The sequence below is a fragment of the Perca fluviatilis genome, chromosome 15 (genome assembly GCF_010015445.1).
Source record: "Perca fluviatilis chromosome 15, GENO_Pfluv_1.0, whole genome shotgun sequence".
Lineage (NCBI taxonomy): Eukaryota > Metazoa > Chordata > Actinopteri > Perciformes > Percidae > Perca > Perca fluviatilis.
In genome coordinates, this window is record NC_053126.1 from 35,213,509 (window position 1) to 35,285,597 (window position 72,089).

General features: G+C 41.8%; 2 protein-coding genes, 2 non-coding genes and 1 pseudogene across 7 annotated transcripts in view; 3 read left to right on the top strand and 2 right to left on the bottom strand.

Moving 5' to 3' along the window:
• LOC120575437 (MBT domain-containing protein 1-like) overlaps positions 1-6,531 on the bottom strand; it is a 26,451-nt gene extending 19,920 nt beyond the window's left edge. For 2 of the 4 annotated variants that reach the window (XM_039826231.1, XM_039826229.1), the window contains exons 1-3: positions 6,422-6,531; positions 4,669-4,888; positions 1,691-1,824 (exon numbers count right to left, since the gene is read on the bottom strand). In XM_039826231.1, the coding sequence (XP_039682165.1) occupies positions 1,691-1,824; positions 4,669-4,888; positions 6,422-6,442 (375 nt within the window). In that variant the 5' untranslated portion in view covers positions 6,443-6,531. Of the gene's footprint in view, positions 1-1,467; positions 1,483-1,690; positions 1,825-4,668; positions 4,889-5,055; positions 5,153-6,421 lie in introns of those variants that run through there. The other 2 variants (XM_039826230.1, XM_039826232.1) reach the window with 2 other exon arrangements.
• A 7,196-nt stretch (positions 6,532-13,727) lies between these two features.
• On the top strand, positions 13,728-31,692 carry LOC120573884. The gene is made up of 9 exons (XM_039823777.1): positions 13,728-14,180; positions 15,294-15,422; positions 17,847-17,929; positions 18,042-18,201; positions 19,062-19,211; positions 20,118-20,234; positions 25,372-25,595; positions 26,020-30,122; positions 31,102-31,692. The coding sequence occupies exons 1-9, from the start codon at positions 13,971-13,973 to the stop codon at positions 31,191-31,193; spliced, it is 5,268 nt and encodes a 1,755-aa protein (XP_039679711.1). The 5' UTR covers positions 13,728-13,970; the 3' UTR covers positions 31,194-31,692.
• On the top strand, positions 23,788-23,869 carry trnas-uga. The gene has a single exon. It is a non-coding gene; the product is annotated as a tRNA-Ser (tRNA).
• Positions 31,693-44,377: 12,685 nt separating the features above from the next.
• trnal-uaa lies at positions 44,378-44,460 on the bottom strand. Its single transcript has one exon. It is a non-coding gene; the product is annotated as a tRNA-Leu (tRNA).
• A 7,620-nt stretch (positions 44,461-52,080) lies between these two features.
• LOC120575213 lies at positions 52,081-57,737 on the top strand (annotated as a pseudogene).
• The last annotated feature ends 14,352 nt before the right edge of the window (positions 57,738-72,089 follow it).

Consider the following 72,089-nt stretch of genomic DNA (forward strand, 5'->3'; position numbering starts at 1 on the left):
CTAACGACCGTTATCTACCGGACCGAATAGCAACGCAGATTTTGGTGCCACTTAAATGCCTGCGCTTCTCTCTGATGCTCCTAAACGGACGTTAGAGTCAACCGAAACATCGCTGCATGGGGCGCTAGTTAACACTATACTTGGCAGCAGGTAACGTTAGCATACCGTTAGCTAGCAGTTGGAGTAAACACGGTTTACAATCATTGACATATATAAAAGGGTTACAATGCTGACAGCTAAACGGTGTAAAGGTTTGTCTCTATTTCACTGTGGAGGATTCCAACCGCAGACGTAGACAGTCTGTAGCTGCCGTTGTCTGAAAAACAACACATATGTTGCGTTCACTTGAAATACGCCTCGCCAGTATCGTGCTGCATTTATTTTATTGTAAAATATCCTTTTCCAATGCAGTGGTTGTTTTTGTCGTTTACTGGTGAAATAAGGAAGAGGCTCAATATTTATATAACTTTATATAATTTATTTATTTTTATAACTATTTGACTGAAATGGTTATCAGAAATAATTTATTTAAAAAAAAGACTAAAATGTTTTGACTAAAACGGCGAGAGTTTTAGTCGACTAAAACTCGACTAAGATACCTTGAGTTCTCTTTTGACTAAAACTAGACTAAAATGACGAGACTTTTAGTCGACTAAAACTTGACTAACAAAAATGTTTGGCACAAGACTAAGACTAAATTAAAAATCGGTGACAAAATTAACACTACATACTAAGAACATTCTGTTTCAGCAGATTAAATAAACGATCTGAGCGCACGCCGTGAAGCGCCTGGTGCAGGTGTGTTTAGGGCGTGTCCAAATCCAGTTTTTGCTAGTTTGACGGCGGATAAAAGGGTCTGTGTGCCGGGCGCCTGGTCCTAAAGGGTTGTTCTTAGTGTCTTCAGTAATCAGAGGTGTGTTTTGGGCGTAACATGCAATCAACCAATCAGAGATCATCTCCCATTCCCTTTAAAAGCCAGGCGCATTTGGACCTTGGAGCATTGCTGTTATGATGGAGGATTTTCGCTGTAATATTTTTATTTGTAATCTTCTGCATGTGTGTGTGCTGCTGTGTGTGTGTGTAACAAGCATAGTGTGCGCGCGCTGTGCACGAGCCTAGGAGCATTTTACTAATGCTCTGTTAAAATAACAATGAAATGCTGCATTACTGACTTTAGACCAGGTTTTTGTTGGTCAATGGTGAGATCACTTCCCATTGCCTCAAGATAGCAATACTCCCAGAATGCACCTGAACACACCTCCCTGTAAGACCAGCACACCCATGGGCCACAGATGGGTGCAGGTGCATTTGCTGTTTAAACGACGTGGGCGTTGGATGGGAAACTGACACCTGGGTCGGTCTTAAACCAGCAAAGTCAGGCTTTGTGCTGCGCCGGGTGCAAGATAGGGCCAAAAGTAGTCTCTGTCTGTGTGTGTGTGTGTGTGTGTGTGGTGTGTGTGTCTGTACCTGCAGTCTGGCGAGGATGCTAGGCGTGTGTGTGTGTGTGTGTGTTGTGTGTTTGTTTGTGTTTGTGTGTGATGCGTGTGCGTCAGTGCGTGTGTGCGCGTGTGTGTGTGTGTGTGTGTGTGTGTGTGGCGTGATGCGTGTGTGTGTGTGTGTGTGTGTGTGTGTGTGTGCGTGTTTGTTTGTGTTTGTGTGTGTGTGCGTGTGCGTGTGCGTGTGTGTGTACCTGCAGTCTGGCGAGGATGCTGGCCTTCTTGGAGTTGGACGAGTAACTTCTGGAGCAGGAGACGCTGCAGAAACGTTTGGTTTTACTGTAGAACGCGTCTCGGACGCCCACCATGCCACACATCTCACAGGTCGCTGAGAAACACGCACACACATACACACACAAACTGAGTCACTCTGATGGGTAAAACACACTTTACATTTCCTTACAAAATTGTTGAAAAAAGTGACAAAAAAACATGAAAAATATGTAATATTGTATCGTGATAAAAGATGTGATTTGCACCCCTAATGTGGGATTGAGTCAAAACATGAAGTACAGTGTGTGTGTGTGTGTGCGTGGTGCGTGCGTGCGTTGTAGGCACTATGGGCAAATGCTCATGGCGCCGCCAAAAACAACGAAAAAAGCGAGTGCGTCTCTGTATCTGTGTGTTCATGGTGTGTGTGTATATGTGTTCATGGTGTGTGTGTGTGTGTGTGTGTTTGTGTGTCTATGTGTGTCCGTGTGTGTGTTCATGGTGTGTGTGTGTGTGTGTCTATGTGTGTTCATGGTGTGTGTGTCTCAGTGTGTGTGTGTGTGTGTTGTGTGTTTGTGTGTTCATGGTGTGTGTGTGTGTCTGCCTGTCTGTGTGTGTGTGTGTGTGTGTGTCTGTGTTCATGGTGTGTGTGTCTGTTTGTGTGTGTGTGTGTGTGTGTGTATCTGTGTTCATGGTGTGTCTGTGTCTGTGTTTGAGTGTGTGTGTGTGTGTGTGTGTGTGTGTGTGTGTGTGTGTGTGTGTGTGTGTGTGTGTGTGTATATGTGTGTGTGTGAGGGACATACAGGACATACTGCTCTGTGTGTGTGTGTGTGTGTGTGTGTGTGTGTGTCCGTGTGTGTTCATGGTGTGTGTGTCTCAGTGTGTGTGTGTGTGTGTGTGTGTGTGTGTGTATCTGTGTTCATGGTGTGTGTGTCTGTTTGTGTGTGTATCTGTGTTCATGGTGTGTCTGTGTCTGTGTGTGTGTGTGTGTGTGTGTGTGTGTGTGTGTGTGTGTGTGTGTGTGTGTGTGTGTGTGTGTGTGTGAGGGACATACAGGACATACTGCTCTGTGTGTGTGTGTGTGTGTGTGTGTGTGTGTGTGTGTGTGTGTGTGTGTGTGTGTGTGTATATAAGAGACATACAGGACATACTGCTCTGTGTGTGTGTGTGTGTGTGTGTGTGTGTGTGTGTGTGTGTGTGTGTGTGTGTGTATATAAGAGACATACAGGACATACTCTCTGTGTGTGTGTGTGTGTGTGTGTGTGTGTGTGTGTGTGTGTGTGTGTGTGTGTGTGTGTGTGTGTGTATATAAGAGACATACAGGACATACTGCTGTGTGTGTGTGTGTGTGTGTGTGTGTGTGTGTGTGTGTGTGTGTGTGTGTGTGTGTGTGTGTATATAAGAGACATACAGGACATACTGCTCCCCCTTTCACGTTTTCGACTCCCAGCTGCTGCTAATGCTGCTAATGGGTATCGTAGCTTCGCGGCCCTTTTTGAAGCGTGAAGGCTACCGTAGCTGTAATACCTACTGTGAACTGCGTGGCGCCAGAGAGCTGATTGCGATATATGATCTCAACGCTAGATGGGAGAAATTCCCACACATTGGACCTTTAATAAGAAATATAATAATAAAACCGAGCGGCTCCTAGTTGAGTAGGGGTGGGCGATATATATCGTTTACGATAATATCGTCATTGTTGTGCTAACGATGTGCAAATTGACATTATCGAGTATTTAAATTACTTCGAATAAAACACTTCAAAACACGCATTGGAACGCTACACATTCACTAATTGTCAACAAAGATGGCGGCGCGCGATTGAGCAGCGGCTACTAGCTCTCCTGTCGGTGTATATTAATACAAGTACAGCCACACTGAACTAATCAATAGGACTACGATACAACACAGCCGTTACGAGAGCTTTCCAGGCGGCTCATAGCATCCCGGAGGACCTAGCCAGACTGGGCGCTGCAGGTTGTTGTCGGCGCTAGCACGCCGAGCTAGCTAACAGCAGGATGAGAAAATAACTCAGACAAGACCAGAGGTGGAGGACTGCATTTTTGTGCACAATGATTGGAGTACCGACCGCAGGATTGTTGCCCAGCACGGCTCACCTGACCTGGAGCCCTGTCGGTAATATACAGGCCATTTTATTTACTACGAAAACAGCACACTGCCGTCTACATAGCCCCCGATGCTAACGTTAGCACAAGTTTGGCTCACTGCTAACCATAGTGAACAAACTGCAGCGCGATCACCTGGAGGAGACTTTAACAAGGCGTCCTTAAAGTCTGGACTCCCCAGCTTTTTTTCCAGCATGTAGACTGCGCTACTAGAGGGAAGACCACACTAGACCATGTATACTCGAACATCAAGAAAGCACACAGAACTGCTCCTCTCCCTCACCTGGGCCAGTCAGGTCACATCCAACTATTTCTGATCCCAGCATAAGTCCCAGTCAGAAGGACTATACAGCCAAGTAGAAGGACTATCAGAACCTGGCCAGACCCGGCCCTGTCCCAGCTCCAGGACTGCTTCCAATAAGGACATGGTTGTGTGCATTATGTTACAGAACAGAGCCCTGTGTTTATTGTTAGGATTTCATCTTGCTTGTACAGTATGCTTGTACAGTATTTCCATTACAGCAGAGGTGAACAACTGAATGTGTACTCAGAGTTCAATGCTCCGACACTAGTTCAATTAGTATAGTATTAGTATTTTGTCTTTGAATTGTTTTTACTTACTTACTTAAATTTTAAAGAAAATAAATAAGAACTGTTTTCATTCAACATTGTGCCCATTATTATCATCAGTGATTAAGTAACTCAGACTTTTAAAAACACATTTTTAAGGATATCGTCTAATTATCGTTATCGTCAAAATCGGAAAAAATATCGAGATATTATTTTTTGTCCATATCGCCCACTCCTATAGTTGAGCGTCTGGGTTTCAGACGTACCCATGCCGGCCTTCCCGTCGGGGTAGGTGTACAGCTGTCCGTTAGTCTTGATGAGGGTCAGCGAGGGGGCGGGGGGGTGGCTCTCGTCCTCCTCGCTGTCCTCGGGGCTGGAGGCGGCGCTGCCCCCCCCGCTGGACTCGCTGCTGCAGCTGCTCCGCTCCTCCTCCAGACCGTCCAGCATCCCGAACGAGTCGCGCCGCTTCCTGGACGGACGCTCCGCCTGAGGAATCACACGCGGTTATACTGTAGATATTATATCACATTCCCCCCCCCCCCCGGGAAATATATTCAGCCCGGTGCCATGTTGGGCTGCACAATATATAGTTTTTTTAAATCAAGAAAGTGAATTTTTTTTTGAAATAAGCGTCAAAAACCTCAAATGCTTGCCTAGTGTACCAAATTAGGGACGGCTCTGGTTCCTTTTATATTCAATCCAGACACACACACACAAATACATCACACACAAACACATCACACACATACACAGACACACACACAGACACATCACACACAAACACACACACACACACACAGACAGACACACACATCACACACAAACACATGCACACACATAGACACAAACACATCACACAAACACACACACACACACACACATACACACACGCAGACATCACACACAAACACACATACAGACACAAACACATCACACACAAACACACACACAAACACACAAACAAACAAACAGACACACGCACACACAGACAGATACACACCACAATGTGCCTCACAAACATTCATGCACGCACGCACGCGCACACACACACACACACACACACACACACACACACACACACACACACACACACACACACACACTTCTTCAGTCTGGCTCTGACAGCTGTTGCATCCAGCGGTTGACATCAGTAGAACCTGCATCCAGCACCACTGCAGTGCGGTGCACAGAGAGAGGGAGAGAGAGAGAGACTCAGCAGCCACAACTGGCGAGTGTGTCCGCGCGACAACACAAGACTAGATTCGACACCAAATGCCCTCCAGAAATCTGGCAGTTTTAAGTTTATTAGATTGTAGACACCAGGATGTAGCTCATATAACATAACCCAAGACTGTATGTGACTTGGCTAAAGCCACGCTTAAATTCGGCTTACACTAAATGAACCTATCACCGCAGTGGGTTACTGAAATGGATTTTTTTCTAATTGATTCACCTTGGCAATCACCGCTCTTCACTGTGTGTTGTGGTGGACGTAAATGGGAATGTAGCAAGAAAACGACGCGATAATAAAAGTGAAATTTGACTGAATTAAAAGCAACTTGGTTGAGCACATGCATGCCGAAGAAAAGGGTGTCTCGTCTGGATTTAGGAAACAATTTCAAGTGCTGGTCAGTGAGATTTGTGCCTTTGTCAACAAGAAAATAAATCTTGTTATCACTGAATTCTTCAGTGGAGTTCAGTGGAAGGAGATTCTGAGAACAGGCGAAGCAATTATAAAAGGCTATTTTAAGACCTAAATAAGAAATATTTTACGCGGTATATGTATGCCGAATTAAAGTAAATAGTAAACTCCTGTATACAAATGTAAACTGTCATTTTAATGTGGTGTGTATTTTTGTCGGAGAGCAAGAGAATTTAAAAGTAAATAATTTCTTAAAGGAGTTTGGGCTTGATTCTCTGACAGGGTTCCTCTGAAGCAGCCCTTTAACACCGCTACCACAACCACAACAAAGGAGGAAAATGCGGGCTCCCACCAGGCAGACAAGCCTCAGAACTCACCAGGTCTCTGGGGTTTTCCATCAGGCTGGACCGCGGGCGGACACTCTCCCTGAATCACTAAACCCCGCGGAAATAATCATTAAAAGCCAACGGCAGACAAAATAAGCATACTTCTAGTGCGCATGCGCCGGAACCGCGGCTGCTTATCTCTCATTGGCTGCTGTCTCTGATTCGTGTGTAGAGTTCAGATTAGATAGTGTTCACCGCCAGCGACCCCTGCTGGACAGAGTTGGAACCTAAAAAATAAAAAATAAAAAAAAAAAATAAAAAAATAAAAAATAAAAAAAAAAAAAAATAAAAAATAAAAAATTAAAAATAAAAAATAAAAAATAAAAAATTAAAAATTAAAAATTAAAAATTAAAAATTAAAAATTAAAAAAATTAAAACACACACACATGGTACTACATATAAATACATCCCTGTAAAAGTACTGCAGTAGTAGAGAGAATACTACAGACCAATAAGTCGATTGAGAACAAATTCTCATTTGCAACGACGATCTGATCACATTCACACAGTTCCACAGTCATACCTGGAAGCTGCCCAGTACAACCATAGTCTGATCTGCTGGCCACTGAGCAGTATGTAGCAGTATATATATATATGAATCCATACAGTGCAGTACTGTCAATACTGTAAATAAAAAGGTGGTACATGGGATCATAGGAGCAGTGTCTGATAAACAGTAGTACTTTACAGTAAAGATGGTACATGTAACCATAGAAACAGTGTCTGCTAAACAGTAGTACATTACAGTAAAGAAAGATGATGAAATATGACATCCATAGATAATGTAGTCTAATTGGTTAATGCTCCAAGCTAACTGGTGACAATGAATCTCGTTATCTTGAAACTTTCATGATCTAAACATGGAATATTGTTTATCTGTTTCCATACAACTATGCATTAAGATTAATGGAGCAGTTACTTATCATTTTGAGCAGTTGTATTGACTGGTAGTTAGATGATTGTAATGAAATGAATAGACAATCATCTGAAATGTAATGTGTGAATTGCTTTTTGAAATGGTAGTACTATGATGTTGTGTCATATTGAACAGCTGATCTTAAATGAACAAATGATCTTAGGTTTATGTGTATTGTATCCAAGCAATTGAAAGAAGTGTTGATGATTGGTTGTGAGTTTTGTGTCTAGAGTTTTGAAAAATTATGTTAAGGTTCTGAAATTAGTGCCAAAGTGATTGTAAAAAACTGTAACTCTACATGTCTGGCTCTTGATTCTTATTTTCCAGTGTGGCCCTTAGTGAAAGTGAGTTTAACCCTCCTGCTTTAAAGCATAAAGTAAAGACACACAAACGGTCCGACTCTGAGCTGTAAATTACATTTTTTTTTCGATGAATAAATGACAGTGGGCACAACTGGAGCCCCATGTGCAAAACTCTAACTACAGTCTGCACTACCAACAGTCACCTGAACTAAACCGTTCACATCACCTGCAAAACTCATTCACAGCAACACAACTCTTCAGAACAAGCTCAGTGCAGCCACGCACTATGAACAGTCCTCACTGAGATAAACCCGTTCTCACTCCGAACTCGTAAAATACCAACGTTTGGACAGTGGCGGTCAAGGAGTGAAAAAGGCGTGTTTGTATAACGTACCGGGGAGAGCAGCAGCTACACGGGGTTTAGCGAGTAGTATGTAAGGCCGAAATTCCCTTTTGGGAGGGTGGTCAGGGTGGAGGATGGGTCAAACGCAGGGCTTTCACCCAGGAGACCGGGGATCATGTCTCGCATGGCACGTTTCCTAAAGTTGCTTTCTTCTTTAACCGTCCCGTTCTTCCCGCATGTCACGGAAGCGTAAACCCACCCACAACCTTTTCCTAAACCCAACCGTCCCGTTCTTCCCGCGAGTCACGGAAACGTAAGCCCACCCATGACCTTTTCCTTTACATAACTGCGTCAAAAGGGACGCCAATAGTCTCGATCAAGCGCGTTTCGTTAAAGAGCGTTATATGACGCTAAAGGAGACTTATAGCATCAATAACGACGCCAAAGGCACCTGACCAAGCCGCCGTATTTTACGAGACGGGAGTCAGAATGTGTTACGTAATAACAAAGATCATCTCTAAATACAAATGACTGTGGTGTTCCCATTGCTTCTACCTCCATTACTTTATGAAAAACAGTAAGTCGCAGTTTTAATATAGGAAAGGTAGTGTTTTTCACATTTACACGTATGTAACCTCGGACATCTTACCTGGACATGTTTGGTTAGCTTTGCTTTTTTACCTGTTCACGGTTTCTCTCCAACAGTGCAGTGCAGAACTGATTAATTCTTATTTGGTGTTTCTTTATTTCCAAAAAAAAAAAAGCTTTTCCCTATATCCACAAAAGTGTTGTGTTTATAATTTTGTTCAGTACATATATATATACTGAACAAAATTATAAACACAACACTTTTGTTTTTGCCCCCATTTTTCATGAGCTGAACTCAAAGATCTAAGACTTTATCTAAGTACACAAAAGGCTTATTTCTCTCTAAATCTGTGTTAGTGAGCATTTCCATCCACCTCACAGGTGTGGCATATCAAGATGCTGATTAGACAGCATGATTATTGCACAGGTGTGCCTTAGGCTGGCCACAGTAAAAGGCCACTCTAAAATGTGCAGTTTTACTGTATTGGGGGGGTCCGGGAGGGGTCCGTAAACCAGTCAGTATCTGGTGTCAGGGTTATGGTTCATCTGTAAAAAGAACACCTCTCCAAAGTGCCTGACGCCATCGAATGTGAGCATTTGCCCACTCAAGTCGGTTACGACGACGAACTGCAGTCAGGTCGAGAGAGAGAGAGAGAGAGAGAGAGAGAGAGAGAGAGAAAGCGATGGTTGAACCCAAGCCCCCAGGAAGAGCACCATGTCTAAAAGCCAACATGGGCTTAGCGGATAACGGTGGAACTGCACCCCATGGCCCAGAAAGACTTTTCACATAGACTTTGCATGGTGAAAGAAACTTCTATATTTCAGCAGATAATTTTTTAGGGGGTATATCAACCTACCAGCCTGAACACTTAAAGGGTCCTCGTTGAAAATGTCACGTTTTTAACATTTTTAACATTCACTTGTAGCCGAACCCAGAGTTATTAAACTAGGCATGATGAACGTGCATAATGGACGCGAGCGCATGCTCATATGACTGTTCTCCCTAGGATAAGCTGTCCTGGGATCACCTGACGTGCTGACGTGTACGGTAAGCGTATTGTCACTTCCGGTGTTCCCGTGTTCGGTTCCAAATGCTAGTTTGCTGCTCCTGCAAAAACTTACTCAACTCTGCTTTATTGTTTAAATTAGCGGCTATTTGCCTGGATTGCATTTGAATTACAGTTGTTCTACTCAAGCACTTATACTTCGCTTCCCTTACAGCGACTGCCTCGCTGATCTTACAGTTGTTAAAACGCTGTTAGCTACTTTAGCTTTGCCATTTAGCAATGGCTAATTCCTCTCCCTCTCCTGCTCTCTCTTGCTCTGTGTGTCCAATGTTTAGCTACTCATCTGCCTCCTTTAGTGATAACGATACATGTAATAAATGTAATATATTCGCTGCTCTGGAGGCAAGGCTTAGTGAGTTTGAGGCACGGCTACGCATCATGGAATCAGAATCATATGCTTCCGTAGCTAGCCAGCGCCATGTAGTTAATACGGGCCAACATACTGTAGCTTCTGTAGCTTCTGCTAGCTGTCCCCCGGTAGGCCCTGAGCAGCCGGGCGAGTTTGTGACTGTCCGAGGGAAGCGTAGCGTTAGATCTAAACCAGGGAGTGCACATGATGACGGTCGCTCTAAACCGGATCATCTTCGCCTCTCTAACAGTTTCTCCCTACTCAGTGATACACCCGCTGAGAAGCCAATTCTGGTTATTGGGAGCTCTATACTGTGACATGTGAAGCCAGCGGCCCTACCGGCTGCGGTCATATGTGTCCCCGGGGATAGAGCGGGGGACACATATCTACAACATCTAAAGCTGCTGGCTAAAAAGAACCGTAAATACAGTAAGATCATACTTCACGTAGGTGGTAATGGTCGTCAATCGGAGATCACTAAAATTAATGTTGAGTCACTTTGTGCATACGCAAAGACAATGTCGGACTCTGAAGTGTTCTCTGGACCCCTGCCAAACCTGACCAGTGATGAAATGTACAGCCGTACTTCATCCTTCCACCGCTGGTTGTCGGGGTGGTGCCCAGCTAATGATGTGGGCTATGTGAATAACTGGAGGGCGTTCTGGGGAAAGCCTGGTCTGATTAGGAGAGACGGCATTCATCCCACCTGGGACGGAGCCGCTCTCATATCAAAAAATCTGACTGAGTCTATTATCGGTCATAAACCATGACAACCCAAGTTTGATATTAGTAATCAGAGGTGCAGTGCTACACGCCCCTCTGTGCTTCCGTTGGAGCAGTCGCCCACTCATAGTCTAATAAGCACGGTGTCTGTCCCCCGACTCAGATCGGTTAAATCAAAGGTAAACAAAAGATGCGCTATACTTAACAACCTAATTACAATTAAAACGACTGCAACGATAGAACAAAATAGGAAAATTAGATGTGGACTATTAAATATTAGATCTCTGTCTTCTAAAGCAGTATTGGTAAACGATTTGATATCAGATAATAAAATTGATTTATTTTGTCTTACTGAAACCTGGCTGGGCCATGAAGAATATGTTAGTCTAAACGAAGCGACTCCTCCCAGTCATATTATTACTCAAATTCCTAGAGGCTCAGGCCGAGGAGGGGGAGTTGCAGCCATCTTTGATTCAAGCCTGTTAATTAATCCTAAACCTAAACTAAATTATAACTCGTTTGGGAGTCTTATTCTTAATCTTCAACATCCAAAATGGAAAACATTACAGCCAATTATATTCATTGTTATTTACAGGGCTCCAGGTCCGTATTCTGAATTTTTATCTGAATTCTCAGAGTTTTTATCATGTTTAGTCCTTATAGTCCTTGTTAAGTACTTATTGTAGGTGATTTTAATATCCATGTGGACGTTGGCAATGATAGCCTTAGCACTGCTTTCAACTCATTATTGGATTCAGTTGGTTTCAGTCAGAGTGTGCACAAGGCGACGCACTGTTTTAACCACACTCTCGACCTTGTGCTGGCATACAGTATTGAAATTGAGGATTTAATAATATTTCCGCAGAATTCGGTATTATCAGATCATTCTTTAATTACTTTCGAATTCTTACTACCTGACTATACTAAATTAGATAAAAGCTTCTACACTAGATGCCTATCTGACAGTGCTATAGCTAAATTTAAGGAAGAGATTCCAACAGCATTTGATTCTTTGTCATGCCTTAAACGAACAGAGGACCTTTATGTTAACCTCAGTCCCTCTCAAATTGATACATTTGTAGACGGTAGCCTTACGGCTGCCTACGGTCGACTTTAGACTGCGTGCGTGCCCTCAAAAGAAGATGATTAAGCAAAGGAAACTAGCACCTTGGTATAACTCCCAAACTCGCAAATTAAAACAAATCTCGAAACATTGAAAGTAAATGCGCGTTCCACCAAAGTGGAAGAATCTCGTTTGGATTGGCAAGAAAGTCTCAAAACCTATAGGAAGGCCCTAAGAACGCCAGATCAGACTATTACTCATCACTAATAGAAGAAAATAAGAACAACCCAAGGGTTTCTTTTCAGCACTGTAGCCAGGCTGACAGATAGTCACAGCTCTACTGAGCCATCTATTCCTCTAGCTCTGAGTAGTGATGACTTCATGAGCTTCTTTAATGATAAAATTATAACAATTAGAGATAAAATCTATCACCTTTTGCCCTCAACTTCTAACGGTTCACCTTTAAACGCAGGACCGCTAGAAAGAACGACTAGACCTGACATATACTTAGACTGCTTTTATCCTATAGACCTTCAACAATTAATGTTAAAGATATCCTCAGCTAAGCCATCTACCTGTCTCTTAGACCCCATCCCAACGAGACTACTCAAAGAAGCGTTACCCGTGGTTAACACTTCATTACTAGATATGATCAATATGTCCTTATTAACAGGTTATGTACCACAGTCATTTAAAATAGCTGTGATAAAACCTCTTCTGAAAAAACCCACCCTCGATCCTGAGGTCTTAGCAAACTATAGACCTATATCTAACCTTCCCTTTCTATCCAAGATCCTTGAGAAGGTAGTTGCTAATCAGTTATGTGATGTTCTACATAGCAATAGTTTATTTGATGACTTTCAATCAGGATTTAGAAAGAATCATAGCACAGAGACGGCACTGGTGAAAATTACTAACGAACTTCTAACTGCTGCAGACAAAGGACTTGTCTCCATTCTTGTTTTGCTAGATCTTAGTGCTGCATTTGATACTATTGACCATACCATCCTGTTACAGAGACTGGAAAACTTAGTTGGCATTAAAGGAATTGCAGTTAGCTGGTTTAAGTCCTATTTCTCTGAGCGATCCCAATTTGTTAACATTAACAATAAACCCTCCAAGCACGCTAAAGTTAGCCATGGCGTTCCTCAAGGCTCAGTGCTTGGATCAATTCTATTTTCCTTATATATGCTTCCTCTAGGAAATATTATTAGGAAACAATCAATTAACTTTCACTGTTACGCAGACGACACCCAATTATATCTGTCAATTAAGCCAGATGAAAGTGGGTAGTTAAACTTCAAGCGTGTATTAAAGATATAAAATCCTGGATGACCCACAATTTCCTGATGTTAAACTCAAACAAAACTGAAGTTATTGTGATGGGACCAACGCACCTCCGAACTTCATTATCTAAAGATATAGCTACTCTGGATGGAATTGCCCTGGCCTCCAGCACTACTGTCAGAAATTTAGGAGTTATTTTTGATCAGGATATATCCTTCAACGCCCACTTAAAACAAACCTCAAGAACAGCCTTTTTCCATCTTTGTAACATTGCCAAAATTAGGAATATCCTGTCCTGGAGTTGGAGTTTTTGCACACGTGGCTCCAGTTGCGCCCACTGTTGTTTAGCGATCCAAAAAAAACTGTAACTGTGTATTTTCTTCACTACGGATGATTTATTGGGAGAATCATCCGTGCCTGTGCACATAAACTATCATACATTTTAAAACAGTTTGATCATTTTGCCCTCAGGATACAGAACTCAGTGATCCATAAAAATCTGCAGAGCGAGTAAAAACCTGACTGTCTCTTTTTCTTTATTCCACTTGCGCTATGAACTTTATATTCAACTATTCTAAAAAAGGGATGGGCTGCCGTTCCTGCTGGAACCTGTTCTTTTTTTCACCATTTAAAAAGGTTTTTGGGGATTAAATCCTGACACAACTGGGACAGAAGAAAACAAACCTGCAGGCTTCACATCACAGCGGGACGTTTAGACAGATGCTGATGGGTCCGAATCAGAAACGCAGCCGTAGATTAAAGCAAAATAACTGTATTTCAAATAGTTTTTTGTCGTCATAAAGGGTACTTTAAAGGAGCAGTGCGTGTTAGGGAGGATAGATGAGTACAGATGTGATATCCAGACATACAAAAAGTAACATAAGTAAACATAAGGGATAAAATGTCACTGTGGCAGGTTCTCGGTGCAAACAGAGCGAGCTGGGCGGGTTATCGGGTTTATCGCGTACCGGGAGCGTCGGCGCGTTACGGCGCGGCGGCGGCTGCAGATGTGGATGCAGATGTGGATGAAGACAGCCGGAGCTTCTGTTTGTCCCGAGAGAAGCTCAACATGCAGCAACTCAACCGGAGACTGGCCTCGTACCTGCAGCAGGTAGGAGACGCATGAGGGGGAAATGTTACTGAGTACATTTACTCCAGTACTGTTACTTCAGTACCAAATGTTGAGGTACTTGTACTTTACTTGAGTCTTTTCTTTTTTAATGCCACTTTCTACTTCTACTCCGCTACATTTCATTTCAGACTGTAGTTAGAGTATTGCACATGTGTTTTCAGTTGTGCCCACTGTCGTTTAGCAATTGAAAAAAAAACTGTAACTTGTAACAAAGTATTTTTTACAGTGTGATATTAGTACTTTTACTGCAGTAAAGGATCTGAATACTTCTTCCAGCGCTGGTCAATTTTATAATCCAACCATAAACCGTATATATAACATTAGATATGCTGTGCATGATTGGAAAGGAATTCTTCCATAATTTGACCCCAACAATAAAAATGCTCCTTTTAATTTCTTTGTTTGGTTTTTAAATAGTAAACTTAAATCATATTTACTTTCATGTATTTAAAAAAAAATAGACTGTTTATAAAGCTTGTCTGTTTCCATGAGAGGTATAAAGAAAGTGTTAAGTGAAGAGCACAAAAGTAGCAGATTTTCATATACAGTTTGGCATGGACTGAAAGAAATACTCAAAGGACACTGACAGTGTGTATTGGGGAAGTATTTGCATGTTTTTTTATTTTTTTTTTAGAGATGTACTTATACCATTTTTTGCTTCCCGGGTCAAATACCTGAACTTACACATTGGCCGATACTCAGTACCGATCAGATACCAGTGTATCATATGTGTTATTATGTTTTAACAGCTGTATACTATTATCCCTATATACGTAGACGATATGATGTTTTACAGCTGTATACTACTATCTCTGTATGATGATATAATGTTTGATAGCTGTATACTACTATCTCTGTATGATGATATGATGTTTTAAAGCTGTATACTACTATCTCTGTATGATGATATGATGTCTAACAGCTGTATACTACTATCTCTGTATGATGATATGTTTAACAGCTGTATACTACTATCTCTGTATGATGATATGATGTCGAACAGCTGTATAGATTTTCACAAATTCCACGCAGGTGTAACTTGCTGAGGCAATAAACTCCTTTCTGATTCTGACCTGTGATTGGTGGATGCAGGTCCAGTGTCTGGAGGCGGCCAATCAGAGGCTGGAGCATGAGATCCAGGAGGAGCTGGACAGGAAGTGTCCCCGAGAGCGGAGACAGCTGGACGGGCACCTGAAGACGGTGTCCCTGCTGCAGGAACTGGTGAGTCGCCCAAAACACTGCACACACACGGGCACGGACACAGATAATTTTTCAAATAAAAGCCTGGTAAAGGCCAAATTACAGCATGATAAAGGCCAAATAAAAACCTGATAAAGGCATAATTAAAGCATGATAAAAGACAAATCATGAAGGCCTAATATAGAGGCCAAATAAAAGAAAAGTAAAGGTGAAACCAGGGGCGGATAAAGGACCAAATTAGGGCCAGATTAGGAACAAAAAATAAAGGCCAAATGAAAGCCAGATAAAGACCAAGTAAAGGCAGAGGAGCTGTGCAGGTGAACTGATGATGTCACACTGGTGCAGCGTCTCGGCCAGTTGTGACTCGTCAGGAAGTGAAGCGTCTGTGTGTTTAAAGGTTAGACAGGTAGAGACGAGATCCAAACCTGACCTTCAACACGTCCAGGAAACACAACAGATCATTTCATAATGACGGATTATCTTCAGACAAACAAAAGAAGAGTGCTGAGTCAGAACCTGCTTCTAAAGGTTGGGACTGACTTGACATTTAACATATTCCAATAAATGTCCCGATCATAAGCATGAGAAACTCACCTGGAAGTTTTAAAGGTTCCATGACATGGTGCTCTTTGGATGCTTTTATATAGACCTTAGTGGTCCCCTAATACTGTATCTGAAGTCTCTTTTATATAGACCTTAGTGGTCCCCTAATACTGTATCTGAAGTCTCTTTTATATAGACCTTAGTGGTCCCCTAATACTGTATCTGAAGTCTCTTTTATATAGACCTTAGTGGTCCCCTAATACTGTATCTGAAGTCTCTTTCCCGAAATTCAGCCTTGGTGCAGAATTACAGCCACTAGAGCCAGTCCCACAATGAGCTTTCCTTAGGATGTACCATTTTTGTGTCTCTAGCTATTGAGGAGGAGAGAGGGGGGGGGGCAAGGTGGAGGGTGGGGGTATGGCCTTGACCAACTGCCACTTTGCTCGTTTGAAAGCCATGATGTCTCTCTCTCATGGGTGGGCCAAATTCTCTGGGTGGGCAAAGCAGAGAAAGGGGAGGTAACCTTTCCCCTTATGACCTCATAAAGAGAAGATTCCAGAACGGCTCATCTGAGGTTTCATTTTCTCAAAGGCAGAGCAGGATACCCAGGGCTCGGTTTACACCTATCACCATCTCTAGCCACTGGGGGACCATAGGCAGGCTGGGGTAACGCATATTAATGTTAAAAAACCTCATAAAGTGAAATTTTCATGCCATGGGACCTTTAACCTCTGAAGTCTATCTTGACCCACTTTTCAAGATTTTAGAATCTTTCTTCAACATTTTTTGTCGCTTTTTATTGTATGTATTTCAAGCTTTCTTCAATGTTTTTGATCCTTTTTTTGGCTTCTTGTCACCTTTTTCAACATTTTTGTAACTTTTTGTATGTTTTTCAAGCTTTCTTCAACGGTTTTGTCACATTTTCAACAGTTTGGTCGCTTTGTTGATGCTTTGTTGGCCGATTTTGTCGCCTTTTATCAACGTTGGGCGTGCATGCACGCACACACACACACAGACAAACACACACACACACACACACACACACACCCACACACACACACACACAAACACACACACGCATGCATGCACGCACACGCACGCACACACACACACACACACACACACACACACACACACCCACACTCACACACACACACACAAACACACACACACACGCATGCATGCACGCACGCACAACACACACACACACACACACACACACACACACACACACACACACACACACACACACACACTTTTGCTTCTCTTTAGGCTGACAGGGAACATTTTACTACAAACACATTTATACTGCAGTAAAGTATCTGAATACATTACCTACATACCTACCTACCTACCTACCTCCGTGAAAGACTCCAGAGAGCTGTGATGGCTGAGTGCTTAAGGCGTTGGGTTTCCCTGTGCAGGTTCAAACCCTGCTCACAGTATCTATTTGCAGGAGAATGTAACTATTGTCCAGTTGCCTTTTTCCTGCAAACCTGTTTTATACACACCTGTAGCCATAACGTACAGGATGTTAGGTGTGTTGTTTATATAAAACATCAGTATAAAATTACAAATGCTAAACACATTGTGTTTTACATTATTAAATACATACCATGATGTTAAGTTTGTCCTAGCATGAACAGGTTTTATGTCAAGACAAACAAGTCCCAAGTCATAACTCCTTCTCTCTCTCTCTCTCTCTCTCTCTCTCTCTCTCTCTCTCTCTCTCTCTCTCTCTCTTCAATTTAATTCAAAGGGCCTTTATTGGCATGAAAGTTTCAATAACAATGTTGCCAAAGCATAAAAATACATCTTTCTACTTCTTATGCAACCTCTAAAGTGTTCACTCTCTCTCTCTCTCTCTTTTTTTTTTTTTTTTTTTTTTTTTTTTTTTTTCAGATCGGTGCAGCTCTCTCGGCCCAGGCTCAGGTGAAGCTGCAGCTGCTCGGTGCAGAGCTCACCATTCACGACTTCAACATCAGGTAGATCCAGAAACACCTACAATGCGCGCCGCACGCGCACGCACGCACGCACGCATGCTCTGCATAATCCACATGTAGACGTATATCCCATGATCCTCTGCCGTGTGAACAGGTGTGAGAAGCAGCGTGAGCAGCGTGGTCGTGTGGAGGCGGAGCTGAGCGATCTGAGGTGTCTGGACGAGGATCTGAAGATCCAAACACTGCCGGAGCTCCAGAGCCTCATCAGCGATCAAGAACAACAACTGGTGCAGCTGCAGATACAACACCAACAGGTACAATAACACAACATCTGGTGCAACTGCATATACAACACCAACAGGTACAATAACACAACATCTGGTGCAGCTGCAGATACAACACCAACAGGTATAATAACACAACATCTGGTGCAGCTGCAGATACAACACCAACAGGTACAATAACACAACATCTGGTGCAGCTACAGATACAACACCAACAGGTACAATAACACAACATCTGGTGCAGCTGTAGATACAACACCAACAGGTACAATAACACAACATCTGGTGCAGCTGTAGATACAACACCAACAGGTACAATAACACAACATCTGGTGCAGCTGTAGATACAACAGCAACAGGTACAATATCACAACATCTGGTGCAGCTGTAGATACAACACCAACAGGTACAATAAGCTGTAGATACAACAGGTATAACGATAGACTGTTAAAAATAGGTTTTCATAAAAAGTTAAAATTGTATTTATTATTTATTTACACAAGAAATGGGGTAGGGTACTAAAGAATACTTGTTATTAATACTATGTTCTTTTTATGTACTGTGAGTGTGAATGTTACTGTATGTCATGGCTGTATTCCAATTTATGTAATATTCTTATGAAATAATAAAGACCCCAGGAAGAGTAGCTTTGATTTAAGACAGACAAAAGCTACACGGGATCCAGTTCTGAAAAGTGAAGCCAATGCTGACGCCCCATAAAGTTGCATTCTATCTATAATTACGACAAAAACGTACAAAAAAAGCAAAAAAAGTAAAAAATGAAGAGAAGAAAAATTATTTCTACACTCTGCGGGTATATAACCCTAAAATGCTCACCTGGATTATTCAAATGAACTAACTGCATCTGCGCTGTCGCGTCTTGTCTCCAGGACACGCAGGGTCTCCTGGCGCAGACGTCAGGGGGCGTCGCCGTAGCGATGCAGAGCGCCGAGTCATCAGATCTGATCCGGCAGCTGGACATCCTGAGACAGACGAGTGGGACGCTGCTCGACGAGAACCACTTCCTGTTCAACACCCAGGTACACAAACATCTCCAGCACGCTCTTATTTTGAAATCATCACCGACATCCTCCCTTCTTACCCAGCGGCCATCAATGTGGTGAATACAGCAACAAAACAAACGTGGAATGCCTACGAATTACAGTGCTTAACTTTTTGTAGCTTTTTGAACAACTAGTTCATGAGAACAGGCTGGGTTGTAATGTCACAACTATAAGATATTTTGGTAGAAAGTGCCACTACAGTGCCGTGACAGTCATTCCCCGGCTGCAGTGACGGTGCAGAGACCTGGAAACACTGACCAAATAGAGCAGACTGGGCTGTTTCAGGAGGGGGGCTTATCCCTTGTGTTTAATTCCTGTCAACCATGAAGAAAACGCTTTTGTTTTCCCTATCTCTCAATGTTTTAGTCTTTTTTTTATTTTTTATTTTTACTTTTCGTGTTTTTTTTCCCCAACGTTTTGGTCACTTTTGTCATGATTTTTATTGCTTTTTCCGGCGTTTTGTTGCTTTTTCCAACGTTTTTCATGCTTTCTTCAGGTGTTTTTGCCATTTTTTTCATCCTTCTTGTTGCTTTTCCCAATGTTTTCTCATGTTTTGCAAAGTTTTTTTTATTATATTTTCGGCGTTTATTTCAACGTCCCATATTTTGTGATATCATTGTTTTTTTTAAACGCGTCAAATTTGACAACATGAGGTTTAAAGAGACAGACGCGGAGAGTGGTGTTTCAAACAGCTATATCCAGACAGACAGTTTGAGAAAAATAATGAGTTTTTTTTTTTACATTGAAGCATGTAAACATGTTCTAGTAGAAGTGCAAAATACAAGAATGAACCTGGAAATGAGCAGAAAATGGGACCTTTAACCACAGTTCTCACTTTACTTGTGGGTTGTTACAGCATTTCATCTGGTGTGTTGTGTTCAGGTGTCCATGTTGAGGTCTCCGGAGGCGACCTTTGACCCTGCAGCGGAGTCCGAGCTGGTGGAGCGGAGGAGAACAGCAGCGAGTCTGGAAGAAGAGCTGACACATATGCAGGCTCTGGTAAGATAACAGACTATACCAATAATAAATTAAAGCTGCGAGCAGCGTTGGACGGGCCCTCGCGCCTCTGCGCGCGTCAGGGTTAACGGCGGACGCCGCTCCTTGCGACCGTGCATTCGTGCGGCACTCAGATGCCGGAAATCGTCAACAATGAAAAGGGAACTCCCTGCCGAGTTCAACGATAGCTCACACAAGACTCTACGTCATACGGTTCATTAGCTGTGAAAAGGGGCGTGGCAAAAGCGTAGGGGGCGGGTCAAACCATCACCAATTAAAAAGTAAGTCTGTTCTGAGTTCAATGATACCTCACATAAGACTCTACCTTAAACGGTTCAAATTTTAAGAAAGGGGGCGTGGCTTAAACATAGGGGACGGGCCAAACCATCACCAATGAAGAAGGAAGTCTCTGCTGAGTTCATTGATACCTCACACAAGGGTATACCTTAAACGGTTCAAATGTTATGAAAGGGGGCGTGGCCTGAGTAAGTGGGCGTGGTCATATTATAGGGGCGGGCTCAGTATCACATGTAGACCACATATTATAAGTTTCATGTAAATCGGATGATGTTTGTCATATAAGGCGCATTTCCTGTGGCCAGGGGGGGCGGCGCTATGACCAAAAGTCAATTTTGGCTTGTAGTTGTCCTCAGGCCTGGACCCTTGTCCATCGTGAGAAATTTCAGGCAGATACGACAACGTACACTCAAGTTACAACAACTTCTTTGTTCATCGCTAAACACTCAAAATGGCCGCCACGCCCACACCGTCTGACGAAAAGTTTTTCTTTTAATAACTTTTCATCGTTAAGGTGTTGGGATGGTACAGACCAAGTTTGAAGTCCATCGGATGAAATCTGTAGGAGAAGTTCGTTAAAGTATAGCACCTTGACTTTTAGGCCTACTTCCTGTTGCCACTAGGGGTGCTATGACTTTAAGTAAATATCGGCCTTTATTTGTCCTCAGGGTTGGACTCTTATGAATCCTGAAAAGTTTCGAGGTAATCGGACAATGTACACTCGAGTTACACCCACTTCCTGTTTCGGCGGCGAAACGCACAAAATGGCTGCCCCGCCACGGTCACGCCCTATGACGAAAAGTTTTTCTTTTAACAACTTTTCATCTTTAACATCTTAAGATGGCACAGACCGAGTTTGAAGTTGATCGGATGAAATCTCTAGGAGGATCGTTGGTAATGCGACGTGGAAATGGCCAAAATCGCACTAATTTCGAACTTTGAAATCAAAATGGCGGACTTCCTGTTGGGTTTAGGGTATGGCTCTAATGAAGTTCTTTCTACATCTTGACATGTTACATATGTGTACCAAGTTTCGTGGAGTCTACGTTAAACGACTGCAGGGGGCTCAATTTTCTTAACTTTCTAGGGGCGCTTAGCGAGCCATTTTCGTGCGGCTCTCGAAAACCCATAAAATACGTAAATTTTCACCAGACTTGATGCGACCGCCAAATTTGGTGAGTTTTGGAATATGTTAAGCCCCCACACAAAAGGCGATTCATTTGACGGGAAAAGAAACAATTAAAGCTGCGAGCAGCGATGGATCGGCCCCCCCGGGCCGCTGCCGGGTTACCGGGCGGACTCCGCTCCTTCGCGAGCACGTGCATTTGCGCGGCTCAGACGCGCAAATTGTCACCAATGAAAAGGGAACTCCGCCGTTCGAAAAGATACCTCACACAAGACTCTAAGTCATACGGTTCATTATCTGTGAAAAGGGGCGTGGCTAATGCATAGGGGGCAGGTCAAACAATCACCAATGAAGAAGGAAGTCTCTGCTGAGTATAATGATACCTCACACAAGACTCTACCTTAGATGGGTCAGCATTTATTAAAGGGGGCGTGGCTTCAACATAGAGGGCGGGCCAAACCATCACCAATGAAGAAGGAAGTCTCTGCTGAGTTCAATGATACCTCACACAAGTGTTTACATCAATCGGGCCATTAGTAATAAAAGGGGGTGGCTTGAACATAGGGGGCGGGCCAAACCATCACCAATGAAGAAGGAAGTCTCTGCTGAGTTCAATGATACCTCACACAAGGGTATACCTTAAACGGTTCAAATGTTATGAAAGGGGGCGTGGCTTATGCATAGGGGGCGGGCCAAACCATCACCAATAAAGAAGGAACTCTCTGCTGAGTTCAATGACACCTCACACAAGACTCTACCTTAAACGGTTCAAATGTTATGAAAGGGGGCGTGGCCTGAGTAAGTGGGCGTGGTCATATTATAGGGGCCGGCTCAGTATCACACGTAGACCACACATTCTAAGTTTCATGCAAATCGGATGATGTTTGTCATATAAGGCGCATTTCATGTTGCCAGTGGGTGGCGCTATGACCAAAAGTCAATTTTGGCCTGTAGGTGTCCTCAGGCCTGGACCCTTGTCAATCGTGAGAAATTTTGGGCAGATACGACAATGTACACTCAAGTTACAACAACTTCTTTCTTCATCGCTAAACACTCAAAATGGCCGCCACGCCACGCCCACACCGTCTGACGAAAAGTTTTTATTTTAATAACTTTTCATCGTTAAGGTGTTGAGATGGTACAGACCAAGTTTGAAGTCCATCGGATGAAATCTCTAGGAGGAGTTCGTTAAAGTATAGCACCTTGACTTTTAGGCCTACTTCCTGTTGCCACTAGGGGGCGCTATGACTTTAAGTAAATATCGGCCTTTATTTGTCCTCAGGGTTGGACTCTTATGAATCCTGAAAAGTTTCGAGGTAATCGGACAACGTACACTCGAGTTACACCCACTTCCTGTTTCGGCGGCGAAACGCACAAAATGGCCGCCCCGCCACGGCCACGCCCTATGACGAAAAGTTTTTCTTTTAACAACTTTTCATCTTTAACGTCTGAAGATGGCACAGACTGAGTTTGAAGTTGATCGGATGAAATCTCTAGGAGGAGTTCGTTAAAGTACGACATGTGGAAATGGCCAAAATCGCACTAATTTCGAACTTTGAAATCAAAATGCCGGACTTCCTGTTGGGTTTAGGGTATGGCTCTAATGACGTTTTTTGTACATCTTGACATGTTACATATGTGTACCAAGTTTCGTGAGTCTACGTTAAACGCACTGCAGGGGCTCAATTTTCTTAACTTTCTAGGGGGCTGCGAGCCATTTTGCGCTTCTATTCCCGAAACCCTTAAAATACGTGAAATTTTTCACCAGACTTGATGCAACCGCGAGTAAAGAAAAGTAAAAAAAAAAACATCAGAAGAAGAAGCGCCAAAAACATCAGGGAAAAAAGCACCAAAAACATTGAAAGAAAACGACAAAAATGTCAAAAGCAGCAACAAAAACGTTAAAAAATCCCAAATAAATGCCGGAAAAGTGACAAGAACTTCAAAAAAGCAATAAAAAGGTTGAAATAAGTGACAAAAACGTTTAAAACAGTGAAAAACCTCTTTTTTTTGTCCTATCTATACTTGTATATCACATTGCACATTTCTGCTCTTTTTGGCAGCCCTTTAGAGGGGAGACGGAGGTTGGAGCCAACGAGACGAGATGCCACACAGACTAAGACTCTGCAGAGAGGTGTGATGGCCGAGTGGTTAAGGCGTTGGACTTGAAATCCAATGGGGTTTCCCCGCGCAGATTCAAACCCTGCTCACAGTGATGCTTTGAAGGAATAACATCATTATGGTCCAGTTGTTCCCTCTCCTGCAATCCCTGATTCATACTTGCTTTGTTCTGGGAATATATGCTGAACAAAATCATAACCGCAATGCTTTTGTTTTTGCCCCCATTCTCATGAGCTGAACTCAAAGATCTAAGACTTTTTCTATGTACACAAAAGACCTATTTCTCTCAAATATTGAGTTTTTCCCAATACTGTAAAACTGCACATTTTAGAGTGGCCTTTTATTGTGGCCAGCTTAAGGCACACCTTAGTCAGTAATCCTGCTGTCTAATCAGCATATTGATATGCCACACCTGTGAGGTGGATGGATTATCTCGGCAAAGGAGAAGTGCTCAGTAACACAGATTTAGACAGATTTGTGAACAATATTTGAGAGAAATAGGCCTTTTGTGTACATAGAAAAAGTCTTAGATCTTTGAGTTCAGCTCATGCAAAATGTGAGTTGCGTTTATAATTTTGTTCAGTATAGTTATGTTTGTGTGTCAAATTTCTATTCCGATTGTAAACGTTGTCAGGGCACACTGAAGAGGAAGTCTCTCCCCAGATCCTCAGCTATATTGTTTGTTTCCCCCAGAGACTAATGGTGCTTAATACCCACTGCTAATACCAGCTCGGATCGGATCAGCTTGACTCACGGTGCCCCGTCCTCCTTTTTCCATTGCAGATTTAGTACCGCCTCATGCGTGAGGCGAGTGTGGCTGGTCGTCATAGCGACGGCGCAGGAAACTGCCATGACCTAACGCGACACACACTCAGAACGTGGAAGGTGTGTTGTTTTGATTCTAGGCATGTGGCTGTTTGCCAGAAGACACATTTAGTTTTAAAAGAAGCTGGAGGCAGCAAAAAAAACCACCGCTGGCTAAACTTTTCAGAAATATCAACAATCTTTGCGCAGCATCGCTTATTGCACCTTTTTTAAGAAGGGGGCAGTGCAAATCAATTGAACGCATGACTTTGCATGGGTTAGAAATAGCCAAAAGTTTTTATTTCATCCGTAGGCCAGTTAGGCCAGTTGTTTAAAAGGATTTTCATATCCAGGCTACAATCTACACAAGACTAGTCTATATCCACGACGTTCCACTTCTGGGATTGCGGCGGTGCCGACACTCTTTCTTTGTGTTGCCGTTCTAACCTCCGGTGGATTTGTGAGGACTATGGTTAACTGCTCCTCAGATCACTGCAGGGTGAATCCAGACAGCTAGCTAGACTATCTGTCCTCTGAACATACACGTTCCACCAAAACAAGTTCCTTCCCAAGGCTATTTTGCAGCGGCACCGTTGCTCCGTTCGGTGCTTAGCACCGCCCAGGACGATTGTGATTGGTTTAAAGAAATACCAATAAACCAGAGTCTGTTTTTCTCCCATTCCAGGAATGCTGTGTGAACTAGTCAGACCTTCCTCCGCAGCGCTGGGGAGGAAGGTCTGGCAATGCGAGACTAACACAACACTAACATCAGCGTTGTATCTGTCTGTGTAGAACATGGCGTTGGAGGCCTCTGGTCGGGAACAGACCGAGTCCTTCCTGCAGCAGCTGGCTGTCCTGCAGCAAAGAGCCGACAGTCTGTGCAGAGACTTGGACTCAGCGCTGCAGACCGCAACGCAGCAGGCTGCCGACAATCAGATCCTGCTGAATGTCAAGAGCCGACTGGAGGCCGAGATCCTGGACTACAGGAGGCTGCTGGATGGACTGAGCCTGCAGCGGTACAAGATGATCATAATACGAGATGTCTTTGACTTCAACTCTATAAGTTAAATCTGTCTTTCTGCTTAGTTTGACTTTAACTCTATTTAAGTGCACAGATTTCAAACAAATACATGAATATTTAGGTGGTTTTAAAGTTATTTCAATGAGTTTTGTCTGGAAAACAACAACCACATATACTTCTTATAAATGATTGGGTACTTATATGTACTGTCTGTATCTGGTTTCCTATACTTAGCACCAAATGACATAAGCCTTTCCAGGAAAATTCTCAGATTTTCAATAATTCAGGAATTACAGGAGCCATAAATTTAACTGTAGCAATTAGTTTTTGTCGGTGTTGCTTTTTTCGTACCTTTGCGCCATGAACAATAATTTCAGATCTGTTCTTCTTGTCTTTATATTTCCTTTATGTGTTCACAGGGTCTCAAGTCTTCACTCTGACTCTTTCTGTGCTACAACTAGCTCCTCTGCCTTCAGAAGAAACATCACAGCGAACAAAAGAATCAGTGTTAAGAGAAGAAATTTTAGTTTGGTTGGGGTTCAGACCTTCCCTCAAGGCCACATCAGACCTGTAGTTGCCCCACTCTCAGAAACAGTGACCACAGTTCATCCAATCAATGTCCACAGCAAACATTCAAACAACCCACCAGTGAAACCAATAAACTCCTCAAATCTGACAGATTCATTTCATAAGTCTGAAAACCAGAGAACGGGAGCTCTTTCCGAAAAGACTGGGAGGGAATACATGACAATCGACAATCAGAGCAGCCCTGTGGAGGATAAAGTCCACACTAGAGATTGTGATCTGCAGAACTCAAACGTTAGTTTAGACGAAGGACCAGTTGCCAAGGCTTCTAAATTGGAGATAAATACTGCACAAGCAATCAAGACGCTGGTTCCTAACACACAATCTGCAAAGAGTGCTATTGTTCAAGCAAAATCAAAACGTTTTACTTCCAAACAAACTACCACAGAAGCTGGGTTGCAGGATACTAAAACAGGGACAAACATTCAAACAGAAATCACCAAAAACATTCTTACTGCAGAACCAGAAGCAAACCAAGGATCACATCATTTAACACATACCATGACAACTGATCCCAGAAAACATACTGCTGCAGATGTAAAAAAAGAGACTCAAATGGATTACCCTGTGGGCTCCATCCAGGCTAAGAACCAGAATCCTGCACAGGTTGTGTCTTTGAGTTTGAAGACTCCAGCAGAAACTGACGGAGATAAAGGGGAAGTTGCTGTTACTGCATCCATCGTCTCTGGATGCCAAATTCTTAAGTCTGAGGAGACTCAGGGTAAGGTCTCTGGTGAAGAAGCTGTTGTGAAAGCTTCTAAACTGGAGATTAATACTGCACAAAGAATCCCCAAATTGGTTTCTGACACACAATCTGCAAAGAGTGCTTCGGTTCAGTCAAAACCAGAAAGTTTTACTTTTAAACTAATCACCATGAAAGCTAGTTTACAGGCTACTAAAACAGAGACAAACATTGAAACAGGGATCACCAAAATCATTCTTTCGGCAGAACCAGAAATAAAGCAAGGATCACATTTTGTAACACAAGCAACCGAAACTGATCCCAGCAAACAAACTGCTGCAGAGGTAAAGAAAGAGACAGAAACTGTGATTTCAGCTCACATGGATTGCAAGGCCCAGGATACTGCAGATGTTGGGTCTTTGAGTTTGGAGACTCCAGCAGAATCTGTCTCGGATGAAGGGGAAGTTGCCGTTACAGCATCCATTGTTTATGGATCTCACCTTCTTAGGTCTGAGAAGGCTCAGGTTAACGACTTTGGTGAATTGACCCTAATCCATCACAAGGACATAGAAAGAGAAGAAAAGAAGGGAGAAGAAGTAGTAGGTACATTGTCCAATGCATCCAATAGGGGAAAAAACAAAGTCATGAAGGATGCAGATTTAGGATCTGGTATTGGAACTGTTGCCGACAGTAGCCCAAAGAGCAATGACAACCTTGAAAGTAAAACTGCAAGTACAGAGATTTTGGAGAAAGTGGAAGTAGAAATGAACAAAGGGAAGGCTATCGATGATTTTCATGATAACAACGGTAAGGTGGACCCTACTGAGATGGACAATGAGATTGTTAATCCAGCTGGTCAAGAAGCATCGTTGAGTACCACAAAGTCAAAAAGTCTAACAGAAACTGGTATGGCTTTGAGTGCATCTGACTATGCAATGATTCAGAGTCCAAGTGAAGTTCACACATTTGTGATCCCTACAAAACCACTCACATGCTCGAGTCCAGAAAACTGTCTGAGCCCAGATGACACAGAGGTGTTAATGAGCATGGCAGATCAAGTATTTGTCCCAGTTGATCCAGAAGAGCATGTTATAAGTCCTGGTTCTCTTTTTCCTCCAAATGACTCGGCAGTGTTTCTCAGCCCACATGACTCTGACACATGTTTTAGTCCAGTTGATGCTAAGGGGTGTCTGAGTCCAAATGATGAAGAAGACGAGGAAGTATGCCTGAATCTAACTGAGGCAAATGTGCATGTGAGACCGCTCGAGAAATACATTCTCTCGACAAAAGAGGAAGGTCAGTCCCTGTCATCTAGTGGAGATCAAGCTTCTCCGGAAGTGGACATAAATAGAAAAGTTAGCATTTCAGTGAGAGATGGGAACAGTTTGTGTATTGGATCACTTGAAGGTAACGAAGGAAGTAGAGATACAATCATCAACTCTGGCCCAACCAGTCGAGGGATCGGCCTTCAGCTGAGCAGCGCTCTTGGAGTTCAGAATCTAGTTGGCAGTCTAGGAGGGAAGTATGGCTCGGAAGAACAAAATCAGACTTCCAGTATAGATTGTGAGGTGAGGGGAAATAAAAATAGTGATCGGATGGTTGCAAACAAGCCAGGTAATAGTGAAAGGGTGTTTGTTAAGTCAGCTAGCTTTGGAAGTGTCCCTGCCAATGGAGGAACTACCTTGAGCGGTATGGCTAGTGATCTGGGAGCTTGTTTTGGTGAGACAGCTGCTAATTCATCAGGTACAGTCAGTGGAAATGCAGAAGCTAATACATCAGGGGAACAGGGAACATTCAGGCGTGGCAGTGGAGACTGGCTAGTTTACGGCAGCGGTCTGGGACGTACAAGTAGGATCTTATCCAGCACAGGGAGCCAAGAAAGCCTGTCGGGAGCAACAAGCCGACCAGAAACAGGGAGATTTGGCAGAAGAGGAAGTGGGGAGGGGGTGGTTTATGGCGGAAGTATTGGAATTGAGAGCAGCCTGGATGGTGGCGCTAGCTTACCAACTAAAGGAAAAGAGGAAGGCACATCAGTGGCAACAAACTCTTTAACAAGTCCACAAGAAACAGGGAGATTTGGCAGTAGAGGGGGTGGAGAGTGGCTGGTTTATGGAGGCAGTCTTGGACGGAAGAACAGCTTGTCAAGAACAGGGAGTGAAGAAAGTCAGTCAGTGAACATGCTCCCTGCAGCAAGCCCATCAGCGATTAGAAGGTTTGGTAGCGGAGAGTGGATGATTTACAGCAGCAGTTTTAAACGCAGTGATAGCTTACCCAACGCAGAGAGCAGAGAAAGCCAGTCAATGACCACACAGCTACCAACAAGCCCACCAGAAACAAGGAGATTTGGCAGCAGTGGGAGTGGAGAGTGGAGAGTCTATGGGGGGAGTACGGGACGTATGAGCAGAGCGGCTGGCAGCGATAGCTTATATAATGCAGGCAGTGAAGAAAGCCCGTCAGTGGCCATGCAACTAGCAACAAGCCAACCAGGAGCACTAAGAGCACGGAGGTTTGGCAGTGAAGATAGTGGAGAGTGGAGAGTCTATGGTGGGAGTACTGGACGTTTGAGTAGTGCTAGTAACACAGACAGGGTCAGCAAATACAGCCAATTCATCAGTCCACCAAGTAGCTACACAAGTAGTGGACAAAGACTCAGTAGTGCTGGAAGTGGTGGCAGGCTCAGTTCGGGTGGGGTTGTTCGGCGCAGCAGCAGTTTAGGAAGTGGTGGTAGGTTAAGTAGCTCAGGTAGCGGTAGCAAACTCAGCAGCTCATCCGGGAACCAAAGAACTGGCAGCTCATCTGGAAGATTTGCTAGCACTGGCAGTGGCGAATCAAAGCCTGTTTACAGCTCAGCGAGCGGACGTAGGAGTTCTGGAGGAGGGACAACCAGCCGCCAAAGAGCCCCAAGCCCCGGGGGGAGAATAAATATGGGTAATGGTGGGTGGCAGAGCAGTTCAGCAGCTGGTGGGAGTCGCGTTAGCAGCACTGGGAGCGGGTCTAAGCTTAGCAATGCAGGTAGCGGCGACCGAATTAGCAGCAGAGCTGGTGGTGGAAGGATCAGCCCCTCCTCTGGGTCAGGGAGGACCAATAGCACGGGGGGGAGGGTCATCAGCAGCAGCGACCGGCCAATCAGGAGCACTGGTAGCGGAGCCGGAGGCAACAAGGAGAGAATCAGTGTATGTAAGATGGCGGCGCTGTCGATCTCTGCAGCGGGAAGGCAGAGGAGTCAGGACCAACAAAGACAACAACAGGCTGCAGGTGAGAACAGCTGTTTTACATTCACAACAACAACAACAACAATAATCTAAACTGTTAGATTAATTGTGCTAAAGTGATCATTAAAAGAATGAAGCCTATAGAGACTTTCATCTTCAGGAAAATGCTATAAGTCCTCCAAAACCATACAACAATATCAGCCCTTTGTCCCCCCCCCCCACCCCCCCAATACGACCCAGAGGAGCGTTTCATAAATTAGCGCCTCTAGTGGTGGCAAGAAATACGTCCTCATATCTAAACCAGAGAATGTAAATGTCAAGGTTTTAAACACCTTGTTAACGTTGTGAAACGGTCCCAGGTTGGTTAGACAAATTTTATAATCGAACTACAAATGATTTGCTATATAACACTACATATTCACAAGCAGCTGGATGAAGACAAAATCTTATTTTCCAAGCCCCTTTCTCAGATACAACAAACAGAAATAGATATACTGTCGGTCAGCTAACAGTTAATTTTACATAGAAAAGAGAGAGAGAGAGAAGACAACTTCATATTGTCATATTTTTATGAACTGAAAGAAATTTATATTAACCTTGAAATCATTCTCAAGTGAATCCCACAGTTTGACACCACACACTGAAGTACACATTTGCTTTAAAGTGTTTGTGCTGATGTTTAACGTTGAATTTCCTTCTATGAGCCTTACTTTCTGAACTATAAAACAAAGAACTACTATGGCCACTAGATGGCGCCACCACTAGAAACCTAAATATTGGTCAGAATGATGCTGGAACAAAACGACTTATGTGGCGTTTTTCGGGGAAGGACATTCCTCGGAAAATGAGCGTTGTAAGTTTGTTTGTTAAACTGCCTAAAATGACCAATGTTTATGTTTATCTGACAGTGACCTCTAGTGGCCATGTGAAATATGAAAGTTTTAATATATAGTATTTGGAATACAGCAGTATTTGTTGTGAATTACAGCATATAACAATAAAAGATAATTCCTCTCTTGCAGCTACGTCTCCCCGTGTCCAGCGATGGCTGACCACGGGTGTCGGGGTCACGAGCGCCGAACCTGATGGCCTTGATGACATCATGCGCCTGTGATTGGACAACTGGGGAGCAATGGAGTGACATCATGATTTGAAATTCAAAACTATTTTGCATAACAAACACTTTGGTGATTAAAGCTAATACTGATTTTTAAAGGGACTTTACGAGACTCATAATTAGGATTGTTTGTTAAAATCAAAACGATGCCCAACCCTACTCATAATCAGCACTTCAGTTTCATTTTTTTTTTTACTAACACTGTCTTCTCAGTTGATGTGTTGTGTTCAACTTTCACTGGTTTTCAAATGTGGTTTACAAACAGGTTTGGTTCTGCAAAAATGTTCACAGTATATAATCAATATTCAGCCTCGCCGTGTATGCTTTGATTTCTAAAACATTTATCAGTTCTTTAAACTTAAAACCTGACGCGTCACGTTTTATATATGTAATCATGTAGTTTTTCTCTGGGATGTTTTTGGTATTTCTGTTTCTCTTCATGTTGTCGATTTCCAATATGACATCATGACTTCGCGTAAACATACACACCGACTTTCTTAAGCCAAGTGGCGTGTTATCTGTACGCATTTTGAGCTATCCACATGTATGTCTACGCTGTATACAGTGCACGTAAACATACACGCCACTTTCTTAAGCCAAGTGGCGTGTTATCTGTACGCATTTTGAGCTATCCACATGTATGTCTACGCTGTATACAGTGCACGTAAACATACACGCCACTTTCTAAAGCCAAGTGGCGTGTTATCTGTAAGCATTTTGAGCTATCCACATGTATGTCTACGCTTTATACAGCGCACATAAACATACACGCCACTTTCTAAAGCCAAGTGGCTTGTTATCTATAAGCATTTTGAGTGCCGTATACAGCGGACGGGTTGGGTAAGGAAAAGAAGAAGGGGGTTGAATTTAATAAAAGAAGAAAGCGATGGTTGAGTTTAGGACACGAAGGAAACGTAACACGCGGGACACAATCTCCTGGGTCTCCTGGGTGAAAGTCCTGTGTTTTATCCATCCTCCCCCCCCAACCAATCTCACTACACGGATTTTCGCCCTTTCATACTACTCGCTACGGTGTTAATTCACACGCAATCTCAAGGTAGTGTAAGTCAATGGAGGCCAAACGGCGTTGATAAACACGCTAAAAAGCGGGTATGCATCTTCATAACAGGTCAATAATGGCATACGAATTGACGTGTCATACATACGCCACTTCATGAGATCAGTCTGCGGTTTTGGTTTTCCACACCTGATCGGATTTGTACACTGTAAAACTTTTCACAGTAAATTTGCAGTAATATACTGGCAGTATCAGCTTCGCCAGTAAACTACTGTAGGTATTTTACTGTATTATTTGAATTTACAGTAATGTACCGGCTGCAGTGTAATTCCCGCCTTTTCCTTTATTTTGCCAAGATGCGTTGGTGTTAACAGTAAATACCTGTAATCTGTAACATTCGCAGATAGAGCTGTATACTAATATGTAATACAGTACACGAATATACTGAGAGATTTTAGCTGTAAGGTTCAAAGGTTTACACTGTCGATTTTAATCTGAAAATAAAGCCGATGAATAAATAACCCGACTACTGGTTACCTCTTATGATATGTGATATAGAAACCCTCCTGTTGTCCTCGGGTATAACCTGTTTTCAAAGTTTTTATTTCAGAAATAAAGGTTTTGTTTGGGCGTCTGGTAAGGATGCCCCCTGGGCGCCTCCCTAGGGAGGTGTTCCAGGCACGTCCAGCTGGGAGGAGGCCTCGGGGAAGACCCAGGACTAGGTGGAGGGACGTCCAGCTGGGAGGAGGCCTCGGGGAAGACCCAGGACTAGGTGGAGGCACGTCCAGCTGGGAGGAGGCCTCGGGGAAGACCCAGGACTAGGTGGAGGGACGTCCAGCTGGGAGGAGGCCTCGGGGAAGACCCAGGACTAGGTGGAGGCACGTCCAGCAGGGAGGAGGCCTTGGGGAAGACCCAGGACTAGGTGGAGGGACGTCCAGCTGGGAGGAGGCCTCGGGGAAGACCCAGGACTAGGCAATTGCTTGCAACTGTGCGGTCTGCTCTTTAATGGCCTTTGATGGATAGATGAATAGATAGATGGATAGATGGATGGATAGATAGATAGATAGATAGATAGATAGATAGATAGATAGATAGATAGATAGATAGATAGATAGATAGATGGACTTTATTAATCCCAAACTGGGAAACTACTGTGTTATAGCAGCAAGTTACATATACAGTAAATACAAGAAATATACTAGAAATAATAGATAAGATGAAATAAAATAACACAAGATACTATACTTACAATATATAATATTAAATCTAAAGTAACCAGTGTAGCATCATGCTGAAATATAGTGATGAGAGTTATCTCACACAGAGTGAAATATGAGCAGAAGAGAAATGTTCAGAAATGGCTTAAAGTTTTATTTTTTATAGTTCAATTTATTAAATTTTTATTTATTTATATTTTTGTTTTATTTATGTAAAGCTTTATTTATTACTTTATTAGCTTTATTATTTATTTATTATTTATTACCGGTGTGAGTCTCCCTCTGACCACCGGGGGGCAGCAGAGCAACAGAGACACAGAGACCTGCAGACAGACAGAGACACAGACACACACAGACAGACAGAGAGACAGACAGAGAGACAGAAAGAGAGAGGGACACACACAGACAGACAAACAGACAGACAGACACACAGACAGACAGAAGAGAAAACAAAAAAAAAAAAAAAAAACTAAAAACAAAAACAAAACACAAGGCAAATAAAATTAACAATAAAAAGGTTTAAACAAGGGGGGGGTGGGGGGGGGTGTTGATTGACGGGAGTTTGGCAGCCGAGCAGAGGAAGTCAGAAAGTGGAAACTGGTCCTTCCGGTCCACCGATACTGCCGCTGCAGCAGAGTTCATGCTTCTCACTGATTATCCTTTCAACACCCACCAGTGCTAGCTTTTCAGTTTAATTTAAGGACTCCAAGATGAACACCTTTAATTGCTTTGGCACATTTAGTGAAACAAATTCCAAGTACAATCCTCACACCACTCTATGTGACCTGCAAAAGGTGATGACTCTATCAAACACATGAACTCCTGTTTCAAATGTAAATAAATCCAGCAGTGAATAAATCATTGCCATCAAAACAAAAGGTTCCTTTATTTGCTATATTATTATATATATTATATATTCCTTCATTGCTCATAGACATCTTCTGAGATGACAGTGTGCTCTGAGAGTGTGCTAGTTACCCACTCGGTTATATTGTCCAGCTGCTAACGTTGTATATTTAGGCAGCTGAATAGTACTGATATCAGCCATGGCACTGACTGTATCTTCTCATTGTATCTACACACCAGCTAACCGCAAATACACAAAGGAAGCTCGTACAAAAATAAAGATGTACAACAGCAAAATGACCAGGAACTGTTGAACAAGATTTGGCCAATCAGCTGCTTTATTCAGACTTCTTCTGCAGGTAGAACTAAACCTTGCTGACAGATTAGACTAAAATGTGGTCTAAATTGAATCGAGTTTGGTGTAAAGATTAAATGTCTAAAAACACATTTTCTGTATTTATATAGTCAGACAGACAGACAGACAGGCAGACAGACGAGGGTTTTGGAGGTTACTTTGTTCGACCTTTGTCGTTTTTTACAAAGTTTTTGTCGTATTTTTTTTACATTTGGGGCATTTTTTCTGATGTTTTTGTCGTGTTTTTTTCTACTTTTTGAAGCTTTTTCCAATTTAGTTAAAGCATTTGTGAAATATTGAGTAACGATACGAAACAAAATCATCAAACAAATCAAACAATGTTGTGCATCAGGGGGTTAAAACTACAGTTTGTAGTACAAATACTCTTACTTAAGTTATAGAAGCCATCTTAAGTATCACTACCAGAGACACAGTAATAAAAATACTTTATAGCAGCTTTATGTTCTGAAGTAATGTAAAACATGAATATAATACATGGTGCATGGTGCAAGTCACTCTGATGTTGATATGCAACCAAATACTTTACTGTGTGTGTGTGTGTGTGTGTGTGTGTGTGTGTGTGCATGTTTTTGTCTCTTTCTATGAATATTTTTCTGTCATTTTTGCCCTTTTGTGTATCTCTGTGTGTGTTTGTGGGGGTGTGGGTGTTTGCAGGTGTGTGTTGCGTCTGTGTGTGTGTGTGTGTGTGTGTGTGTGTGTGTGTGTGTGTGTGTGTGTGTGTGTGTTGGGGCGTGTGTGTTCATACCTGTATGAACCTGAGTGTGTGTAATGACAGGTATTTCCCAGAGGCCTGTTGGAACAGATACTTCAATATGTGAAGTATGGAGGTTAAAAAAACCCAGAGAAAGTCACACACACACACACACACACACACACACACACACACACACACACACACACACACACACACACACACACACACACACACACACACAAAAACACACACACACACTTCATCTCTAATCTCTGCATTGATCTGTGGTTAACTTTGTCAGGATCAAACCCACCATTAACCATTTCAAACTGACTTTAATCCAATCTACCTGAGCCATGAAGTGTTTTCAGCTTCAGGAAGAACACACATGTAGAAACAGATCCCAGATATTAAATAATAATAAGAAGCTAATCGTCGGCAATATTGAGCTTGGAATTATTACAGGTTTCCCATGTTTTATTACGCCGAGATTAACAACTTTAAAGCCTGGTTAGATGTGAGGAAAAAGTTGTAACTAAAGCCCAGTTCAGACCAAAGATTTGCTACGAGACAAATCCGTTTTAGAACGTTGCGGGAACAGTTTCAGCGAGTCTGAACCGGCGCGTGGACGTGAAAGTTGTCACGTGACTTGTGTTCACAGCAGGGCAAACTGTGGCGTGAAAAGGAACAATGAACATGTGTATAGTTGCATTTGAGAGTAATATGATTCAAATGAATGCAAACTATTCTGATCTGCAAGGCCTACTCAATGCATGTTGTGCCATAGCAATAATAAATGACTCTAGTCCTGTGAACAGCTGACCTAATATATAACAGTCATATAGTTTTACAAAGTTTAATAGTCATTCGACGATTGTGCAAAAGCAACACACACACACACACACACACACACACACACACACACACACACACACACACACACACACCGAAAAGGCTGAAAAAAAGGCCAGGATGTAGACACTTTGGCCCTCGGTCCGGACCAAATGAACCCAACTGCAGATGTAAAAGCACCCCGAGTCATTTCAGCAGCCTGCGTTGGTGTTTCTGCTTATTGTGATGTCATTTCCTGGAGGATCTTCAAATGCTTCGCATCCTTAAAATCAGAACAACCCGAGCTAAAAGGTCAAGTAAGTAAATGAACCAGAATCATTAGTTAAAGTATTGAAATTGTGTCATTAGATAAAATGACGCGTTTTTGAGTTCAATGGGTGAGGAGATATTTAGTATTTGGTTGTCACAATGTGTCAGAGTGTCTTTCAGGGTGGATTACTTCTTGGTACAATGAGTTGTGAAATATAAAAGGGATACATATTTCAAGGCAACACCTTAAGCTTTCATTTACAGAACTAGTCATTAGATAGTTGCATTCAGTATGGACGCCACTGTAAAACTACTCAAGATGGGCTTCTCTCATTGGTCAATCCATGGTTGATCACATGATGAATAAGTGTGGCCCTGATCTCATCAGAGATGTCTCTCCTTCCTCTTCTTCCCTCCTCCTCCCCGTTGTTGTCCCATGTCTCTCCCTCCTCCTCCCCTTGCTCTCTGTCTATTGTTGGCATCCATTGTTCAAAACAGGTCATCTGACCTTTGACCTCTGTATAAGCCTATAGGCCTAAAGCAGTGATTGGTTAGTGTTCAGTTATGACATAATGTGTTTGTAAATGTGAGGAGTGTGTGTGCGTGCCCTGGTAAATAAGTGAAGCATTTTGATTGGTTGTGTTTAGAAAAGGAAAGCAAGTCACTTCCTGTTAGATTTTTGTGTCTTAGGTAGAGAACTGTGTGTAATGTTTTGAAAAAAGTGTTTTATGCAATTGAAAACTGAATGAAAGGCTGAGAAATAGCTTCTGGTTTTGGAGATTTGCTGTGTAGTTTTGCACTTTGAGTGAAAGGTTTCAAAAATCGTGTGACATGAAAAGATTTTGTGTGTAAGCAGATGGAAAAAAGTGTGATGTAGGAATTAACACAAGAGTAAAACGTGACAGCCATCATCCCCGGTCTGCAGGAAACCTCCATCATGTCATGGGTTGAAGACATCAGATTAACACCCCAGTGGGTGTGTCTGTGTATCTGTGTATCTGTGTGTCTGTGTGTCTGTGTGTGTATGTGTGTGTGTTTGTGTGTGTGTGTGTGTGTCTTTGTGTCTGTGTTTGTGTATGTGTGTGTGTGTCTGTGTGTGTGTGTGTGTGTCTTTGTGTCTGTGTGTGTGTGTGTTTGTGTGTGTGTGTGTGTGTGTGCGTGCACATGCTTTTGTCTCTTTTTATAATTTTTTTTCTGGCACTTTTGTCCTTTTGTGTGTCTCTGGGCATGCGTGTTTGTATGGGTGTTTGCAGGCGTGTGTTGTGTGTGTGTGTGTGTTGGGCGTGTGTGTTCATACCTGTATGAACCTGAGTGTGTGTAATGACAGGTATTTCCCAGAGGCCTGTTGGAACAGAGACTTCAATATGTGAAGTTTGGAGGTTAAAAAAAACAGAGAAAGTCACACACACACACACACACACACACACACACACACACACACACACACACACACACACACACACACTTCATCTCTAATCTCTGCATTAATCTGTGGTTAACTTTGTCAGGATCAAACCCACCATTAACCATTTCAAACTGACTTTAATCCAATCTACCTGAGCCATGAAGTGTTTTCAGCTTCAGGAAGAACACACATGTAGAAACAGATCCCCTTAAATAATAATAAGAAGCTAATCGTCGGCAATATTGAGCTTGGAATTATTACAGGTGTCCCATGTTTTATTACGCCGAGATTAACAACTTTAAAGTCTGGTTAGATTTGTGTGACTTACATTTCCACTCAGAGGTACAAACACACAAAGCTGAGTCGAAGAAACGGAGGAACTGTTGGTTTGGAACAAAAAGAGTTTAAGGAACAGATTCATCGCTGCAGAATCTTGGCAGCAGATGAATAGAAACAGATCTGCTGTCAGTCGTTATTGTGTGCTCATGTTCACGGTGAAACCGGTGTCTTACATAAAGAAATCATTGCATCTCGGACAGTGTGGTAAACTGATTAACTGTTATTAAAAAAGAACAAAAACGTCAGAGAAAAATGACATAAAAACCATTGTAGAAAGTGTAAAGGAACCAACCAGTTGTGTGTTTAATGGTCTTATCATTTCAACTGGACTTGTAGCCGTTATATAGTTGGCTAGTTTAATTTAGAATAAAACCAACGCATTCTTATGAACGGGTTCGTATGATATCCTACGAAAACTAGGAGACCGCAGCTGGTCACGTGACATCGGCTACAGAGCTCCGTGCTACAGGCGACAATTACTAGCCGTTTAAGCCGCTACAGAGCTCCATGCTACAGAGCGAAAGTTGCTAGCTGTTTAAGCCGCTACAGAGCTCCATGCCACAGAGCGAAAGTTGCTAGCTGTTTAAGCCGCTACAGAGCTCTGTGCTACAGAGCGACAGTTGCTAGCTGTTTAAGCCGCAACAGAGCTTTGTGCTACAGAGTGACAGTTGCTAGCTGTTGAAGCCGCTACGAGCAACAGTTGCTAGCTGTTTAAGCCACTACGGAGCTCCGTGCTACAGAGCGACAGCTGCTAGCTGTTTAAGCCACTACCGAGCGACAGTTGCTAGCTGTTTAAGCCACTACCGAGCGACAGTTGCTAGCTGTTTAAGCCACTACAGAGCTCCGTGCTACAGAGCGACAGTTGCTAGCTGTTTAAGCTGCTACAGAGCGACAGTTGCTAGCTGTTTAAGCTGCTACAGAGCTCCGTGCTACAGAGCGACAGTTGCTAGCTGTTTAAGCCGCTACCGAGTGACAGTTGCTAGCTGTTTAAGCCGCTACAGAGCTCCGTGCTACAGAGCGATAGTTGCTAGCTGTTTAAGCCGCTACTGAGTGACAGTTGCTAGCTGTTTAAGTCGCTACAGAGCTTCGTGCCGCAGGCTACGGTGCTCCGCATGGTGCTCCGCATGGTGCTCCGCATGGTGCTCCGCATGGTGACGTGACATCGGCTACAGAGCTCCGTGCTACAGGCGACAATTACTAGCCGTTTAAGCCGCTACAGAGCTCCATGCTACAGAGCGAAAGTTGCTAGCTGTTTAAGCCGCTACAGAGCTCCGTGCTACAGAGCGAAAGTTGCTAGCTGTTTAAGCCGCTACAGAGCTCTGTGCTACAGAGCGACAGTTGCTAGCTGTTTAAGCCGCAACAGAGCTTTGTGCTACAGAGTGACAGTTGCTAGCTGTTGAAGCCGCTACGAGCAACAGTTGCTAGCTGTTTAAGCCACTACAGAGCTCCTGTACAGACGACAGCTACATGCTGTTTGCCACTACCACCGAAACACAGTTGCTAGCTGTTTAAGCCACTACCGGCGTTACAGTTGCTAGCTGTTTAAGCCACTACAGAGCTCCGTGCAGCGCAGAGCGACAGTTGTTAGCTGTTTAAGCTGCTACAGAGCGACAGTTGCTAGCTGTTTAAGCTGCTACAGAGTCCGTGCGTGAAGCGACAGTTGCTAGCTGTTTAAGCCGCTACCGAGTGACAGTTGCTAGCTGTTTAAGCCGCTACAGAGCTCCGTGCTACAGAGCGATAGTTGCTAGCTGTTTAAGCCGCTACTGAGTGACAGTTGCTAGCTGTTTAAGTCGCTACAGAGCTTCGTGCCGCAGGCTACGGTGCTCCGCATGGTGCTCCGCATGGTGCTCCGCATGGTGCTCCGCATGGTGCTCCGTTGTATCAGAAGTAGTTGGTAGTTCAGTTACCTGAGAATAGGTGACTGTGAGCCAGGTACAGAGCACCGCGAGCTGCCGGTTGTTTCGGCGGAGATTACGGTTAAGTGTAGGCAAGAAAAAGTGAGCGTTATGGGGCGACAACAGTTAAGTTTAGGCACCAAAACGACTTGTTAAGTTCAGGAAAAGATGGTGGTTTGGGTTAAAACACTCCCTAAGAACACACATTCCCCTGACCACATCCCTACACGGCCAGCCGCGTTCTTATACAGCAGCCATCAATGTGGCGCAGTAGAAGCAGAAAGTGGCATGAAAAGAAAAGACTCAAGTAAAGAACGAGTACCTCAACATTTGGACTGAAGTACAGTACTGGAGTAAATGTACTTAGTTACAGGGTTCGAAATGAGGGGGGTCTGGGGGGGTCCTGGACCCCCCATAAGTCATTAGGGACCCCCTATAAGAATTTATTTTTAGATTTTGGGGGGTCCCCGACAAATACTTTTTAACATTAAAAATGATTGTGAAAATTATAGGTCTTTAGTGACGTTTTATATTTATAACAATAATTTATTTATTTCCTAGCGCAATTGGGCAGCAATCAGGGCAGCTAATAGCATCACAGATTGTTGTTGTGGTCCTCCGGCGCATACAGTACAGTCTATGGCGCAGACACGTATGTTATTGTTGAACGCGGCAAAAACGAAGCCTCACAAAGAGTGAAATCCCTAATGAAAATCCTGTAAGTGTCGGTTATATGTTTATATCTCCATAATAATTGCTTATTATAGTAAAATATTTGGAGTTGGTGTTCCTATATCAAAAGTTGCATTAACTAACTTAGATACCCAGTGTAACGTAATGATTAGAAGAGTGCGTTTGTCAACGTTTCTTGCTAGCTGTATGTGTATGAAGCATAGGTATGAAGCCAAATAATCTGCCAGCTAACAGCAGACATATAGCAGTTAGACTAGTTATTCAAAGCTAGCATAACAACCTAATTGTCCAGTAGGGTTGGGTACCGAAACTCTGTGCCAATAGGGAACCGGTACCGACGTAAACGGTAGTAACGAGACCGAATAAGAACGAAAGTTTCGGTGCCTCATTTCGGTGCTTGACTTTACACTACACCTGACAGCATGTAACGTTAGCCTACCTTTAGCTAGCAGCTGGATTAAACACCGGTAAAATGCTGACAGCTAACGTTAAACGTTTTTTTTACCATGTTTTATTGTTTATGCACATTGTAAAGCACTTTGTGACATTGTCTGTGAAAAGCGCTGTATAAATAAAATTTACTTACTTACTTACTTACTTAAACAGTGTAAAGTGCGACTGTATTTCACTGTGGAGGACTTCAACAGCGGAATGTAACAGTCTGCTCTGCAGCGCAGCAGCAGCTGCCGTTGTCGCAATTCATAGATATACAGTATGTTTATATGGTCGGAATTAAACAACACAGACGGTGCGTTCACTTGCAGCTGCCGTTGTCGGAATTAAACAACACAGACGGTGCGTTCACTCGCAGCTGCCGTTGTCGGAATTAAACAACAAATACGGTGCATTCACTTAAAACAGGTAGCCTCGTGGTGCATTCACAGTATTTGTAAAATACCCTTTTCCCATCTGGGGTTCAACAGCAATTTACTGGTGAAATAAGTTATTGTTATAGTTATTACATTATTATTAAATCTTTAATTTTGACCATGGCCTTAGCAATAAACAAGTCACTGACTGTTGTTTACTACCCTTATTTTTTTTATTCTTCTTTTTATTTTTAACTTTATTGAAAAGTACCGGTTCAGGCACCGTTTAGGCACCGTTTAGGCACCGGCACCGTTTTAAAAGTATCGATTTAGCACCGGAATCGGAAAAAAAAAAACGATACCCAACCCTATTGTCCAGTCAGTGATTTTGAATAATGTGGTTACTATTGGATTATTGTCATTTTAATGGCTTTCAGTCATGTTATAATATCTTACTTCTTTTTTTTTTTTAAACGTGTCCCTAAAGATTTTAGTTCAGGTTATAGATTGACTACTTTAAAACAAAGTAAACCATCTAATGTAGGTACAGTCTTTATAGACATCATTATTATTCAATCCAGCGGCTAGTTGTTTTACAAATTCCATTAACATAAGGGATGAGAAATGCCATTTGTATTTGATCAAACCCTTTGAAGGTGCATGGTGCTGCCATAATGAGTACACCTGGTGGATTTAGGTAACTTAGTTAACTTCCTTGCTCAAGGAAAGAATGACCTGTTATCCACTTTGTCATGTCAGGGATTTATATAAGGTGCTGTAACTTTGTTGCTCCAGAATTAGAGGGTTACCTGTTAGATTATAGCCAATCCACTTCTCCAGACACCACTACAATACTGGGACTAGCCCAAACCATGAAAAACATCCCAAGACCATTATCCCACCTTCAAAATATGTCAATATAATTTTGCCTGCAGTATATAGTGTAGCAAGGTAGTCTTCAGTATCTTTTATAATTACATTTTAGGGGACCCCCCAAGAGTCCTAAGTCATTTCGAACCCTGCTTAGTTACTTTCCACCACTGGTGACAACATAAATACTGATGTGTGTGATGTATGTATGTATCAAAGACAGAACATGTTTAGAAGGAGTTATGTGAATAAACAGAAACTTCATTGTAACGTGAGGGTTTAATGAGCGACAGCTGAGTGAGTGATTGAAGGTTTACGAGATGGATAGAACGCCCGGAGGTGATTAAAGCAAACTTCCAAAGAATTCAGACGCCGTCACACCCTGAAGAGAAGGAGCGATCTTGTCTTTATTATCAGTCATAATTTATTTGTTTAATATTAAATGTTTGAGGATTGCTCGAAGAAAGGCAACAGAAACCTGTAGCTGCTGTACTTAAGTGTACATTTGAGGTACTTTACTTCAAAATTAGGCCCTATGTTCCCACATTTCTATGATTTTTTTCAAAATTAGGCCACATTTTCCCACATTTCTAAGATTTCTTTTCCAAAATTAAGCCCTATGTTCGCACATTTTCTTTTTCATAAATTTGTATCACATTTTTACTTCAAATACATTTCACTGCTAAATATTTGTACTTCAGTGAGATTTTGAAAGCAGGACTTTTATTTGAGCTACTTTAACTTCAGTGAAGATCTGACTTGGTCCCGCTATGTTTCTGTAGAGACACCCCCCGCTCAGTGTGTCTGCCTGCATGGATCTATACAGCACTGCGTGTGCGTGTGTGTATGTGTGTGTGTTCACACACAGCAGACTGCAGCTCTGTTCTGCAGGCTTATATCCTCTCAACGACAACTAAAAAAACCTGCGTTTAAACCCATTAAGCACATTAAATTGCATGTGAACATGCAGATATGCTCAGCTCTCACAGGCTGCTTTTATAGCAACAATGTAATTCAGACACAAAGGCAATTCAAAGTGCTTTACACAAAACATACACAGCAAATAAAACATTAAAATGAAAAGAGTTTAGAAGCAGAGAAGTGTAGGGAGGATTATGTGACCGCAGAGAAAGCAACGGCAAACAGATACGTTTTAAGCCCTTCCCCAAATGTAAGTGCAGCTCCTGTGTGTGTCAAATATGCTGATGATGTGACCTTTTGTCTGAAGGCCTCTTTCACCTGCAGGCACATACCTGCTGTGCTCAGACCTGCAGCTCAAACACCACTCATGTCTCTCTCTGAATGCATGGCTGCATCAATGTGCACCCTGGACAAGTTGGAAAACAAAAAAGGGTTTGTGAGTTGACATTTCTTCATAAATCATCCCAAAACACAATTTATCTACGACTCAAGGCTGATTTATGCTTCTGTGTGAAATCAACGCTGCGGCTACATATGTAGGTACGTGGAGACCCTACGCCGTGGCCTGACATGCACCTGTGTGTGCACACACACACGCACAACGCACACACAAACATGCACACTCCCTGCGCACGCATGAACGCACACACATATGCACACACACTCCACACGCACCTGCACACACACACACACACACACACACACACTCCCCATGCAACTGCACACACACACCTGCACGCCGTATATATATATATATATATATATATATAGGAGTGTTTATTATATATATATATATATATATATATATATATATATATATATATATATATATATATATATATATACACACACACATATAACAATGTCTTCAGTGTGTACATGTAGTGTCCAGAATCTGGTTTGGTTGTTCCCTATTTAAAAAAACTCTATAGAGGGAATAGGGAGTGAATGCTTTCCAACACAGCTCCTGTAACATTCCAGTTACACCATGTGAAACCACTCTGAGCAGGGTTTGAACCTGCACAGGGGTAACCCCATTGGATTTTAAGTCCAACACCTTAACCACTCGGCCACCACAGCAGAACAGAATCTGCCGCTCTCACACTGAACTCGGATCAGCTTCACAAAAACCGCTGCAGCGTGCAGAACTCAAAAGAGGAAAGTCTGCAGCTGTTCTCTAATGCATAAATGAAACAAGAAGACAAGGCCCAATCTATATTACATTATATTATACCTTCACTCTGACTTTGTAACCCCAGTTCAAGAGAGGGAAAACTCCTTTGTTCCGTGTTTTCGGCTTCTTTTGCACATGTAGAGTATTTAGAGATTGCTTCTGTGGTGCAGTATATATTACGTACAGGTACTTTATGTCTTTGTATTGTTGTCTTTTTGGTTATTTGTGCGTTGTTTGTATGTTTTTTTATCTTAAATCCCATTTGGGACGATAAAGAGACTGAAGTGAAGAAGCGTTTTCATTTCTTTTCCGTTACTTCTCATTCGACGACCTTTTAGTTTTCTAGGTAGTGAAAGTTTTGTGAGACACACCTGTGTGTGCCTGCAGGCGATAAGCCCCGCCCTCTCAGGTAACAGCAGTTATGTAAGGTTTTCTGATGGGTTCATGATGGAGCAGGTTTCCCCCAAGGCAGGTTGTTAGAGAGAGAGAGAGAGAGTGTGTGAGTGTGTGTGTGTGTGTGTGTGTGTGTGTGTAAGTCTTTTTTATTTCAGTTGTAAAAATAAGTCCCAAACTATTTATGTTTTTAGGAGGGAGATATCAACTATGGTCCGTTACACCACTACTGTTTATTCAAGTTCAATTACAATTACAATTCATTGATCAGTATAAAATGTATTTAAAAGTAGAAAATGTTACACTCCATAAAGTTTTTTGTTCATAACACAAGTTTAATGGGCCGGGGCCGGATTGACTTCTTTGTTCGGTCCGGATGCGAACCTCGGTCCGGACTTTGTGAAACCCTCGTCTAAAGTCTAAAGATGCATGCGATAAAATGAGAAGAAAATCAAATTTACTGCGAAAACCGAGATATGTTTTCTGTGTATGGAGATTTAAACGACGCAACGTTTGTTAGGGCTGTAAGAAAAAAATCAATGCACTTGAGAATCGCAATATTTTATTTTGCAATACTGTATCGATTTTTTTTGTTTACGTGTGTGGGTATGCATGTGTATGTGTGTGTATGTGTATGTGTATGTGTGTGTGTGTGTGTGTGTGTGTGTGTGTGTGTGTGTGTGTGTGTGTGTGTGTAAACTAGTGCTGTCAGTTAAACGCGTTATTAACGGCGTTATTGCAAACCCATTTTAACGGCGTGCATTGTTTTTTAGCGCGAGATTATCGTTCTTTTTGGCCTAGCAAACTTTGTAGTTTTTTTTCACATGCTGTTGCAACAACTAGTAACGTTAGAAAAACTACAACACCACACCGGATCTAGCTAGACCGGAAACTAAACAACAGGCACGCCGCACACACTTGTTTGGGTTTGCGAGCCGGCCAAAGAGTAGCAGGCTAACGTTAAGTTTTGAGTGGATGGCGAGCGCGAGACGCCGAAATGAACGCCACTAAGATTCAGAATGGAAAGTTTACTTTTAAAAAGTTGCCAAATGGTTCCATTGACAACACCAAAGTGATCTGTGTGTTTTTGTCGTTGTGAACTGAGCTATCATCGCAGCACGTCCAGTCTGAAATACCACTTGATGGCCGAGCACACAGTTGATGGCCGAGCACACAGTTGATGGCCGAGCACACAGTTGATGGCCGAGCACACAGTTGATGGCCGAGCACACAGTTGATGGCCGAGCACACAGCTGATGGCCAAACACACAGCTGATGGCCAAACACACAGCTGATGGTCGAACATACAGCTGATGACCGAACATACAGCTGATGGTCGAGCACACAGCTGATGACCGAACATACAGCTGATGGTCGAGCACACAGCTGATGCCAATTCTCCCCCCCTCGTCAAAGCCTGGCGACAAAAGCACAAAGCAAGCCGATCCACTTTTCCATGTTGATAAGAGCAGTAACATGAGAAAAAAATAATGGGACAAAAAGAAATCAAGGGACATTTAGAATAGATAAAAATGTGCGATTAATTGCAATTAATTATGAGTTAACTATGGCATTAATGCGATTAATCATGATTAAATATTTTAATCGTTTGACAGCACAAGTGTAAACACAATAGCTGTCAGTAGTTGAGCAGAGCGAGGGCCACCGTTTGTTCTGAAGCTTTGTGAATATTGAATATTTTTCTGAGCACGTTGATCCGACAGTATGAGAAGAATAGACGGAGACTCTTCTCAACTCAAGAAGATCTGCAAAGATGAATGGATTAGTCATCAAAGATGAATGGATTAGTCATCAAAGATGACTGGATTAGTCATCAACTATTAAATTAATCTCAAACGATTCTGATAATCCATTAATCAGTTTGAGTCATTTTCTTTATGTAAAAACAATGTGTCAACTCTTTTCTCTCCTCTGTGACAGTAAACTGAAATCTTTTTATCCCTTTGTCGTGTCCCTTGCATGTCCTTCTGTTATGTTTAAACATATTTTCTGTGGCCGTGCTGTGTCCATAACATACGGTTCGTGACAAAGCATTTCCCTTTGGGAATAGGGCTGCACAATTAATCGCAATTGTATTGAAATCGCAATATGGTCTAGTGCAATATCCAAATCGCAGGGGGGCGCAATATTTGTTACTATCGTGAATCATATCGCAATATCAGTCAAAATAATGGCAATTCAATATTTTCCTCATATCGTGCAGCCCTATTTGGGGACAATAAAGTCTAACGTCTAAAGCGGAGGGTTGTCAAATGTATCACTCAAAGGTCCTGCATCTGATTTTAGTTTCAGGTCAGGGGGTTTGGAACGATTGGCGATAACAAAAACAGTTAATCAACTAACTTTTAAGCAACACACATTCAAGTTGAGGTCTCCGTTTTCCTGCTCGACCTTTGTACCGATACCACGACCTGGAATACTAAAACCTACTTTCTGTCTAATAAGTTTTTTTTTTTATTTCAGTTGTAAAAATAATTTTTAGGAAGGAGATATCAACTACGGTCTGTTACACCACTACTGTTTATTCAAGTTCAATTACAATTCATTGATCAGTATAAAATGTATTTTTAAGTAGAAAATGTTACACTCCATAAGGTTTTGTGTTCATAACACAAGTTTAATGGGCCTGGGCCGGATTGACTTCTTTGTTCGGTCCGGATGCGAACCTCGGTCCGGACTTTGTGAAACCCTCGTCTAAAGTCTAAAGATGCATGCGATAAAATGAGAAGAAAATCAAATTTACTGCGAAAACCGAGATATGTTTTCTGTGTATGGAGATTTAAACGACGCAACGTATGCTAGGGCTGTAAGAAAAAATCAATACACTTGAGTATCGTAATGTTTTATTTTGCAATAATGTATAGATTTTCAAAAACGCAATATCGTTTTTTTTTAGTTAGTTTTTTTAGTTCACATGTATTCTTTGTAAGACAGCGGTTCATGTTTATGTTGTGTTTAAACCCCTACCGTTAGATGGCTATGCTGAGATGCACCACTAGTGTCCTCACCTAACAGTGGCTAGCGGTGCCTGAATTTTTGCTAGAAGCTAATAATGTAGCTATGGCTGAACCCCATGTAAGACCGGCTCCCGCTGCATTGGCATGGCATCAGACTGCAATAGCATCAGACCTTTATGCACATCATGTCTTTTTTTTAAATATTAGTTTTTCTAAAATTATACTTTAAAAAAATCCCAATATATCGCCTTACGCACAGTATTTAAATATATTGCAACATATTGAATCGTGACCCATGTATTGTGATACGACTTCTGTGGACTTTGGTGAAAGTTAGTTTTTGTAAAATTGTCGTTACAAACGTGTCGTAACGTGCGATAATGTAATTACAGCGATTACATGAGAGGCACGACTGGGCAGAAACTTCAAAAGATTCTATGTGTGATTATAAGTCCATCCTTGGAGTGATCTCAGTCATTTAGTTTAAACGATTTGAGTGCTTTTGTGCGACAGTGTGGGTGTGTCTGCGTGGTATTCTGCTGCCGGCGTGTTCCCATCATGTCAGCTCTCAGGCTGCAGGGGAAACTGACAGACAGGTACACTACTACTCCCACATACTAACTCAACCTGAATTTACGCAATGTCTCATAAGTTTGTTTAAGAAGCGGGTAAACTTTTATAACTTTTTAAAAGTCAGCTTCAAAAATTTTAAACTGTGCCATGGATAAGAAATGTTAATGTGCAGCTGTGTTTTAAAAGAACAGGAGGCAATAATGATGAAAAAATAGAGTAATAGATATAATATGACGGAGAGAAAGTCAGTTAACTGTTGCTTTTTTGTCCGACAAACAGTATGCAAAGTGGTGCAAAATAAGCACAACCCTATCCCTAACCCCCTAAACCCTAAACCCTTAACCCCCTAACCCTTACAGACTTAAAAACTTACAAGCATGATTATGCAATTCAAGTGTGGGAAATGAAGGAATGGAGAGCTGCAAGGGTTACACTTTACTTGAAGGTATCTACATAAGAGTGACATGACACTGTCATGAACGTGTCATAAACATTATAAACAAGTCATAAACTCCATGACTGTGTCCATGACATTGTCATGTGTTCATGACATTGTCATGTGTTCATGACAGTGTCATGTTACTCTCATGTAGATACCTTCAAGTGACGTGCGCCGGGCAATGCATCTGCCTTTGTCTTCTCTCATTAACTGCTCAGTCGTCGGACATCGAGATAACTTTTCCTATACCAAACCCTAACCCATAGAAGTATAAAGGAAAGTGTCCACTGGCAGCGCCATTTCCACACTTCCCATTCCTTGTCTCTGTGAGAAGCTGAGCAATGCATTCTGGGAGCGTTGCAGCGTCTTTTGAGAGACCTGCTTCCAAAATCAAATTATCTGTAGAGCTGGAGATCTTTGCCCGGGTTCGGTCTTAATTTCTATCATTTTTTATCATTTTACACGGGCTTGGGCCGGGCTAGCTCTCTGGGTTGCGCAGTAAATGAGAGGTCAGGTGATGCATTTTGGTTGCACCGGGAAAGAAAGCAAAGTCTGAGGTGTGGAAAACTTTTGACCATGTGCATAATGAGAATAATGAGCCATTGATTTATGTGAAATGCAAAAGAAGCGACATTCTGTTAAAGTATGACAGAAAGAAAAGAGTTGTGTACGTGCACATATTTGAATAATGTCGGGCTGTTAATGGGTTCGGGCTTTTAAAAAGCTGTCAATCAAAATGTACTTGACAGGCTCGGGCCCAATTCTGTCTGTCTCGGGCCTTATCGGGCTTAACTTTTAAAGTCCGATCACAGCTCTATTCTGAATCTGTTCCAAAGCTCACATAACATGCTCTGATTCACTCTGATTAGAAATCACAGTTGCCTAATCATGTGCACCAACAGCACAAAGCCAGCTGCAATGACTTTGCAGTTTGGCCATTACCTGTCTCTAAATGACTCCACTTGTTGTGGGCGAAGTGTGGCAGCAGATGTTTTTAGAGATCAGCTGAAAAGTGCAGTTTTGGCGTTTGGTTTGGCAGAAAGATGTGCTTGTGTTTCTGCAGCTCAGACTTCTAGGCTCTAGTTGCGTGAATCAAGGGATGACATACAAAGGAGAAACTTTCAGACAACGTATCTGATCCCTTCCTGTTCTTTGGAATGCGCTTTGGTCGACGCACTTAAACCAGACTCAGAATCCACTGATCTCTTTCGTTTGTCACATATATTTTCTGTTATCATTCAAACTTCATATTGATATGTTTTCTTCATTTTCACAAGTGGTACTCAGCAGTCATTAAACCGTGTGGCTACAAACCAAAGGAACCCCAACTGATTGACAGCTCAGCTCTTATATACCAGCTGATGCAATTACTGCCTCAATCAGCTGATTGTCAGAAGGCTGTGACGATACACCACCTACCAAGATCAATTAACACAACTTGCTAGTTTACTGTCAATATCAATGCATTTATGCACAATTCATCAAAATAAAAGCTAACATGGCTCCAACAACATATGTGAAGAATATCAATACACACTACCGCTCAGATCATTATTGAAGCACAACAGTGCAATGTGACTCCTAATATTGAGTTGGTTCTCTGCATCTTAGCCATTCTTTCCCCAATATTTGGTTCCCCTGGTCTGGGTTAGTCTGGGTAAATAAAATTGAATTGAATTAACGATTTAGCTTTAAAAACCCAGAATGGACAAACTCTTGTTGTTTGGTTTTTAAGGGAGAAAAAATTTAGCCTACAAATTACATCTGTACAGTTCGGTTTTCGCTGTTTCAATTGCAACTGCTGCAGTTTCTTCGCCCGCCATTTTTCACAAGTTTGCAAAAAACATGTTAGTGGCCCCGTAGCTTCCGCTCCGTAGCAAAGATGGCGGCCGTTGAGTGTGAGTAATGTCCAGCGTTCCACACTCAACGTTTTGATCATTTTGAGTATACATCATTAGGATTGGGCATCGAGAACCGGTTCCTAATTGGAAAATCGTTTATTTATTGGAATCGTTTGGAAAAGTTTGGTTTCAAATCCAATCAGCGGTTCCAAATTTAACATGAGCAAGTTTCTGATTTCCATAGCGCCCGCTTGTTGTGTTGTGTGGGTTTATTCTTCGTTGAAAAAGCTCAGTAGTCCACCAAACCACCATTGAATAAAAATAAACCTTTCCTCTTATCTATGAAATAAGACCCGTTTGAACTCCACCCCTCAAAGAATCGGAATCGAGAGGAACCGGAATCATCCGGACATGTGCTCTTCCTATAGAAAACATTTTCTTCCAAAGCTGCATCTCATTGGCAAATCTTCACAGTAAAGATTTCAGTGTCTATAAATTAATCTGTAATGATTTAAAAGGGGTCAGCCATATGTTCCCACATTTCTAAGATTTTTCTTCAAATTAGGTCACTTCAAATGTTAGGGTTAGGGTGGGTTAGGGGTTAGGCGAACATAGGGCCTAATTTTGAAAAAAATCTTAGAAATGTGGGAACTTAGGGCTGTGGGAACATAGGCACGCTCCCGATTTAAAATACCTAACAGCACCTTTAAGTGCAATAATCTCTCTTAAACTCTGCGGCTTTCTTTCTATTTCCAATGTTGTTACCAACGGTCTTTGCACCTGAGTTTCCCAATCTTATCTCAGACTTTTTTATTGAGCTTAACAGAATATAAAGGGTTTCTACTTATTGTCCTTGGCTGTGTTTGCTCAGGATCCATACTGCTGACAAAGACCCTGATCAAACAAGAGGTTTACTCTTTAAGCCACGGCACAATCACAGGCTGCCAACAGCTACCCAACTTGTAAAAACTTTATAAGGGTTTTTCTTTTACAGCTGCAGAGTGATTGATTGCTTTTTCTATGCTGGGCTGGGCGTGAACTGTAAATCTAAATGTCACCCGTGTCTGAACTCGCCCTGCAGATCTTGTAGACCCTTGTAGAAAACGAGAGATGGCGTGACGAAGACTCTGGGCACGTACAGGTGATTGTATAAGTGGATTCCACATTTCTCAGACACACCCATGGCCCGTTAACCTCATTAGCTCGCTGCTGAGTTAAACAAGGACAGGCGTCTCCTCCCAGGCTTGGCAAGCGCTCGCCATCCTTTCCCTCCGCCTCTTCACAAAACTCATACAACAGTATAAAACATCAGCCGCTCTATCAGAGTTTCTCCACTCTCTCCCGAGCATCTGAAGCAGATAGACAGCTTTCACTCTTCAACGCCAAACAGAAAGACCAGAATGTCTTCCTACTCCCAGTCCATCAGCGGTGGTGGGGGCGGTGGCTTCATGCGCAGCAGCAGCCGATCCATGTACGGAGGATCTGGAGGCTCTGGTGTCAGAATCTCCTCCGGTGGCTCCTCCATGTCCATGTTTGGCGGCGGCGGCGGCGGCGGTGGAGCTGGCTATGGCTTCGGCTCTGGTGGCGGGTGGCGGAGCAGGTGGCGGTGGTGGCGGAGTAGGAAGTTCCTTTGCCTTTGGCCTTGGCGCCGCAGCAGGTGGTGGTGGTGGTGGTGGCGGCGGAGGAGGCAGCGGCGTGGACATCTCCGCCAACGAGAAGGCCACCATGCAGAACCTGAACGACCGCCTGGCGACCTACCTGGACAAGGTGCGCAAGCTGGAGAAGGCCAACAGCGAGCTGGAACTGAAGATCAGACAGTTCCTGGAGAGCAAGGTCGGCCCGTCGGCCAGAGACTACAGCCACTTTTTCGTCACCATCGCAGAGCTGCAGGGGAAGGTAGGCTCACCGGGGACACCCCCAAAACTGTCTGCATGCAACAACAGGAAGGTGTAGAATAATCCTTAGGGATGGGAATGCGCAGAGGCCCGACAAAATGAAATTATACATAAGATAAGATAGGATATATTTTGTTGTTCCCGAAGTGAAATATGTTTTGAACTCTGTCCGTTCCGCAGCTTTACAAAATCAACACAAAATACAGAAAATAAGCATCTCTCAACACATACTCTTATGCAACACAAACATGCTTTCATATACTGTAGATTAGATAGGTACATACTACTGTCATGCTACTTTGAAGAATCTAAAATATAAGACGTGTTTTCAGTTATTTCACACTTTTTTGTTAAGTACATAATTCCATATGTGTTCATTCATAGCTTTGATGCCTTCAGTGAGAATCTACAATGTAAATAGTCATGAAAATAAAAAGGAAACGCATTGAATGAGAAGGTGTGTCCAAACTTTTGGCCTGTACTGTATATAGTAAGCACATAAACTCTTTTCATTGGTATTTTTTAATGGAACAACCCTGTCGGCTGCATTCTCCACAATAAGTGTAGCACAGCCCTTGTACAATAAGATATTGCACAACTAACATATTGCCCAACCCCAATAGCCTACGTAATTATTGTGATATTCTGTGATATATTGCAACCTATTACCTTGTTTCCAACATCAAATTATTTCGCCAGAGAAACACTTTGTCAACGTCTGTTTTATCTGATCAGATGAATGTCTGTGTTTGTTCATCTCACTTAATTTTTAACGCTGCAAAATGAGATTGTCAAGCAGACAAACTGACTTTGTTTGAATCCAAATCAATTTTTATCAAAAGCAGCATAGCGTAGACATCAGTCATTTAGTTCTCTTGCTCTTTAGGATTATTTAACGGTTTATGTTGGACTTTATTTGGGGGAATTGGGCTCTTTATTTGCCAAGGAACCACTTAACGGTGAATAGAAAGAACTAGGGCTGCAGCTAACGATTGCTTTCACCGTGTGATTAATGTGTGGTTGATTTTCTGGATGAATGGATGAGTAGTTTGGTCTCTAAAATGTGAATCAGTGTTTCCCAAAGTCCAAGATGACGTCCTCAAATGTCTTGTTTTGTCCACAACTCAAAGATATTTAGTTTCCTGTCCCAGAGGAGAGAAGAAACTAGAAAATATTCACATTTAGTTTACCTATTTTATCATTAAAAAAATTACTCAAAATGATTAATTGATTATCTAAATAGTGTAATTTGTCAGCAGTGTTTGCTATGTTACTGGCAAATCTGCTGTCAGCCCTTTTGATTTTGTTTCATGCCTCCACGGTGACACATTAAGCTTATCAACACCAACATGAAGGCTGGCTGGGTTGTGCACTATATCATCGTGCAATAAGAAGGTTATTGGGGTTATGCAATATGTTAGTGGTTCAATACATAGGGCTGTTGGATTGTTCAATATGTCATTATGTACTGCATATGTTATGTGAAAATGTGTCATTTGTGCAATATGTAGGCTATTGGGGTTGTTCATTATGTTTTGAGTCGCTATACAAGCGCTATACAAATTCAATTTATTATTATTTTTATTATTATTTGTGCAATTCATAAGCTATTTGGGATGTGCATTATGTTAGTTGTTAGTGCATTGTGTCATTTGTGCAAAATGTACAGGGTTGTTCAATTAGAAAGTGCCACTGAAAGGAGGAGTTAATGTGCTTACTATATAGGTACTTGTCTAATGTATATGAGAGCATTTGTGTTGCATGAGAGTATGTGTTGAGAGATGCTTATTTCCTGTATTTCGTGTTGTCTTTGTAAGGCTGCGGAGCAGAGTCCAAAAAAATTTTCCTTCGGGGACAATAAAGTATATCTTATCTTATCTAAATCTATCTTAGTAAGTCTGTTAAAACAAAGGATGACCATGAAAAGCTGACAGTATTCCTTTTCCTCTCCCAGATCCAGGACGCTACCAGGATCAATGGCGGCATCTACCTCTCCATTGACAACGCCAAGCTGGCAGCTGATGACTTCAGGATGAAGTAAGTTGATTCATTCATTCACGAGTCGTCACACTTAGCGTTGATTCATGGTCCTGCGTTGGATCTACGTGGCAGGTAGCCTACATACGCAGGGCAGAAACAAATGCTTTGTTTTCCCTGCAGGTTTGAGAACGAGCTGGCCATGCGTCAGTCGGTGGAGGCCGACATCGCCGGGCTGAGGCGAGTCCTGGACGAGCTGACTTTGAGCCGGACCGACCTGGAGATGCAGATCGAGGGTCTGAAGGAGGAACTCATCTTCCTCAAGAAGAACCACGAGGAGGTGAGAGCACTGAAAGATCTCTGTGAGCCCATCGGGTATTTCAGAGCCGGCCTGTACTGGTGTACTGGAACGATTGGTGCGCCATGTTTATGTTCCTCTTTTAGATAAAAAGCCAAGTCTAACTCGTTATGACTCGTTGTGACTTGGACATGACACAGGGGGTTTTCTGACATTTTTGGGGGGTTTTTCTCAACGTTTTCTCCAATGTTCTTGCTGTTTTTTCTTTTCTTATTATCTTGAACGTTTCTTTACTCATCTGGACCACCGGGGCCATTAGCATCTGCCTACCCTGCCTATACCATGGGCCGGCCCTGATTGGGGGGAAATTAAACAATAAATAAAGTTAAACAAAAATAGGTTTACATTCAAGATTCTAGCGGTTAAAAGTTTCCTCTGGTTTGATGCGTCTCCGTGTGTTTGTGTGCAGGAGCTGCTGGCGATGCGAACGCAGATGAGCGGCCAGGTGAACGTGGAGGTGGACGCCGCTCCAGCCGTGGACCTCCAGAAGGTCATCGAGGAGGTCAGGGAGCACTATGAAAACGTCGCCAACAAGAGCCGCAAAGAACTGGAGGCCTGGTTCCAGTCCCAGGTAAGGACCACTGAAACGTCTTAACGATTGTTGGATGGGTTGTGATGAAATGTGGTCGTCTGACTTTTCATCCAGCGCCACCATCATCATTACCTGCAGACACACCGGGTATAGCTGCCCCACCCTTTCGTTTGAAAACTCCCATCTAAATATTTTAGGAAAAGAGTGGAAAAAAAAGTTTAATAATTTTAGAAAAAAAAAGTTTAATATTTTTAGAAAAAAAAAGTTTAATATTTTTAGAAAAAAAAAGTTTAATATTTTTAGAAAAAAAACGTTAATATTTTTAGAAAAAAAAGTTTAATATTTTTAGAAAAAAAAGTTTAATATTTTTAGAAAAAAAGTATTTATGTAATGAAAAATGAAAAAAAAAAATTTGAGTTTGAAAACTTTTGAAAAAAGTTGAACATTTTAGAAAAAAAGTTGAACATTTTTGAAAAAAGTTGCAAATTTTCGAAAAAAAAAAGAGTTAAAATTTTTTGAAAAAGAGTTGAATGAATTTTGGAAAAACGTCTGAATATTTTTAGAAAAAAAGGCGAATATTTAGAAATACAGGTGAATATTTTCAGAAAAAAAGTTGAATATGTTTAGAAAAAAAAGTCTACTATAAAAGGAAAAAGGGAAAAAAATATATTTGAAAAAAGTCAACATTTTTTAGAACCCATTTAGTTCCAGTGTGAACGCCGCCTGCTGTTTCTCTCTCCAGTCAGAACAGCTGAACAAAGAAGTCGCCGTCAGCACAGAAACTCTCCACTCGTCCAAATCAGAGATCACAGAGCTCAAGAGAACGCTGCAGGGCCTGGAGATCGAGCTACAGTCGCAGCTCAGCATGGTGAGAAAGTAACTATATACATAAGTACATATACTCCAGTACTGTCCCTCAGTCCAACATTTCAGAGAGAAATATTGTACTTCTTACTCCACTACATTCATCTGTTCCAGCTTTAGTTACTAGTTACTTTAGTTACTTTACACACTAAGATTCCAGCACACAAAACACATGTAGTTTATTCTTTCTTTTTCTTTACATTTAATACTTTAACCACATTCTCTTGATAATACTTACAGACTTTTACTGAAGTAACATTTTCACTGCAGTATTTTTACAGTGTGGTGTTAGAACTTTTACTGCAGTAAAGGATCAGAATACTTCTTCCAGCGCTGGTAAAGTGTCTCTTTGTGCGGCTGTGAATCTTCTCTTCTGCAGAAAGCGTCTTTGGAGTCGACTCTGGCCGAGACGCAGAACCGCTACGCCATGCAGCTGAACGGGTACCAGATGCAGGTGAGTGGTCTGGAGCAGCAGCTGGTGTCGCTGAGGGCCGACCTGGAGAGACAGGGACAGGAGTACCAGATGCTGCTGGACATCAAGACCAGACTGGAGATGGAGATCGCCGAGTACAGGAGGCTGCTGGACGGAGAGGGTGGCGGCGGCGGTGGCGGCGGCAGCAGCAGCAGCAGCAGCAGGTGAAATAAGCAAAGTGTTGATTCCCGTTTGAAAAAGAAAAGGAAACAGTTATTTTAACTTTACGGAACAAACGGAGCGACGTCCCGTTCGGCTTCACTAGCGTAAACTTTGGGAAGTAAAGTAACGTCTGATTTTAACGGAGGAAGAGAGCGGCAGCAGGTAGTTTAAACTACTCAGGCTACATCTACATCGCTACGTTTTTGGTTTTTTTCTGTAGCAGCTAGACATCTACTAACTGTCGCTGATACGGCCGAGCTTTGACGGAGGTCTGTAATGGCTTAAAAACAAGCAACTCTCTCTCTCTGCGCACGGCGTTCGTAGGCGGCCACTGTAGCCGGCATCACGTGACCAGCCGGCGTTCTCCTTTTGTATGATATCGTATGCTTTAGTGTGCATACATTTTCGTACGATATCATACGGAGCAGTTTATGAGAATGCATTGTATGAATAAAAACCTGACTGTGGTGTTTGTCTCTCTCTCTCCTGCAGCGTCACCATTTCCAGCTCCACCGCCCCCACCCAAAAAACCAGCACGAAAACCTCCAAAACCAAAGTGATCACGGTGGTAGAGGAGATTGTGGACGGGAAGGTGGTGAGCTCATCCTCAGAGACCATCGGGTAAACCCTGGGAGCTCCAGCAGACAGAAACACGCAAATAAACACAATAAAAGTCTGCCGAGGTGCTTCAAAATAAAACGCCGTGTGTTGCGTCTTCTGTTCAAACTCAAGTGTCTGATGCCTACCATACACTAGACCAGAGATCTTTAACAGGGGGTCCTCAGAGTCACTGCAGGGGGGGGCTCCAAAAGTTCTTTTCAAAAATGAAAATGTCTAAACATAATTCCCATGTATTATTAGCAAATATAAATCCCCACTGATGATAGGCTTACTGGCCTACACACTCAAAAATGGAGGTACGACACAAGAACATTTACATTTACTTACAGCTACACTATTTGACATATATTGATGTTAAGAGTACAGCATTGTTTTTTAGGAGGCCAGAACTGGACCTTTGGACTAACTTGAGGGTAAACAATGAAAGAGAAGGGTACATGATTGTCTTTTAAAAGGGAACCTCTCCTGTGACAAGCATTAGGTTCTCAATGGTACTTCTATTTCTGAGTGTGTACAGCATCAACAAACCGAAAAACACAGCCTTAAATTCAAAAGTCCAAAGTTCTAACTGTAAGGCCCTGAAATACATCAAGTCAACACTATTTTACAAGCGGAAGATGGAGTCCCGGACTAATTTGAGGGTACGAAATAAACAAGAAGGGTACACGACCGTCTTTTTAAAAGGGTATCTCTCCTGCGACAAGCATCTGTACCCTTTAATGTACACAACAGTGCTTCTGTTTTTGTGTGTGTATAGGTAAGATAGTCACTAAGATAGCCATCCACAGATGAAGTCAATCCTAAAGATTCACTGTACCACATAAAACATGATTTATAAAACCATGCCAACAATTAATAATAGTATAGTATTCTAAGCAAAGTATTCTATGCACTAAAAGGTATAAAGGCTTCAGGATGCCCTACATGTTATTGTAGGCCCAGTTTAATATGCAACTTAATTTTATACAATATATGTAGTACTGCTAAGATTGTTTTTTTCAAAGAAATTAGGCCCTATGTTCCCACAGCCCTATGTTCCCACATTTCGAAGATTTTTCTTAAAATTAGGCCCTATGTTAGGGTTACGGTTAGTTTTGGGTTAAAATGCAACACCTGGGATGGGCACTGCGAGGGTCACGGGCACAAGAGGATCAATGGTCTGAATAAAACACTTAAAAAACTCCTTAAAAAAACAAGTTCGGTTATGTAAAAGCTTTTTAAAAGAAAGCCAGATATTAAAAGCAGGTTAAAAGAACCACTGGACAGGACGGACAGCGGGAGCATAACTTTAACTTTAAATAAAAGGTTACCTCCACACCTGCCCTGGCCTCTCTCCTGGAGATATTACAAAATAAATGCTTAAAATAAAAATAATAAATGCCCCGGCGCCGCAATACAAAATAAATTCTATTCTATTAAAAAGGACTAAAAACATTTAAAAAGTCTAAAATACAATTTGAATGACTTGCCCTTGAGGTTAAAAAGCACATTAACACCATTAAAAATTAGTAATAAGTGCTGAGGTTTAAAAGTGCTTAAAAAGTAAAAGTGCCACACAATAAATAACCATAAATAATTTAAAATACATCATAGAATACAACCACACTGTTAGTCATGCATAAAACCAATGGCATGTGTATTATCATGTTAATTAAGAATAGAGAAAGAAACAGTAAAATTCTTATTAAATTATAGATAAGGCAGAACAAAAATTATAAAGGACAACCAAGGCATCTTTAAAATATTTCTTAAAAAATCCGTGGAAACATTAGGTGGGACCCCCTCTGCAGGTGGAAATTAACCCCCGGAAAGGAAAGAATAATAAAATCTAAACAGCATGCTATAAAATATATAAATATGTAAATATTAAAACGAATACACCGTAATTATTAAACATAAATATGGATTAAAGCAATAACAAAAGTCATATAAAAGAGAAAACGAAGGAAATAAGGAAAAGAAAAGAAAGCAGGGGGGGATTAAGGTAAAGGTTGGGTATGATACATTGCAGAGGAGGTCCAGATAAAACCCCTGAAGAGAGAGGAAACCAGAATAGTGGCAGGTAAGTATTTCTAAAAATACCCTGTAAAACTTAGATTAAAAGGAGAAGTGGATCCATTTCAGTATTTTTCATTTAGACCTGTGGGGTCTATGGTTTTAAGAAGATGGAGATGGGTTAGGGTTGTGTTAAATTCCATCTGTAGTCCATTGATACTGGATAATAGGTTGGGTGTAATTGGGAGAAAGAGGGATAAAATGTGATAGAAATTCATGAAAAAGGAAATGTGGGGACATAGGGCCTAATTTTGGAAAAAAATCTTAGAAATGTGGGAACTGTGGGGTTTGAGCCTAATTTTGGAAAAAAATCTTAGAAATGTGGGAACATAGGGCTGTGGAAACATAGGGCTATGAGAACATAAGCCCGCTCCTGTTCATGTGATTTAACTTCACTTCCAAGACTTAAAACTGAACGCCCAGACAGAGAAAGACTGACTGGGACTGAGTTGTATGACCTTACACCAAACGATTGATTCCATTATGGACTTTCATTTTAACTTTTTTATTTAATTATTTCATTATGGACTCAGGATTTCATTCTGATATTGGAAAACAGTCCGCGACAATTCAATCGCTTCGGTAAGTTGGTGTAAGGTTGGCATTAGGTGTCTAAAGTTGCAGTTGACCTAACTTAACTGGGTTTAAAGAACATAAAGATATTCGATTCAAATCGATCTTCATTAAGATCCTGAGATGGATCTTTTTAAGAGTCTCTGTTTTAAAGCCAGAGTGAAGATATTGCTATCAAATAAAACTAGACTATCTAAGGAACCAATGTCATGATCTATAATAACTATCCAAAGTTAGACATTGTTTTCGTTATTAACAATTTTTAGTGATCCAAGCCTGAGGGGGCTAGGAACCTGTGTATGCAAGGAAACGCTGTTCCCAGTACAAGCACAGCTGGGAACCCTATTGTAAGGGTTAGGGTTAGCTTATTCTTATTTTTCCATAGCAAAAACTCTTGCTGCAGCCTAAATCGTAAATGCTAGGAGGTTCGAATTTTCAGGACTGGTCCTGAACCAAGGACCATGGAAAATTGACACAATTCTGCCACTAAGTGGCGCTATAGCAGAACAATTAGTTTGGCCCTATAACTCCCAAACCGTACATCGCACATTTAAAAACCTTATATCCACGTGTTCCCTGGATTCAGATGAAATGCCATCAACGCAAAAATTGAGATTATTTTTCGACATGACGGTCTGACGCTTTGTACCAAACTTGGTAACAGAGGTAGATGGGTTTTGGCCGATAACTCTATAAATGTAAATGGAAAATTTGCTATTGCAATTTACTACAGACCTTGCAACTCGCACGTTGTGATATTTTCTTATGTTTGCCTCGCTGCCCTTGCTTTGGGTTTATTTATTTATTTATTTATTTATTTGACAGGGACAACAAATGTGTTGCACAGACCAGAGATAGCTACAAGCTAATTTTCATCTGTAGTCCCTGGGCAGAGGCAAAGTGACAGCAGTTATATACAGTGGATAATGAGCATTCCTGCTAATAAGTTCATTCAATATAAAATACAGATAAAATACAAATACAGCACCTACACACGGATCACCTCAACAGACATGCAATGTCAATATTTACAGTATGTACAATTATTACAGTTTTTTGTGTTTTAAATTTTTTTTATTTTATTATTGCCTACCTAAAATTTAAACAGTACCCTAATTTACCAGTTTTGTATTAATGATCACAAATCTGACCGTCTTTCAACCACTTCTTGAGGTTAACTTTAAACTGTTCCAAAGTAACACTCTCTCGAACAACAACTGGCAACAAATTGCACATCCCTGCGGCTTTCACAGAAAAGCAGTTCTGCCCAAAAGTAGAGGACCTAAAGTTAACATAACAATCTCCTCTAGAAGAGGCTCGCGTAGTTCTAATACCTGCCTCTTCACAAGGTTTCACAAACTTTCTCAGGGACTGTGGGGCCAAATTATGAAGAATCTTGTATACTAAACTGACATTTGAAATTGTCAAACGTTAATAATTTATATTTCTTCACAATGTTACAGTAATGGTATGAAAAAGGTTTTTTATCTAAAATTTTAAGTGCCTGCTTGTACAAGCTTTGAAGCGGCTGTAACGCAGAATTGGTTGAAAGAGTCCAATTTGTGATGCAATAAGTAAGATGATAAAATATCATTGCATGCATATAAAGCTTAGCAGAATCTGTGCTCATTTGAGGATGAATATATCTAAACTGTGATAAATTAAATTTTACAGTTTTTATCAATTTTGAAATATGCTTTTTAAACGATAGTGTCCTATCCAACACTACGCCCAAATACTTGACCAACTCAACTTCCTGAATCCTTGTACCTTTTACCATAATTTCCGGCGCATCGTGAAACGTATTCCTTATTGAAAAGAACATGCTGACAGTTTTACTAAAATTTAATGTCAAGCATCCAATCTGAGATTTTTTCCATCGCTCATCGGCATACATTTGTACATGAACGTCAGGACAGATAGCTGGAAGATCATTTATAAAAACACTGAACAAAAGAGGGCCCAGAATGGAGCCTTGTGGCACCCCAACTGGGCAGTCCAAAAAAGAAGACATAGTGCTCTTAATTCTTGTGCAGTGCTTCCTATTCCTATTAATATGATTTAAACCATCGTAATGTCTTGTTAGAAATATTATGATTGGACAATTTAGATAGCAGGATGTTATGGTTTACTGTGTCGAAAGCTCTTTTCAGGTCTAAAAATATGGCACGCACCACCCCCCCTTTATCCAACCCGGCTTTAAGTTGTTCAACAAAATAACAAAGTGCCGTTTCAGTTGAATGATGTTTTCTAAAACCAAACTGAAGTGGATTCAGGGGGTACTCTCCATAATTCAAATGATCCATCAGTTGCCTGGCCACTACTTTCTCAACTAACTTCGATATTACAGGTAGGATACTCACTGGTCTGTAGTTGGCCAGCTCAGCTTTATCTCCTCTCTTATGCAAAGATGTAATCACTGCCTTTTTTAGACAGTCAGGGAAGACCGCTTCTCTGATGGATCGATTGATTAGCTGAGTAATAGGTCGACATAGGGTGGCAGCATTCCTTTAAATCGTACACGAATCTAAACCACAACAATCCTGTGACTTTGAATTTTTAAGTCCTTGTAACATTTTGAGGACTACTTGCTCCGTGACCTCACTTAAGTGAAGCACTTGTTTAGTTGAATCTACATATTTTGTTTCCATTTTTCTATAACCAAAAACAACAACCAAATCGTTAATAGAATCTTTAAAAAACTATTAAAAGCACATGCTACCTTTGATTCTTCTTCCGTTAAGACATTGTTTATTTTCATTTCATAACATTTCTGAGATGTTTTTTTCCGAGAAATAGTATCAATGTGCTTCCAGATTAAGTGATTATTTCCTTTAGCTTTTGTTATCAAATCAATAAAAAAGTTTGCTTTCGAAGTCCTTAGTTCTTTCACTACTTTATTCAAAATTGAATGAAAACAATGGGAATTTGCAACCCTATATGGCCCATATGGTCATTTATCTGGGCGACGGCGGTCTGTCACAAACAAAGAAGAAGAACACACAGAAACTGACCCTACAATAAAACTCTTCCATCCATAAAACCTGCAGTCAGTCGCAGTTAATCTTCCACTTTAAAGCGGTCTCGGGTTTATTTACTATATACATTAACACTGTGGATGTTTTTAAGGACGCGCTTTAAGACGCACCTATTATTCTCTGGCTCATTTTAATTATGTTAGGTTTTTCTCCCAAGGTATCCCTAAGTTTCCACAAATTAAATTTAAGACTTTTTAATACCATTTAGAATGAAAGTTAATCCCAACTTCATGAACATACTGGCACACATATAAAGGACATAATGGAACATCAGAAACAATATTAGGTTGTAAAAGTACTTGTTTACAAAGTACTTGAACTTAATACAACATTTTATTGTAGTACATACATACACGCTTTGTAACGAAACAATGGAGTTATTTCATCTTATGAAAGCATAATGCAAATAGTAGACCTTTGTGAACGAAATTCAAGACTTTCTAAAGTAATTTAAGACTTTTCAATTACAGGTACCCTGCTTTACTTTCATTTTATGTACATATGTGTGTGTTTATGTATATATAGATATGTTTATTTTCTGTTTATCTGATTTCAAGGGTTTCAATTTGTGTCTCAAGTTGTTTCTACTTGAATCGTGTTGTATTTCCACTACATCTATGTATATATGTGTGTTTCTGTTTCTGTGTTTTTGTCTTTGTGAAGCCCTTTGATGCAAACCTGTTTGCTTTTAAAGTGCTATATATAAATTAAACAAACTTAAACATTAAAAGGGGAACCGTGGGCTTTGCCTTCACCGATCCCAGTTTGAAACAGCGGCTCATAAAAAAACATGACATTTATGAATGACATCTTTTATTTAACTACTTCAATCACAGTAGTATTGAGCACTGACCAAGCCTGGTGGAAACGTTCATATGAAAGTCAGAAACACATCACACTAAAGTGCAGATTGCAGAAATATAAAAACAAATGTGGCTTTACCAGATTATTTAATTATTATTTACATAAACATATGTAAACATGTGGATTGCACTTTTTAAACACTGTCTTTGAACTTTACTAGACAGTTAAATAAGTAAAAATACATACATCGGTGTATTTTCTTTAACAGTGCACAGAGAGGAGCTGCCTCCAGCCCCTCCCTTCCCTCATGTAGTTGCGTGCCGTGTGCATGACAGCGTCAACGACGCTGCACTAGCTCAGAGAGGCTATCGTTACGTTAGCAGTAGCATGCAGGTGTTGCCGTGGGATTAACTGTACTAATAAAACCGTTGAAACAACGTGGCCACGCTGCTGTGAAAGCTCCCCGAACGTCATTTATCAGAGTCTGGTTGTTACCCCTCTCTGCGGCAGTCTCCTCCACTCCATATCTTTATAACGGAGCTAACCGGAGCTAACCGCTAACTGGAGCTATCCGCTAACTGGAGCTAACCGCTAATCAGAGCTAATCGTTGCTAACCAAGCCTTCAGTTCTGCGTGCCTGTATTAATTAACTGCATGTATGGACTGGAGACCGAATAAAAACCTTACAAGTTTTAAACTACAACTCAGAGTTGTTTGAATGACAGAAATCTGCTCAAGGTACGGCGTAGTGTTAGCGTGCTAAGTTAATGCTTTCTCTGTGGAGTGGAGACTGATTTGCTCTTGTGAGTCACGTGACCAAATCGCAGATTAGGAAATCGCGTTTTAACATATCGTTAAAATATGATATGAAGTCAGCAGTTAAGGCATATTAAATCAAATAAGGCAGCAGGCCCTGATGGTGTTCATTCACGTACCCTAAAAGTGTGTGCTGACCAGCTGTGCTCCGTTCTTCACTCACTGTTTTCTTTGAGTCTGTCTTCTGCTAAAATCCCGGTTATGTGGAAAACATCTTGTCTTGTCCCTATTCCCAAAAAAGCTAAGGTGTCTAACAGTCTTTCAAATCTGAGGCCTATAGCTCTGACTTCGCACATTATGAAGTGTTTCGAGAGGGATGTACTAGATCATCTGACTAGGCAGGTGTCTGCCTTTCAGGATCCTTTGCAATTTGATAGGAAGGGTGTGGGGGTAGATGATGCACTATTATATATGGTTCACAATATTTACAGTCATCTTGAAACTACTGCCAGTTCCATTAGGATCATGTTTTTTGATTTTTCGAGTGCTTTTAATACTATACAGCCACATATTTTAGCTAGTAAATTAATTGATTTTAAATTGCACAATACAACTATTGCCTGGATTTTAGAGTACGTTTTAGCATGCCCATAGTTTGTTAGGATTGGTAACAAACATTCTGATACCATTCTAACTAATACTGGAGCACCTCAGGGTACAGTTTTATCCCCCCATAGTCAGCCATCTTGCTGGGTACAAAGATTCTCGGATGACACTGCTTTAGTGGGTCTACTTAATCAGGGTGATGATCTTGCCTACAGAAGGGAGGTGCAGTCTTTTTACACTTGGTGTAAGTCAAACTTTATGAAACTGAACGTAGGAAAGACTAAAGAACTTGTTATTGATTTTAGAAAGAAAAAAGAGAAGGTCGTTCCAGTTACAATTATGGTCAGTTGATCGAAATTGTGCAGTCATAAACATTTTTAGGTGTACATCTGGATGAAAAATTAAACTGGAAGGAGAATACGAATGTCCTAATGACTAAACTACACAATTTGTTCAAAGGACTCAGAAGCTCTTTCAGTGAGCAATTGGTAATACTTCGGTGCTCTAGTGAGCGCATGAGAAGGTCTTTTGTTCCCGCAGCGGTTAGATATTTTAACCAACACAGTTAACTGTTGAATATTATTTTTGTCTTTTATAGTGTTTGTTTTTTATATTTATGTATTGTCAAATTGAATTTTTTCTTAAAACTATGTCTCTTAATAAGGGTCTATTAGTCTCCTAATGCAGAATTATTTATTTATTTGTCTGTTTGTTGTGTATTGTGTTCGATGGCTGTATGGTTGGTGGCAAACCAGTTTCCCTATGGGGATTAATAAAGTTTTTCAAATCAAATCAAAATCAAATCAAATCGTGATATTATTGCAAATGCAATTAATCTTTCAGCCCTTCTGGCTAGCCCTTGTGTTGACTTCGGGTCAAATTGACCCGTTTTCAATTTTTGTTTTATATCAGAAAATATGGGACGTAGAAACAAGTGCTGAACATGTGTAGAAGAAAAATTTAACAATTTAAAACGTTGGAAAAAGCAAAAACAAACTGTGAAAAAAATACTCATACTCAGCTTCTGACTGGCTAGTAGTCCTTACCTAGGTACTGTCAGGACACGCCCTCATACTCTGCTTCTGACTGGCTAGTAGTCCTTACCTAGGTACTGTCAGGACACGCCCTCATACTCTGCTTCTGACTGGCTAGTAGTCCTTACCTAGGTACTGTCAGGACACGCCCTCATACTCTGCTTCTGACTGGCTAGTAGTCCTTACCTAGGTACTGTCAGGGCACGCCCTCATACTCTGCTTCTGACTGGCTAGTAGTCCTTACCTAGGTACTGTTAGGACACGCCCTCATACTCTGCTTCTGACTGGCTAGTAGTCCTTACCTAGGTAGCTACTGTCAGGACACGCCGTCATACTCTGCTTCTGACACACAACTAAAAGAAAACGCACGCAAATAAAACAGCACGAAAATAAAAGAAAATGCACGCAAATAAAACACAGCACGCAACTAAAAGAAAACGCACGCAAATAAAACACAGCACGCAACTAAAAGAAAACGCACGCAACTAAAACACAGCACGCAACTAAAAGAAAACGCGCACATAAAACACAGCACGCAAATAAAACACAACACGCAACTAAAAGAAAACGCACGCAACTAAAAGAAAACGCACGCAAATAAAACACAACACGCAACTAAAAGAAAACGCACGCAAATAAAACACAGCACGCAACTAAAAGAAAACGCGCACGCAAATAAAACACAGCACGCAAATAAAAAAACGCACGCAAATAAAAGAAAACACATGCAACTAAAACACAGCACGCAAATAAAACACAGCACGCAACTAAAAGAAAACGCACGCAACTAAAACACAGCACGCAAATAAAAGAAAACATGCAACTAAAAGACAGCATGCAAATAAAACACAGCACGCAAATAAAACAGCACGCAACTAAAACACAGCACGCAAATAAAACACAGCACGCAAATAAAACAGCACACAACTAAAAGAAAATGCACGCAAATAAAACAGCACGCAATTAAAAGAAAACACGCAAATAAAACAGCACGCAACTAAAAAAAAACACGCAAATAAAACACAGCACAACGGAAGTGTTTCCAGGGGACACTTTTAAGTGATGCACACGTGCCTCAACCATTGGTGTTTCCAGTACATAGACAGACCAACAACAGGACAATTTTAACCATTTTCTCCAATTTATTCATCACTAAATTCACTTCTGAGAACGTTTTAGGCGAGAAATGGACTGTTTACATTTTGAATATAGGCAGTCTTGTGAAAATCGTTGCCGAATTGACAATTTGCCTCAAAGTTTTCAGAGTTGAGAAGCTCCATAAAGTGACGGGACAGCCAGCAGGCGCCTGCCGGGGATGGCAGCTCGGCCAGGAATGCTCGGAGCCCACGCTCTAAGCTGGAGGTCTCTCAGACCGCTCTCGTAAATGAGAGGCTTTTATTTCGCCGTTGATGGATCGTTTGTTTAAATATCACAACACATGTCCATCATAAGATTAACTGGGACTTGTGGTTAACTGTCTTTTCAGAGTTAAACTTCACAAGTGCCTGCAGGCTTAACAACTAATATCCCGGCTTAATCCCTTATCCTGGTTTTGTGCAACAGGCCCCAAGGAGTCCATTCCTCCATTATTTATATTCCTGTAGTCCAAACGTGTCCACCGAAAAGAATCCAAAGGGTTTCTCATGAAAAGTAACCCCAAATTGTGATTATTGCAGCCAATCAGATTTTCCACTAGCCACATGTTTGTTTGATTATTTCCTAACTAACTTTACTTTAACTTCAGCTCCTCTGGTTTGTTTTGCGCGCTCCGTTTTTCAAGCCAAACACACACCAAACCACCCACATTACTTGGCTGTAAACAGACGAATCTGGCAACACTGACTTGTTGCATCGTTTCAAACAGACGCAGTGTAAACAGACCTTACTACACATAGGGTTGGGCATTTCTTTTTTACGATTCTGATTCCAATTGCGATTCTTCCTTTCGATTCGGTTCTAATCGATTCCGATTCTTTGAGGGGTGGAGTTGAAATGGGTCACATGCTTATTTCACAAATAAGAGGAAAGTTTTATTTTGATTCAATGGTGGGTTGCAGTTTTTACCGGGCTGTTTAAACATAAAATGAAGCCACACTAGAGCGCAGCTTACTCTGCTCCATGGCTGCAACACAACAAGCGCCTGGCCGCTATAGAAACCAAAACTTGTTAAATTTGGAACCCGTGATCAAATTTTAAACTAAATCCTCCAAACCATTCCAAACGATTCTAATGAAGAAACGATTCCACTGGAATGGTAACTTTTGAAACGATTCCAAGAAGGAATCTGTTCTCGATGACCAACCCTAATTCGCTCTGTGCACAGCGTCATGACAACCGTTCGAATTTGACAGGAAATCGGCACTGCCACTTCCGTCAAAACATCACTCGGCAACAATGGCCGCTATTATTTTTAATTACCAAGACCTTCCACGTCTGAATATCGGTGACGTACACAGGATTGTCGACTCCTGTGCAATGGCTCCAAACTCCAAGAGGAATAAAGGATTCAAATTCTACATTTCATCCTATATCCACAATTATGAGGGTAAGTAGCCACGTTGTTTTTGATGGTAGCATCTTCGCTAGACCTAGCTGCTAGCTTATATTACTTGCTATAACTGTTGTACTATGTCAAAATAATGTGATTGATTCTGCTTTTCTCAGTATCTAATACAGATCAGGTGTCAGGAGAGGTTATCATCAGGGCACAGTGTCACAGGTCCATGAAGAAATCGGAGAAAGCGCACAGTTTGAGTGTATGGTGAAGGGTTAGGGGTAGGGGTAACGTTAGATAAGATATCTGTTGTTCTTACGTTACTTTTACAATCCAGTGTGCCCGGGGATTTAGCACAGATAAAGTTCAGCTCAACACTATACATAAACTACTGAATGGCTAAAAATAGCTGGTGACTTTACTTTGCCAGTCCCTGCTGGTCATCTGGACTTTCACGTTTACTGTCTCTTTACCTTATGCCACGCTACTATACTGTTGTAACCCAGTATTAACGTTCATGGGGGTTCAGCTAAGGTCCATGATGCCATAAAACACAATCACATACGTACGTTTTATATTCTGCTTCTACTGTAGAAGTGCAATTTTTTTAAATGAAGATGAAAATTAAGTATTAGGTCTAGGCCTACAGTATTGTAGTTTTCTTTCATACAAGTTTCGCCCGACTCAAATTTATTAGAAACAGTGAGTGGCCAGGCAGGTGCGTTTATTTAGCTGGATCCCCACTGGGTTAGTGCGCTCTTACTTCCTTGCTATGCTTTCTCTTTCATAAAGTACCCAGTGAATGATCAAGCCTAGATAGGCCTGAGTATTTACTTAGACAGCTTTATTTTGCAGGTGGTCCTGAAAGATTCAAACCCTGTGGAGTTCTACATCATAGATGCTCGTGTATTGCGGGAGCAGCACTTTGCAACCACTGCGTTGCATTGTTGTTTCAGTCGGCGCATTACAGTGAGCTGAATTTGTCTGCAGTTCCCCCTGTCTTAAGCTGCACTGATGGAGAACAACAATGGCACAAGCATAGAACTTTGGTGATTATAATGTTTGTTGTTGTTGTTAAATATGTCTTTACAAACTGAATGGGGATATGTTGAAACCCATTATGCCCAACAGGGTGTAAAGCCAGGCCCAGTGGATAGGATGGTTGTCCTCTCTGCTAAACCCAAGACTCAAACAACAACAGAGGGAGTCAAGTAAAGTCACATATAGTAGATGTATTGGAATGTGTGAGTGAATATTTGATTTGAAATCTGTTTGCTTCCTGACCTTCCAAGTAACTAAACTTTTCACACACAGGAGCACACTGTACAAAGGCCTCAGTGGGGATTTACCTGATCTCTCTGTGCTTCAGGCAGACCCGTCGCTAGACATCAGTCTTAAGGGGGGCGCATGAAATACATGGGGGGGCACAATTATTATTGGCGTACAGTACGTATATGTATAATAATCATATACTCCTGTTATACTATTCGCACGTAATCATCACGTTAAACATAACCAACAGCAATATGACCAGGTAGCCTATATAGCCTACAACACATTACATAGAAGCAATGTTATGAATATACATAAAACACTTGACTATACAACATATTAGATGTAACACCAGAAGCATCTCTCAAACATTGCATTTTAAAGCAGTCAACAGAAGGATATGCATTGCTATGCATGTGTCATGAGACACACACGCACGCACACGCGCACACGCACACACACACACACACACACACACACACACAGACTTTGAACCTACCGGTACTTTGAGTGGAGACAGCATGTCCTCTCTTCAGACCCTCCTGTCATTTGAAGCTGCATGCTTATTTAAGCCCTTGTCTGTAAATCTTAAACCCCTTAATGAAGAAGGTCGCGTCCGATGATACAGATGTGAATTTCCTGCAGGCATAACAAAATGCGGAGTCCTTTTCCACCGAGTAGCCTACGCAAGCCAGTCCCTGTTCAATTACCAGCTACAGCTACGTTTTTTTTTAACCAAACATTTTGAACTGGATATTTCCTCAACACAACCTGTTTGGGTTTCCCCGTCACACCCCCTGATTCAACAGTTAGTTGTGGCCAAAATGCTGCCCCAGTCGCAGTTGCACTTGGACTGCAGGTCCTGCCAGGCCCAGGGTCGGGCTCCACGGAGCTACTAGCATCAGGCTCAGACTGTCGTCCAGGGGCTCCTTCTCCAACGACAACATCAGGAGGCGTCGGTGCCGTATCCAGTTTGGCAGAGGAGAATGTTGGTGGGCTTTTCAACCACTTACCATGAGGAACTGAAGCGAGTAAGCCGGCGAAAACTCATCCAGCTTTCAAAAATGTGCGGTAACTGTTGAGCAGCTACACTGATGTAGGCTACGTCACGTCGTAGCCTAACTTTCTTTTTAGTAAGGCCGTGATAGGCTGTTGCAGTGTAGATTCCCATCAATCAAACAAAAATCACACCATTGTTTATTTGTATTTATAATGTTTTAATGATAAAGAATGCAACATTTATGCAACACAAAATTAGCAACTATGATAATATAAAATTAAAGTAATTTTTTTAAGAGATCTGTGCCTCAAGTGGGGGGGCACAATCATTTTTGGGGGCGGGCCCGGCCCCTTATGGCCCGCCCATAGCGACGGGTATGGCTTCAGGTAAGTGGGGATAGAGTAATATGTAAGGATAATGGTTTTTAAAGTATATTTTGGGTGGGTGGGGGACTTTTTATGCCTTTAATGAACAGGACAGTGACTGACTGACTGGAAGCAAATGGGAGTGAGAGAGACGGGATGGGACCGTGAAACGACTGCAAGCCGGAATCGAACCCAGGTCCCATACCATATAAAATAGCCAATTTTTTTATTATTACATGTGTGATGTGAAGTTGTAATTACTTGGTATTTCAGTATATTGATAAAGTACTAGTCAACCTCCAGGGGGCCGAGGCCTACAAAGAGTTCCCCCCGGGTGAGGCACCAATAGTCTGCAGTATGGCCATCAGCGGTGACGTCCTGCTCACCAACTCAAGCCTTGGGATGGTCCAAAGTGGAAGCCCATTGTCTTATC

What these genes read in the sequence shown, in the direction of transcription:
- LOC120573884 (XM_039823777.1), top strand. Translation starts at nt 13,971, where the DNA reads ATGTCACTGTGGCAGGTTCTCGGTGCAAACAGAGCGAGCTGGGCGGGT. An exon ending in TGACACATATGCAGGCTCTG is followed by an intron (nt 20,235 to 25,371) that starts GTAAGATAACAG and finishes CTGTCTGTGTAG; the next exon opens with AACATGGCGTTGGAGGCCTC. An exon ending in AAGACAACAACAGGCTGCAG is followed by an intron (nt 30,123 to 31,101) that starts GTGAGAACAGCT and finishes CCTCTCTTGCAG; the next exon opens with CTACGTCTCCCCGTGTCCAG.